The sequence below is a fragment of the Nipponia nippon genome, unplaced genomic scaffold, assembly GCF_047370975.1.
Source record: "Nipponia nippon isolate SJK-2023a ecotype South Korea unplaced genomic scaffold, ASM4737097v1 scaffold_9, whole genome shotgun sequence".
Classification (NCBI taxonomy): Eukaryota; Metazoa; Chordata; class Aves; order Pelecaniformes; family Threskiornithidae; genus Nipponia; species Nipponia nippon.
Genome location: NW_028262413.1, coordinates 37,427,586 through 37,481,670, shown reverse-complemented (window position 1 = coordinate 37,481,670; position 54,085 = coordinate 37,427,586). Strand labels below are relative to the sequence as shown.

General features: G+C 37.1%; 2 protein-coding genes across 7 annotated transcripts in view; both read left to right on the top strand.

Moving 5' to 3' along the window:
- COPS2 (COP9 signalosome subunit 2) overlaps positions 1-15,117 on the top strand; it is a 22,469-nt gene extending 7,352 nt beyond the window's left edge. The window contains exons 2-13 of one of the 5 annotated variants that reach the window (XM_087742995.1): positions 2,728-2,841; positions 3,910-3,987; positions 4,593-4,718; positions 6,111-6,221; positions 6,341-6,418; positions 7,282-7,312; positions 8,513-8,691; positions 8,829-8,881; positions 10,505-10,602; positions 12,388-12,470; positions 13,516-13,574; positions 14,362-15,117. In XM_087742995.1, coding sequence (XP_087599121.1) covers positions 2,728-2,841; positions 3,910-3,987; positions 4,593-4,718; positions 6,111-6,221; positions 6,341-6,418; positions 7,282-7,312; positions 8,513-8,691; positions 8,829-8,881; positions 10,505-10,602; positions 12,388-12,470; positions 13,516-13,574; positions 14,362-14,506 — 1,155 coding nt within the window. In that variant the 3' untranslated portion in view covers positions 14,507-15,117. Of the gene's footprint in view, positions 1-2,727; positions 2,842-3,909; positions 3,988-4,592; positions 4,719-6,110; positions 6,222-6,340; positions 6,419-7,281; positions 7,457-8,512; positions 8,692-8,828; positions 8,882-10,504; positions 10,603-12,387; positions 12,471-13,515; positions 13,575-14,361 lie in introns of all 5 variants that reach the window. The other 4 variants (XM_087742991.1, XM_087742992.1, XM_087742996.1 and 1 more) reach the window with 4 other exon arrangements.
- A 7,136-nt stretch (positions 15,118-22,253) lies between these two features.
- SECISBP2L (SECIS binding protein 2 like) lies at positions 22,254-53,521 on the top strand. 2 transcript variants are annotated; one of them, XM_087742989.1, is made up of 18 exons: positions 22,254-22,631; positions 33,236-33,414; positions 34,790-35,114; positions 35,642-35,777; positions 36,078-36,307; positions 36,396-36,420; positions 37,183-37,298; positions 39,164-39,295; positions 39,845-39,928; positions 40,715-40,882; positions 41,045-41,186; positions 42,853-43,022; positions 44,254-44,386; positions 45,388-45,550; positions 46,275-46,495; positions 47,159-47,313; positions 47,718-47,937; positions 48,938-53,521. In XM_087742989.1, exons 1-18 carry the CDS (start codon positions 22,389-22,391, stop codon positions 49,612-49,614), a joined length of 3,519 nt encoding a protein of 1,172 aa, XP_087599115.1. In that variant the 5' UTR covers positions 22,254-22,388; the 3' UTR covers positions 49,615-53,521. The 2 variants fall into 2 exon arrangements, with proteins under 2 accessions (XP_087599115.1, XP_087599116.1); XM_087742990.1 differs by having other exon boundaries at positions 22,570-22,709.
- Positions 53,522-54,085: the final 564 nt, after the last annotated feature.

Genomic DNA, 54,085 nt, shown 5'->3' with positions numbered 1-54,085 from the left:
CTAAAGTATACAACACAGGTGCTTTGAATTATTGAAGTTGTAATTCAGAATGTTCTTCACTATGCAGAATATTAGGTCTAGATGGTATAGTAGAGATTTTTAGAGTTATGTGGAAATCCTTTTTGTAAACCTGATATTCTACCTAATTTTTGTGGACTTTTATTTGAGTACTGCATTGTTCGATGCAACAAACCTTCTACCTAAAAGGGCTGCGTTGGGCAAGTTGTTCAGGCAGGAAGCAGGGGTGTTAAAAATGAGGGTGACGAAAGGTTAGGTGTTTGGTATCTGAATTTATGGTTGAAAGAACTTTCCTGTTTTCAGTACTAGGAAGGAAATGCATCTTTTTTCTTAGTCTGAACTTTGAGGATACAGCTTCACACTCTTCCTTTCCTCCTTTCCTTTTGCTTTTGGCAAAGGCCGAATGTTCTCACATTTGTATCATACTGCACAGCCATTACGTCTAAATACGTCTTTTAAAGTAAGCACCTCACATTACGTTTTCCGGAAGCAGGAAAGCCCTATCTCCCTTAGACCTTTGAGTCCATATCCACATCCTAAATTCGATGTGAGGCAAATAGGCATCAAGTGAAGGAAGAATATAGCTGTGAGGACATAAAACACTACCTTTGATGCATTTCAAAGCGTTTCCATTAGAAAAAAGATGATCTCTAGACGTAACACTCTTTATTAGGTATTAATATTATTATGAAAATAGCTTTATGGGATATTTAAGTAGCATTGAGAAACATGATCTGAAAAAAGGCTTCCTGCATGAGTCAACATCCAGAATCACTGCCAGAGCTAAGATGAACATTCAGATGTTTCTGGCTTTAGGCTAACAGAGCACATTGCTTCCTAAAAGGAATTAATTTAGTTTGCTTTCTTTTTATCTTTACAAATAGATACTTCTGCCAAAAATATTCCCCATTGTTCAAGTTTAGTATAAACAAGACATCAGCTGATTACACATATCTTAAATGCTATGTTGTTTAAGCTTTGACAGCCTGTATCTTCATAAGGTGCCTGATACGCTTACAGCTGTTGGCGTCGCGTTCATTTTCTTGTAGCTGCTCCGTCAATGTTGGATGGATAGGGTAAAGAATTTATGAAAACAAGCTAACCAAAATGAAAGTCTGCCCAATGAAATAAGATACTTGCTTCCTGATTTATTTGCAGTTTTCAGTATTAAGTTTTATAGCTCTCTGGGAATTCAGAAAACAGGTTTGTGGAATTCACTAGGCTTTTAAGTCCATTGATTCTCATTAAATACTAATACTTCGTGTGAGGATAAATAAATACATACGCGAGCAACTTGCCTACATGTAACAAATAGAAACGTTAGCAGGTTGAAGGCTAAATATCTCAAGGACCATGTTTAATAAAATCTGGGCCAACTGTGAGCTCCCATAATTAATTTTTCCATTAGAACTTCAGAAAACTTAAACTTTGAAAGATTTGCTCGCACTGTAGGGAAGAGAGAGCTAATTTAAAACTTCTCTTTTGCCTCATCTTTTTTTCATTCCTTCCCATGGTTTTGAAGGAGTCCATTAATATTAGCAATATATGAATGAACGAAAGAAGAAATGTGACTCATGAAGAAATACAGTAAAAGAAGGAAGTTCAACTTAAAGAAGGGCACCTGACTATGCATTGTTTATATTGTTACAAGGGAAAGTTACTCTGATGACAGTAATTTTGAGATTTAAACAGATTCTGTTAAACAGTTCATCTCCTAATAGCTAAGTGCTCTGTTGAGAGAAGCTGGCTTGAAAATGCAGAGGTGTGAAATATTTTTTACTCGTGTGAACCTCAAATGAAATTATTATTTGAGTTTTGTTAGTGTTTTGTAATTCAGACATGCAACATTGTCCTTCAGCAAAAGAAGATAAAATAATTAGGTTTTTTTAATCAGAAAAAGCCTCAGAGTACTTTTTTTTTAAATGAAGTAATAATTGGTAGAAGTAAATTCTTGAATTTGTTTGGCGCTAGTGTACATGATGGGTAATTATTTGATTAAATTATTGTGCCTATGCCCCACCCTACCCTCTTTGGCAGTATCTTTAGCATTTTCTCAATCGTCTCCTGCTTCTTAGCACAGAAGCAGCTGGTGTGATCATCATTATTCTTTTTTTTAATTTCTTTCGACAAGTATGAATCGTTACGGCATAAAAAGGCAGATTAGAGAGAGATTCATGGAAGCATTTAATATCCCCCATTGCTGAATCATTACTTATGTGGCAGCTCAACCAGAGTCTTTTCTGTGGATAGCAAAGGTCATGTAATAGAGTGCCTTTTAGAAGACTAGTGGCCAGCATGTTCTCTTCCCCCAGACAGAAATGACATATGCTATTAGGCATCTGTCCTTAAACACCAGAATTGGCAGAATTTTAATAATACAGTGTGTACTTGTCATAAAGGCGAAGTTGGTAGAGCTGTAAGTTCATTAGTCCAGAAAGAAATCTGTTGACAGGCAAGTGTTGGTGGATGGTGAGGCTGGCCTAGTAATGGGAGAGAGATGAAATCATCCTAAGAGTCCGCACCTGTTGCGTGCTCTAAAACGGAAGATTTTCTGTTAATATATAAGCATTCCGTGTCAGTTTGAGCAATATGTCTTATTATATTTTTGTCCATTTTCAGCAGAATATTACATGTTCTGAACCTTTCTTTTTTTCTCTGATTTTTATTTCTTTTTTTTTTTTTTTTTTTCCTTCCTTCCTTAAAATGTAGGAATATTCTGAAGACAGCAATTCTGAACCAAATGTGGATCTGGAGAATCAATACTACAATTCCAAAGCTTTGAAGGAAGATGATCCCAAAGCAGCATTAAGCAGTTTTCAGAAGGTTTTCTGTCTTTATATTCTCTCTCTTATTTTTATACTAATTCACATTTAAAAATATTTGCTTACCATTTGAGTTATTTTCTGGAACTTTAAAGAGTACTGTTTATATTTAAACTTACTAATGTGCTAAGTTTATCATTGGACAACTTAGACTCCTGGCTGACTGCCTTTCAGGATGATTCTTAGGGAGCATAAATAGGACGTGGAATAGTCCTGTTTTATCGCAGAACTGAGGTTTTAATCATCAGGATTTACTAAGTTAATTAAAGAGTCCTAAGTGTGTTTTCATGTGTCAACTGTAAAAGCCAGACCCATTCAATTTTTAAAATGAAATGGCATTTTCTCCAGTGTCGTATGTGATGTATTATATTTGGTTTGCTATCTGATTCCAAAGCTTTAAATGTATAAATACTAAGTGACACAGAGTTTCTTTCCTTCATGTCAGTTTTAAATTTTTAATGTTTGCACACTACTACCAGAAAGCAATATGTTACATGTAACTTTTTAAAGAAAAAATAGATTTTTGCATCCCTTGGCTTATTTATAGTGTATAACAGTATTATATACATGACTTAAATCTTTCTAAAATTTTTATGAAACGTTCCCTTAACTATGTTACATTAAAGCCTTCTAGAAGCCTTTCTGATATGTGAAGAAACTACAGCAATTCAGAAGTGTAAATTTTTGACTAATCTAGTCAAGGGGTGGGTTGAGTCAGTTTCGCAGCGGGTGTTACAACATTTTTTGTGTATATGTATTTATGGAGTGGCATTAAAGTTTAGTGTTTGGTGTTAGACAACAACAACAAAAATCTGCAAATAACAATTCACCCTCCCTACGTCAGCTAAGTTGTGAAAAATAATAAGATACATACCCCTCGCTAACTTTCTCAATAATATCAGGGAAGAGTAAAATTGAAAAACAGGGCAGAGTGAAACATTACTTTGTAAGGAACAAAGTGGGGGGAAAAGACGTGTATGGAATACGTACATTTTAAACAAGATGCAAATCAATTTAAGTTTGAATAGAACTTTTATAAATATTGTTTAAAAAAATTCTTCTATTTCAGGTTTTGGAGCTCGAAGGTGAAAAAGGAGAATGGGGATTCAAAGCTCTGAAACAGATGATTAAAATAAACTTTAAATTGGTAGGAATTACAGCTATCACTTGAGAGTAAATGGCATAAATATGTATTTGATCCAGAGATCTTAAGTTGTTATTCTAATTTATGGCTATGACAACTAAATCTGCCAGAACTTGTCTTTTGCCGTTTTTAATGGCTACTACAGACATGGCAGGGACATTATGTGGTGGTTGCAAGTCTAAGGCAAAACGGATGCAAAAGAGCTGCTATGGTCAGCTGGTACTCTCTGAAAGTTTGAGGCTCAGTCCTTGCTATGCTGAGGTATCGTACCATTGAAACCAGAAGTGTTGATATATGTGTGTACTTCACCAGAACAAATCAGTGAAAAATGTATATGCTACATATACAACCATTCCAAATTGTTGTATAGCCAACTCCGTTTTCTTCGTTGAGATAAATATTTTAAATGTCTATTCCCTGCAGTCTTGCTGAAATTATTCCTGATTCTGCTGCTTATTAATAGAGTGCTGATATAAAAGTTCCTAATAGCAACCACTACTGCATAGTCTTTCTCTTATGCTTTCTTTTCTGTACGTGTATTTGCAAGATATAACTCAGTTTTTAATCATTAAAACAAAAAATATAATGTAATTTTGTTTTTCTTTCAGACTAACTTTCCTGAAATGATGAACAGATATAAACAGCTATTGACCTACATCCGGAGTGCAGTTACAAGGAATTACTCTGAAAAATCCATTAATTCTATTCTTGATTATATCTCTACTTCCAAGCAGGTTAGATCATCAGTTCTTTCATCTTCATAGTTTTCCTTTTTGCATTTTTAACTATGGACTTTTTTGCGTATGGTAGTCTGTTGGTTTTGGGTATTTTGATCTTAACAGAGAACATTTGCAGTATTAATTTGTTGTCGTATATTAAAATATATTTCCCACATTTAATGGATTCTATCAACACACATAACTTCTCATAAATTTGTCCTTTTTTGGCAATATTTACCTGGGATTTCTATGCTAAAAGTAAAGTAAATACTTTTTTTTTTTTTAGCATAGTAGCTACACACTATAAGTGCCTTCTCCACTATAATTTGTAATTAAACATACTTTTTTTTTTTTTTACTTTGTGGGGAGTGGGGCATCTTTGAAAAACTCTGCAATGAAGTGTTGATGTTACATACTGCCTGTCTTTGAGTGTACTGTCCAAGCTAGATACGTGTTCATAGATACACAGCCCAGCTCCTTTTCTTTTGTGTCGTTGTAGAAGCTTTACAAAGAGTAGAAAGCTCCCCTAACTGACTACCTGGGAGTAGCACCTGCATATGGAGGATCACTGGTCTTTAGTGATGACTCCTCTGTCATTATCACAATCCTTCCTGTCCTGCCACTCATAGGAAATGAAAGTTCAATAGTTGAATGATGATTTACTCTTAAGGTCTAAAGGATTGTCTTAGACTATACCTTATTGGCAGGGGTCAGTGTGTTTGGTCTAAATGCAGTTAGAGCCAGACCTGAAGGGACAGTCTGGAACTCTTAACTTGATGTATAGCCACAGATAGGTTATCCCCAAAAGAACAATGGCCATAAACAGTACTAATACGTTCTTTGTAGAACCTTTGTTAAAGGTCACACTCAGCACTTTTGATTTCCATTTTGGATGTTGTATTTTTGGGTTTTATGCAAAGAAACGGTTAGATGTGCTCAAGAGCTTTCTTTCGTGCAGCATTGATAGTATAGAAAGGAGAAAGCATCTTTTCCTTTGACCATTTTGCTCTCTTTGTAAATCATATTTTCTTTTTGATACGTAAATTATTTTTGTTTTTCTTCTTTTAAGTAGGAGCAATGTTGCCTGTTAGTGTTTGTCTTTTCTTACACAACATAAGAATTTTATTACTTGGTTATATAAGATGGGCTTGTATAAGGTGGCTTTCATTTTTCACTAGCACGATAGATGGTTGTAAATCTTAAAATGTGAATACTTTTTAATTATATCTATTTCATATAAGAAAAGCAAGTTTACTTAGTTTTGTTACTGTAGAAGCTCTTTACAATTTAAAGGCAGACATTCAGTAAGATGCAGATACCTTTCTTATTTTGAAGTTCAAGCATGCACTTTTAGTTTGTTCAGATTGACTTTATTAACAGGTACAAATTTGCTGTTTACAATTATAGAATTCTGATTTTTTATGTCAGATGGATTTGCTTCAGGAATTCTATGAAACAACACTTGAAGCTCTGAAAGATGCTAAGAATGATAGATTGTGGTTTAAGACAAACACAAAGGTAAAATATATAACTTACTGGTTTTTGCTTTTGTTTGTGACACCTTCAGCTAACTCTTATAAACAATAATTGTGAAATCTTAATAGACCTTAGTACTTCAACTTTTTTTTTCATTACAGCTTGGCAAATTATATTTAGAACGAGAAGAATATGGAAAGTTACAAAAGATTTTGCGTCAGCTGCACCAGTCATGCCAGGTACCTTCATATTCTAAATCACTGTAGCTTAGTAAACAACATTGATTTTTTGGGGGTTTGTTTGTTTTTTTTTTAACATCTGTTGTTGGCCTTTGAGGCATGTTGCTGAGCTTCAGTACAGAGGGAAGAAATACTGTGCCTGCTTTAATTTGTTATCTGTTTGATAACTTGAACAAAAAAGGATAAGTGTTTTATTCCTTGCTTAAAGATGATTTTTAAAAAAATTATTCACAACTGCCGATTAAGTTTCCTTTTAGTCAGGTGCAACGATGAGAAGCACATAATAATCTGCAATGCATAGACATTTATTTTAAAATATAGTGAAGATTCCAAGGGAGTTGTACTCAAAACTGAAAGTACAGCTGCTACTTTTCCATTTGGAAGGGGAAAAAAAAAATAAGCCATGCAGCCTGCCGTGGTTGTTTGTGTCCCCTTTTCTTTCTCCAGCATGGAAAATGGGTTACAAATATCTGGGAAATGGTTCTGTTATAGGCAGCAGAAGAGTCCTATGTATTATCTACATATATGTGTATGTGTGTCAGTCATTGCATTTATGTACTGAGAGTGTGGTTTAAGGAAAGTGGAAAAGAATAAAGGGCAAAGTTCTGAAAGTTGTTAAAAGGAAAACAATTAAACAAAAATACCGACTTTTTAAATAAAGGCCTTCAAAACTTGGCCTGTGATAAGTCCTTTGAGTATTATGTTTTGTGTTAACAGTTGTATCAAAATTTTAAAGTTTTACGAATATCCTTATTTCTGACAGAAAATCACTGAGAGTAGTTGGTAATCAGTTTTTTACTAGTATAAACTGAAATCACTGTTCTCTTAAAATTTCACAGTATTTGTTACTTAATCTGTCCTAGACTGATGATGGGGAAGATGATCTAAAAAAAGGTACTCAACTATTGGAAATCTATGCTTTGGAAATTCAAATGTATACAGCACAGAAAAATAACAAAAAACTTAAAGCGCTATATGAACAGTCATTGCACATCAAGTCAGCCATTCCTCATCCACTGATCATGGGAGTTATCAGAGGCAAGTTAATCTTGAATTTTTCATTTAACTTCTGATGCAAAGATTAGTTTTATGAAAATCTGATAATTAATGTTTTTTCCAGTTCCAGCCAGAGGATCCTGTAGATTCAGAGGCAGACAAACCATATGTGAATAAAGGACTACAAATGCAGTGGCTACAGTCTCATCATTTAATGTTTGCCTCCTGTAGGACTTCAGCTCTGCTGTTCTGGTACCTAAGTACCAGATGCACTGGTCAGAAGGGCAGGACAGTTGCCTACGTATACTGTAGGAGAGAAGCAATAGAAGAACAAGAGGAAGACTTGATCTGTTTGACGCCATGGCAGGCAACAAAGGATAAATGCAAAGGCATTTGCAAAGGATAAAAACAAAGGCTTGGCAGGACTGCTAGCGGAAGGGACTGCTATTTCTGCAATCCTCTTTTGTAAATTTGTGCTTGATGTCTCACCTCACTAAAATTCATCAGGAACTGAAGGGCTTTAAGATGTGTTTGAAAATATTATTTATTATCCGTAATGATGAATTATAGTGGAAACACGCCACGTGTCTTGAAAAAAACTTTCTCCAGAATATTGTTGTGCCTCCCCTCTGGTGTAGGCATTTGCACAGACAATCAGGCAGCAGTGGGTACGTCAGAAATAAAGGGAGAAATAGAGTATTTCTTGATTTTTCTGTGTGGTTTTGCTCAACAGATTGGGAAAATTCCATAAATATAGGAAGTCCGTTGCCTTTGAAATGGAGATAAATTCCATTATAGCTTTTACAGCATTTTAACTTAAGGCTAAATAATTATTGGCTGTGAGGATTAGTGTTCTTTTAGATTTATGGTGTGGGTTGGGCTTTCTTTTTTCTTCTTTGGAATGGGTTTATTCAAATGGCAATGCTGTATGTGAAGGCCCTAATGCTTTTTTTTCCTAGCGATTTCCGAGAATGAAAAGACTCCTGAAAATATTTCAGTAATCTATGTAGAAATAGCGTGGAACTTCTGAGTACAATTATTGTAGTCAGCAACAAGCACGCAGTGTTCCTTTTCTCTTCATCTGTGTTTTCTTTTCAGAATGTGGAGGCAAAATGCACTTAAGAGAAGGAGAGTTTGAAAAGGCACATACTGATTTTTTTGAAGCATTCAAGAATTATGATGAATCAGGGAGCCCCAGAAGAACTACTTGCTTAAAATACTTGGTCTTAGCAAACATGCTCATGAAATCTGGAATAAATCCATTTGACTCTCAGGAGGTATTTTTTTTTCTTTTTTCTTTTTCCTTCCCTCCTCCCCCATTTCTGAATTGATAGGGAAATTACCCAAAAGATGAAAACGGAGAAAAAAATACTTAAAATGTAAACATGCATATTCTGTTTTCTGTTCTGTGTAGGCTAAACCATACAAAAATGATCCAGAGATTCTAGCAATGACGAATTTAGTAAGGTAAGATTTTAATTCTTCTGGAGAAGAGAAGAAAAAATAAAATGACGTCGTGTCCAAACCACAAATGGAATATTTTTAGAAGTGGCTTTTCTCTGCACAGCTAACACAGTTATTTCATAAATATTGGGAAAATATTTGTAGACTGTTTGTTTTTCTTAAGAAACTTTTATTTACTATGACATACCAAAGTATTTATACGTACGACATAGGGGTACAGAAACATGCTGTTGTCTTCTGCTATGGTGAATTTCTTATGCAGTGGCAAAAACCTCATTTCTTCCCTTAAATAAAGTTGTCCCACCTTGTACTGCAACTGGTCTTTAGCGTTTGGCTGATTATATATGAGAAACTGAGATGACTGACATCTCATACCAAAGCCAGTAGAATAATTGGATGTATGGATATGTCATGATTACTAAAGGAGTTTCATAATTTAGGAATATGAAACTGAACTCTCAAGTGATCTCCCCTGTCCTTCAAACATATATGAGAATCAAAAGAATGTTTCATTACCTCTGTGATGTGAGAACTTCTAGGGTATTATGATCATCAGGCAAAATAAATTGAACTGAGGCAGTTTTTGTGTACTGTGATGTGAAGCTAACCTGTTCCATCCACTCTATCCTGCCTTTGCTTTATCAAGTAAAAAAAAATGAACAATGCGTAGGAAAACTTTTCCCACTTTTTTCATGACATAAGAAGTAATGCCTGCTCACATTTCAAAATACACAGTTGATCTCATGTTAGAACAAACCTTGCTCTGATACTGCTATGGTGCTGCACCCTTGTATGCATACAAATTGTTTCTGAAAGTGAGGATGTTCATCCATTATTGACATAATGATGAATAAATGATTTGGCAGTTTATTAAGGGACTATTTCCAATAATTCCACTTTGGACATGTCTTTTCTACTTCACTCTCATAGTTTCATGTGAATTTGAGGCAGAAGGAACTCCAGATGGCCTTACCCAATCTGATTTTATTCATATTCCTAATTTATATCCCTAATTTATGTCTTTTATCTTGACATTTGAGTATAACTGCTTCTTTAAAATTAATAATGCAATTAAAGCAGTGTAGATAAGAAATGTGCAGAAGATAAAATCAATTCCAAAGATTACAGTCATGTGTTTAATTCTTCCTATACTCTACATTAGGAACTTGAATGTTTTACATACAGTAAAAAGAGACTTCTGGAATAAACAATAAAATATACTTAACTGAAATTCCTTTTAATTATGAAGTAAAATGTACTGGTTTCGTGTGATGTAGTCACATATAAAGTTCAAGTAATGATACTTTTCAAAATAGGCTATTTTTAGGGTCTAGGCTTTTTTAAAGAATTAACTTCTTACAGTACAGAAGTTTTGAAACTAGAGTGCACTTGCGGAATAACTAAATGTTCATACTAAACTTTTGTAAATGCTACTAAAATTGACATAGGAGAAAGGTAATTTCTGTTGCATCTCACCTTGAAACAGTTTTTCCTTATAAAGGTTCTGAACAGAATTATTTGCCACCAACACTTAATACAGTTTTTTTTTTAGATGATGTAGAACAAAGTCTTATGAGTCTGTTTAACTTTTAAAAATAATAATTCAGTCTCGTGTTTTTTCTGAAGTGCCTATCAGAATAACGACATCACTGAATTTGAGAAAATTCTGAAAACAAATCACAGCAACATCATGGACGATCCCTTCATAAGGGAGCACATTGAAGGTATTTTTGCAGGCTATCTTAATCCATTTTGTTTCACTACTTGGTAAGCTCCTTCTCCCCCTCTCCCCGGTTTATTTTTCTTCTTGGCAGAATGAGAGTTCTTTTGTCGTTACTTGTGGACGATTCCCTTACTGTTTCCAAGTTCTTTAGAAGTTGGTCATGGCCAACATGCACCCAGGCTTGTAGAATGACTGCAAAGAATTGCAGGAATGGTGAAGAAAGTTCCAGCAAGAGTGGATAGTCTATATCTACAGTGGTGTTAAGCACTGAATATTTTTTCCATTGGAAGGATTAAATGAGGGCAACCCTTCCTTGTAAAGGTTGTTTGTGTCAGTCTCAACAGTTAGATGTTTGCTGAGTTTATAAGGTTAATTTTGTGCTTCAGATTAAAGACAAAATATGTAGACAATGTAATGAAGGTTGCGTTAATAAATGTGTAGTAGTAAAATATGTAACCAAATACATAATTCTAATGTATATGTTGAAAACAATGTTTGGATTTATAGTACCTATACTTAATAAAACAGGGGAGCACACTAACGCGTGCCCATCTGTCCCATTAACATGACAAAATAAAGTTACCCTCTGCATTTGTCATGTATCTGAGAATTTAAAACTCTCTTCACTCGAATATAGCGTCCAGTTTTTCAGATAAGTACCGTTTTCATCAAGAGTAGGGCTTACTGTGGCATTGCAAGATCATTTAGCTGGATAGTTGCATGAAAGAAAAGAGTTAAATCCAGAGACCTGGTTTTCTTACACTTCTTGTTTGTAAAAGAGAACATGGCAAACAGCAAGGGAAACTAAATATAACCCCTCTACTGCTGTTACATGTCGACTACTGGTAAGCTTCAAAGTCTTGTAGTCTCTAAGATTAGAGAGATGGGTGCTTAAGGAAGAAAGTATGACAGAACTGGAAAGCAGGAGGAGGACAGTTGAATCAAAGGATTGAAGAGAATTTGAGTTTCACCCCTTATATGATAAGAGTCTGCTAGTGATATCCAGGGGAAAAGAAGACATTCTCATCTTTTTCACTCTGTAGTGATACAGAATGTGTGTGTGTCGTTATAATGTTTACATACCTTGCCTCATTGTTCTAATCTCCTTAGTTTTATTGAGATACATAATCTGGTCTTCAGTATTGTTTTTCATTATATAAACAGTCCTTGTGTAACTAGTTAGGTAAAAATGGATCTAGCTCTTTTTCTGTTAATTTACAATTGTAATTTATGCTTTCATTTTATCCAAATTTTCTTTAGTAATGTAAAAATTTCTAAAACAATGGCTGCACTATCTTATCTAAGAAAAATCAGCCACTTCATGCAGACTTTGTTTTATACTTCTTCTTCAGTTCCTCATCATAATTACACCATTAGGCCCTGATCTTTTAACTTAAAATGGGAATATTCCTCATGAAGTTAAATGCACGCAGACTTAAGTTTCAGAGCCTTAAGAATAACTCTTTCACTTTTGTACAAGGCAAGCATTCTAGCCATAAATTAGGGGGGCAGACATCCCGTGCAATAATCTGTATGATTTATCCAGTTAGTTTGAATAATTTAATTTTTTACCAGGCAATACGTTGCTCCATGTCCATCTTCAGAGTTACATATTGCTTGGGTCCCTGGAAAAAGACAGTCCCTTTATTTTCTTGTGCTTCCTCACCTCACTGAGCTACTACCTGAAAAGATCATGGAATTTAGGATATCTTCCTATATGAAGCTGTACTGCATCTTTATTTCAGTACAGTTGTTTTTACAGTATTTATTTTTTCTTCTCTTACAGAGCTTTTGCGAAACATCAGAACACAAGTGCTTATAAAATTAATTAAGCCTTACACAAGAATACATATTCCTTTTATTTCTAAGGTATGTGTCAGTGGAGCCTTGCATTTGCTTAAGTAAATGATTAATTGTCAATAAAAGCTCTTAAATAAATACAGTGCTTCCAGAAATAGAACATTTAAAATATAATCTAAACCATAAAGTAGTACTGATGCACTGCTGGCAGCTTTGCAGTGCGAAAATGTAAATTTCAAGTGTCGTCCAAATGCTTTTTATAATATGTACTACGATATACTTCTAACATATTCAATTGCCATATTCTACGTGGTGTAGAAAAGCACTTTTCTGAAGAGAAACAGAAAAAGTGAAATTTGTATAATTCAAAATATAATTATGAATGTAACTCTTACGAACATAAAAATCCAAATGTTAATTCCTTTTGTTCAAAAGGTATCTTCCAATGTCTGTGTTGTAAGAGTTACAGAACTGTGGTAATAGAACGAACCAACTATAATACTAGAATCACTGATTTCATTCCCTAATTTGGAAAGAACAAAATGAAAACCCAAGGACAGTAGATGACTATTTCCATCTCCTGTGAGTCTGTGATTTTTCTTGCAAAAATTCACAGCATTCCAAAATATGTCATGAAGTATTAGAGATGCCTACTTTCTATGCTTAAATTCTCTTTAGAACTCTGTATGCTTTTTTTTTTAAGCTAGCCTTAACATTTGTAGAACTTGCTTGAGCAAGATGCAACTAGCCCTCTAAATGGTTTTGAGTACAGACCCATTTTTTTCTGATAATTATTGTCTTATTTTATTTCCTGGGGTTTTCTGTGGCTTGGGATTTTTTTTCCCCAGTAAGTCAGCAAAGTAACTCATTTCTGGAGCTTCCAAAAATTTTGCTTTAGCCCCTTCAGCCTTTTCCGAGAGGTTACCGATCTCTTGATCATTGGCCATATATACTTTAGGTGGAGTTCTTTTGCGTGATAGATCATTATTGAATTGATACTTTTTAACGGTAAGAAACAGAAATGAAACCAAATTCTGTATATGAAAATAAAGATTGGAAGGATTTAATGTTGCAAAACAGAGGAGCAGCATAATGAGTTTTCTTTTTCTTGTAGGAGTTAAACATAGATGTAGCTGATGTGGAAAGCTTGCTTGTGCAGTGCATATTGGATAAGTATGTACTTTATTCTTGATTATTGATCTTTAATTACTTTAAATAATCAAAGCATACAAGAAGCAACAAAACAATATATTTGCGCATTGTGACAATACCGGTTGATTCTAGAACTGAAAGGTAATGATGTTGACTTTGTTTGGATTTGCTTGGCTTATGAGCAGTAAAGTATATTTGTAAGATGTGAGCAAAGAAAATTATAGAGAGAGATTGAGTGGCATGTTTTTACTTTAATTTTGAATTACGTAATAAATTACTTGAATTATTATTATGAAAATTATTATTCGTAGTAATTGCTGCTTATACCCATGTATATTTTTGAGTACATTTTCAAGTTGACAAGTTAGTAACCTGCTCTCCTTGACTGGAAAAACTTAACTACAATTTGTAAAATTTTTTTTGGAGGGTAACTTGTTATGTCTACTAGGAAGATAGAATCCATACATGGATTTATATTTTAATTTCTTTTTACATAAATCTCCATATTTCATGATTCCTTGCCTTTCAGGAACTGTTTACCTCATATTGCTTCAGAGTTTATATGTGGGTCATAGCTAGGGAGATAATACATGCATTGCCCAATGAATTAGTTCACTTGATTTCCAATCATGGTGACCACTAAATAGGCAGTACTACCCAGGACAATATATTATAAAAGTGCTGAATTCTGAAATGGTCTTGGTGTCTCTCTTGTATAAGATGACCTCTTATTTTTCCTCTGATTTATTGTTAGCTCGTATTTCCATGTGCATTAGTGATTTATAGTTATTTATTTATTTACTTCTAGCACTATACATGGCCGAATTGATCAAGTCAACCAGCTCCTAGAACTGGATCATCAGAAGAGAGGTGGTGCACGGTATACTGCGTTAGATAAATGGACCAACCAACTAAATTCTCTCAACCAGGCTGTAGTCAGCAAGCTGGCCTAACAGAAAACAAGCTTTTACAAACGTACTTAAGGCGACAGTGCAGTGATGTAAACCTTAAAAGAACTGGGAATGGCAAAACTACTGTCGGTTGGTGTGCCCTGAAATTATTGGAGTTATGGCAGAAGTGCTTTTTTGATCAGCTGGTTTGTGTTTTGCTGCTGCATTTATCCCAAGAAAAAAACAGCTTTAATCTCCAGAAGAAAACCAAAATGCCACGGGATTTATGCTGTATTGACATCTTGCCCTAAACATACAACATCCTAGTAATTTGTCAAAGGGCAATTAATGACCAGAGAGAAGATTTTTGTCGTGATTTTAAATACACTGACACGTTACTGTTGGTTAAATTTAAACATGTTTTACGTGCAGAAATTCTCTCACAAAAATAACCTGCAATAACTTGAAATGCATACCCTTTTGAACACTTCCTTTTCTCATGTATAAATGGAAATGTTTGCTGCATTTTGCAAAATGTCAATTCTCCAAAAATGTGTCCGTATATTTCTGTACCTGCAGTGTAGTAAAGGTTTAGAAGAAACCCCATAATTATAGTGGCATACTGTCACTTAGGTTTCAAGCAGCAAAATAAACAGTGCAGTTCAGAAATTGTACAGTTTGTTTCTTGATGTGCTTTCATTACACTTGATTTTTACTTTTGCTATTTTTAAAAGAAAATAGGTATTACTTCATCCTCACCTCACTTATGAAGGACAATATGGAAATGTTAAGTCTAAACCTTGGTATGTGTGCTGTTGATTTTTCTTTTTTCTCCCCCTCCCCCCCCCCCCCCGACATAGTTAAACGTAAATACTAAAGAGTTTAACAGCTGATATTTAGCAGTCTTGCTAACTGACTTTTATCTTGCAAGATACCAAACTGTTATCAGTACAGTCTAGTTGATGTTGGTGGGTATTTGGCATTTCTCAGGAATATGCTCGTTTTTTATTTTGATACTTCAAGAATACAGGTTTGCCAAGCAGCACCCTGGGAACAGAAATGCAGACCCTGATTGTTATCTCCCTGCCTAATCTGTGGTCTTTTTGACCAAATTCAGTGTATATAAAAAGACACTGTATGTACAGAGTAGGGACCAAGTACAGTGACCTCAGTAATAATGGAATCGGTTCTGTCCCAAATGCTTGATTGTATTGTAGTCCCTTCAGAGCTGCTATTCAAGTCCTGAAGTCCTACCACATAGTTGGCACATGCTTTTCATGTCTTAAGATTTTGGGATCATCACATCCATTTAAAATACAAAGCTGCAGTGTTGACCAGCAACTTTTCTTCCTGTAGCAGCTTGTCTGGAGCTGACAGAAAAATTCTCTTGCAGGTCTCAGAAATGTAGAAGAAATTTTGTAAGGCCACTTCTTCCATAACTGCAAGTACTCCATTTTAAACCTGAGAGTATGGTGTAATGGTGCACAAAGCAGTGCCACACACAGTCATTGTTACAGTAGAAAGATAAATATGTACGTAGAGCAATTAACACCGCCCCAAAAATAATGAAAAAGCCTAATAAATGACACATGTCCATCACATACATGCAAGACAGCGTGGTAAACAATGTTCTAGGACAGGATTTAAATTGGTAACAGTGTATAATTAAGTAGGATAAAATTAACTTTCATCTGAAGGATAGTTATATCCCCTAGAAAATTGTTTGGCTCTGCAGTTGTCAAAGCAAGTGACTTTTTTCCCTAGTGTTTACACAGTAAAACAATGTGTTGCGTGAGTAGCATGATGCTGAATCTTGGGTGGGCATTTCTCCTTCACTGATGCAGATTTGTACCAATAGGTGTTTCTAATTTATCCACTTACTTAAAATAATAGTAATATATGAATATAAATTGAACTTAGTTTTTAAGCAAAGGTTTTTCCTTCATAAGACCTGTAGATAACATTTACTAACGCACATTGTTCGTATTTTGTTTCCTTACAGTGCTGTGATGTATAACATACTTACTTTGAAAATTCCAGTAAGATCTGGCGTTGTGAAACTGAACTTAATAGTACTGCACAGTAATTGGGACCCTCATCTATAGAGGTGCAGAAACTTTAATTTGGATAGCCGGTCTTGCAAGGGTCTTCTTCCCATGGGGACAGAGGACTGTGACAGCTATTTCAGCATGTTTCCTTTCTCTGCCATTTTCTGCCACCCTTGCTGTGGGAAGGAACAACTACTCTCTTCCAAAGGAGGCAAAAAAGAACTGTGCATAAACTTAATATCGCTTCAAAAAAAAAAAAGTCTTCTTGACTTTGTCTGTTGTAATTGATGTAATCTTTCCCATCCCAACTATGTCTTTTGGTGAGGCATGTTTGGATTTTTCAGGAAGGAAATGGGAATGCTGCAGTAAATCTTGTCCTTTCCAGCTAGTCCCCTAGTTTTATCTTTTTGTTGTGAAGGACTAATTGTAGTAGGACTAGCCCAACTAGTGAAGGACTTAGTTTCAACAGTGAGGGCTAGCAATGTGCTTTTAGACAGAAAAAGTGTCAGTCTACCTCTAATAAATTCTTGTGTGTTTTGGCATACTTTAGTTCTTACTCATGCATGCAGTGCCTTAGCGTCTGTGCTCTAGGCACATAATGAAGATTTATATAATCCCTAAGGGATTCTACCCCTTTTCCGAGTTCTCATAATTCTTAACCTGGAAGATGAGAATTATCTGCAGGGAAATACGGAGGAGCTGTGTTGTCATACAACTGCAGCAGAAATTGCTGATAGTTGCTATAGCCCACTTAGTTCCTGGTAGGTCTGGCTCCAGTGTCATTTCTACCTCCTCAGGAAAAGCGAACAAGCAGTTGAAGGAAGAGGGTGAACAAATTTTTTTTCAAATAACATTATTGTGCTGCAGGTTGTTCAAGAAGTCCTAAGCAGCTGCACTGCATTCTCCAGTCTAGGTTCCGATCATTAAATTTCTGCAATTGTCATTAAGTGTCAGAACAATGCTTTTCACAACTTTTTGGATGTTTTTATCCACCTTTTGTTGCTGTTGGTAGAAGACAAACGGGCACCTTAGCTAGTACCTATAACACTGTTTGCAAAAGACCATTTTAATGGCTGTTGTAATCTTATGTAAGATTACAACAGTGCAGTGGTTAAGCTGTGTATATATAAACCCTCTTTTAAGTTGCTGGCAGCTTATGCATTAAAAGTGAACATCATGCAAATGAAATCTGGGAGGATGTGGGTGCTGTGTCTGCATGAATTTTAGATTTTATTATTATTATAAAACATACTTTGGAGGAATGCATTCTTCTCTCATCTCAAAGCCCTTCTCTGATGGATTGGATCTGAAACCATGCTGTAGTGAGGATTTCATTTTCCTTTCATTTTAAATAGGCTTAGAAATACATTGGACAAAAAAAAAAAGAAAACAGAAAAAAGGCAAGGCAACTGAAATGCACCTGGCAGAATAATACAACAAAGGTTATTTGAATTGTAGTCTGTGAATAAACACTGTGATTTTTGTAATTACTCAGAAGTTGTCAGCTGTAAAAGATTATGTCTCTGTTTGAAGATTGTATTTTCACATTTACTTTCTTTTTGAGAGGTGGTGAATTAATTTACTTGAGCAGGAACTATGTATGTATGGATTAAGAGTAAAATGACATCGCTCTGGACAGCACCCCTTGCCTTCTTGAAAATACAGCAGTTATTTGAACTAGATTTCCATATAGAGATATTAATACTGACTTCAAAAATAAAAGTTTAGCTGTTACTTTATTGTTATTTTCAAAGTGCTAAAAATATGTCTGAGAACCAGATTAGAGAACTGGGTGAAACCCTACATTACAGCTAGTCATAGTTGTGTTAATTAAGATATTGACAGAAAGGATTATCGCTGCCTTAAGTGCTTCTAAATCTGTGGAAAGGTAGATTGCAAACTGCATCTGCATTATAATAACTGCATATTTAGCGCTAAATTTTGGATGTAATAACTGTAAGCATTACAGCAAGAGTGAATCCCTTCCTGGCCATATGACAAAGAGTTGCAAGGCAGGATCTGTCCTGGTTGGCTCTGCTGCCTCTTTGCAGCTCCTCTCAGGGGGAGTGCTGGGCTCGCTCTGGCTGCTGCCAGGTAGGAATCGCATGTTGCTATCGGAATCGTGATTCTCAGATTCGTGGACTAGTTCCCAGCTCACCTTCCCACTTTGGCTGCAGTATGTTCCCTGTTGCGTCTGCCCTTAGCTGTCTGTGCAGGATGCTCTATGTCGCACCTCCCCACATCAGATACAAATGTTTATTTGCCATGATATACTTTGCTTTCTGTACTTGTCGTTCTCTATGACTATGCTAAGATTTTAGTTCTGGTCCAGTAAAACTGTCATTTTGGAGTCAGCTTCCTTCCTGCTGCCTCTTCCACTTGCTCACTGTGGCAGCCTCCAAACCCGCGAGTGTTGTCGTGGCCCCCGTTCAGGCGGCGCTGCCATGGAGCTCAGTCTCAGCCTGCTTAGACCTCGGGGGTGGAGCAGGGTGTTACTGAGCAACCCTTATTTCATACTTCCATGCCAGTGCAATTCAGCTTATACATATGTGCAGCTTGCGATACAAGAAGCTGCCTTGATTTCAGTGAGACGTGCTTAACCGCGTCCTTACATGTTTTGTAGGACTTTTTACCCACTAGGTGTAAATAGAGCCTATGTAAGTAAGAGAGTGTGAGTAGCCACATGCATGCTGTTAGATTTGCTTGTAATCCCGTGATTTTAATTCTGAATACAGTCATTACCAAGTGCCTTTCCATACTACTGAGATATTTTAGTTTAGACTCCAGTTTTTATTTTTGTGTCGACCTAGATTTTCTTCTTCATTTGGTCGGTGTCCTCCATTGTATTTGGGCAGGACTATGCAGCAGATGTAGCAATAACCCAAACAACCTATTAGCAAAATTGCAGTCAGCACCCGCTAGATTCAAGCATCATTTTTTGCTTCTAAACTATTCACTTATTTACTCCATGTTGCAATAAAAAAGTAGCAATAATTGTTTACAAACTGCCAGATTTGAGAACTGGACCCTTAGGACTGAATATTCAAAGCCAGCTACTGCAATTACCAGTGTGTTTAAATTGAACAGGGTTTTAAATTTTTTTTTTATAGCTTCCTTAAGGACTGTAACACTGTTGAGTTCTCTTACACAACACTTGATCGAGATGACGACGATGTAACCAGATACCCTGGCATAGTTGTGATAGCTGTGGACAGAGGATCTAACATAACTGGTTCCGAGTGCTTTGGTATGTTTTTGGTGATAATACAGAGTTAAATTCTATGGAAGACTCGAGTTCTTTTCACCCGAGTGGCCACTCAGGTCACCCAGCATGACTTTCTGTATTATGTATACTGTACAGATTTATGTAGATCTGATGTCTATTTAATCACTGCCCAATTTAGATCTTAGAACTTCTTGTTATTGTTGTTTAAGTATGCATAACAGCCCTTTAAAGTGTGACCTTTCTGTTGGTATGTATCTTGGGAACAAAAGAAGGATTTCATAATGAACAGCCTTGCCATAATGAGTCATTATTTTTTAAAAATACAGCAACTATCTTAAGCAAATGTCATAATATATATTCTGTGGTCAGCACCAATTTGGACAAATTAAGCTGCATTCCACACTAAAATGCTGGTGTGCTAATACAAGAAGACAATTGTTCTAATTGCTTCAGTGGGATTTTTTCACTGTTTTCTGTCCAGTCAGGCAAGTTCTCCCACATTATTTGGGAGTTGAAAAGTGACTAGGTTTTAAATAAGTCAACGTAATTTTGCACAAATAAGCATAACACATTCAACTATGGGGAATAAAATGCATTTCACTCAGTAGAGATTTGTTGTTTGATTTATGGAGATTAAGTTTAGGTGGCTTATGTTTCATGATTATTTATCTGTAGATTTACATCTCATATTTAAGTTCACCAATGACTGATGAAATGCTGTTCCATTGCATCAGCTGAAAGCTCTTGATATAACCAGCGTAATCGCCAGTTTTACTTTTGTGACTTCTTGTATTGAAATAACAAATGTCATTGTGTAAAAGCCCCTGGGAACATAACATCATAACCTCAAATTAATCTGTGTTATTACCTTGAAATGGCTTCCTAGGGTTACGAACACTTGCGTTAGTTCTGCTGATCATTTAAACTCGGCAAGAAAAGTGCTGGGATACAGAAGTGCATATGAAGTGTACAACTGCTGCAGCTTCTCCAGTTAAGATGAGGTTTCTGTATCAATTAGGGTGCTGCAGCAGCCCTCCTGTTCTCTTCATCTGTAGTAAAACAGTGTCCACTGAAGTTAATAGAAATCCTATAGTTAACTTTAATTGGGATTACAGCTTCACCCTCTCCCTTTCCCATATGATCCATGGGACCTATGATTTTGTTGGCTGCAACCCCATGAAAACTGAAGTCACAGAACATAAGTAATGTTGCAGACATCTAGGCAAAAGTTACACACTTAGCTCGTGACCCTGCTGATGTGGATGGAATAGCATGGAAGGCAGTGACAGTCTGCACAAGTTCTCTGTCTCATCTGTTTGCAAGATGAGATCTTGCTGTGCAATATAATAGCCATCTTCATAATACCGTATGTTACGTATGAAGTTTTAATGGTGAAGAGCAACTCTTAAGAAAATATAGAGGGATTATGTGGATTAACCCAAGGAATAAAATTTTTATAAAGTAGAACAAAGTGTTGCAGAAATGAACAAATGAAGATAAATCTGGAAAGATTAAATAATTATAAAGTTTACATCTAGGAAGCTCTAGCAAGATAGCTCTGTAGAGACACTTTTGGTAGTCTTCTCTGTCAAATTCAGATATAAGTTCGCTTACTTTTTCCCCTAACTCAGCCATTTATTCCTCGTAAGAACCTCTATCAAGCAGAAACCTGCTTCTTGTATTAATACATCTTATAAATGTATTTTACCTGGGAGTGCTCAAGAGTCTGCTCCAGAATATCCTTCACATATTTCTTTTACAAAGGTGCTTAGTCTAGTTTGGGGTTTTTTTTTCCTTCCCTTGACACAATTTAGGAATGTTGATAAAACATTATCAACCAAGTTGTAAGTAAATCATGCGTGATTTCCATTAAACCCAAGGCAACAGACATATCTTAATGAAAGGTCGGAACGTTACGTATGGAACATGCGTATGGGAGCATAGGTTGTTACACAGCACGGGCTCATACACTTGTTTCCTATCTTGACAGTCTCAGGGGTGAACACGGGCTCATGGACTTTGCTGGCATCACTCACGATAATTAAACACAAGTTAAAACCAGGGCAGCAAAATAAATAAATGTCACACAAGCTGTGCTGAAACCCAGGTCTTAAAATTTCCCTCCTGTCATGCCAGCGGCCCGCTGCCTGCGAGCACAAGCTGGCAGATCCAGCTGCCGGGGCTGGGCCGGGCGCACGAAGGGCGGGCGGCAGCGCCAGGCCGCGGTGGGGCGCGGCCCTGCGCTCCAGGCGCCTGCGCGACGTTTTTAGATTTCTGCCTCTAAATAAATCACAGATTTTTTTTTTTTTTTTTTTTTGCCTTTGATGTTCCAGATAGTTTCAAGGACGTCGTCGGCCCAAGCCTCCCCTGACACCGCCTCTGAGACCGGGCCGCCTCTGAGACCGGGCCGCGCAACGCACCTGCCGCCCTCGCGCCGCAGGCAGAGGCGCCGCGTACGCGACGGCCTCGGACAGAGAGAGTGACGCGGCCCCGCTCCCCGTTTACTTCTGACGATTTCTTTCACGTTGAAGTCACGGCCTCGCTGGCTGCCGGGCGCCCCGAACGCGGCCCGGCCAGCCACCGGGCAGGGGACGCCCGCCACAGCCGCCACCCGCCGCCGCCTGGGCGAAGGCGTTCCGCGCGGCTTGGGCCCGCCCGGCTTCCGTCCCAGATGATCCCTCCCCGCCGCCCTCGCCCCGCCGCCGCCGCCGCCCCCCCTCCCCTCCCCGCCCCCGGCCGTGGCGTAGCCGGGCTCGGTTTCCGTGATAGCTGCGAGCGGGGCCAGCGCCGCCCTGGGTGTATGCGGGAGCCCGGCGGGGGAAGCGAGCGCCATGGAGGAGGCGGCTCGGACTCTCCGCTGTCCTTATTAGAGCCGCCGCCCTGCCCAGCTGGAGCCATGGACAAAGCCGACAAGGTGCGGGGGGCGGGCTCGGCGCTGAGGAGACCGTAAACAGCTGCGGCGGGAGGGGTGCAGCGACGCCCCGGCGCCGCGGTGAGGGAGAGAGGGGGGCGAGCGGCCGGGCGGGGAGAGGAGGGGAGCGCCGGGGCGGCGGCCCGGCTCTGTCAGACCCGCGCCTGTCAGGCCCGGCCCCGGGCCGCCGAGCGGAGGGGCAGGGCGCGGCCCGCGGCCTGCCGGAGCCGGCGGTGGTGGCTCGGGGGGAGGACGGGGACCGGCGGCGAGGGGTGGGCTGCCGTACTTCCCCGCCGAGGAACGGCCCCCGGGAGGCTTCAGACGGGGCCTTTGCAAGGCTGGAAGCGGGAGCTCGGCGTGCGTTCGCCGGGTTGGTAACGCGGCCGCCGTCCCCGCTGCCGGGCGGGGGGCTGGGCGCTGGCCTCCTGCGAGAGGCGTCAGGCCGTGCCCGGCCCCGCAGAGCCCCGGCTTGGCCTGGCCGGGTGAGCTGGGAGGCCGGGAGCGTCTCCCCTTGGTATTCACACAGGGACGTCAAGCTGCGTTTGGGCTTTCTCCCTCCTGTGCCGTCAGGCTTTGTTTCAAGCTTAGGGAATAATTGCAGTTAGTGACATTTAATTTAAACCTGCCTGGTCACTAGAAGAGGCTTTTACAGGCTTCTTGAGAACTTTGCAATGTGAGAGATGTGTCACTTGTGTTGAAATACTGTAAATATCAGGTTCAGGTTGAAGTTTTCAGTGTTAGGACGTAGCTGATGGTCTCAGCTGGTAGCTGAGGGGGAGAGAGTTGGGTGTAGCTCACAAATTCTACAGGTTACTATTTTTTTTTCCTTCAATATTTAGCTTGGCTTTGTCAAGGTAATCAGTTTGCATTATTCTTAAGACCCTTCAAACTGTAGGTATGAAGAAGCTTAAGCTGGGACTTGAGAGTTTGTATGACTTGTTACATGTATGCAATAAAATGTTTCATCATCAGGAGGTAGTTCTGAAAGATATATCTGAAATGAGTGTTACCATCTATAACAACCTGCTCTTACTTTTAAGCTTCTGTTTCAGTGGAATGTGTTGAAAATTCATGAATTATTGCTTTTTTTTTTTTATATATAGTTTTCAGCTTTGGCATCTCCAGGGGTTTTAATAGGAGGGTTGATCAATAAAATAACACAAGCTCCTGTAGCAAAGTAGATACCGAATAATAACGCACTCTGTAAAGATACCGCTTTTCATTTCGTACGTATGTCTAAGGGAGTTAGTGAACAGTGTCTCTTATTACAGTATGGCTCCCACTTTGTCTGTCTTACTAGGCTTTCTGGTGTGATAATGATTTTACGTTAACTCTTTATGCTTTCTTATTTGCCGTCATGTAGAAAAGCTGATCTTAGTCTGTAAAAATTACATTAGTCTGTTGTACTTTTTGTTTTAAAATCTTGGTTTTTGTTGTGGGTTTTTCCCCCTTTGGTTCATCTGTAATTAGTACTGCAGTACACTTGTAAAATATTTATTCCTTGTTGCTTGAGCTCTTTGCTACCGGAGGTTCACACGCATCCCCCTATCAAACCATTCTCTTTTTATTTGTTGGAAATAGGTTATGAAAGCTGCAAATCATTGTGTTATTCGCAGTGTAAAGTGTTGACTCAGCATGATTATCTTAACGAAGTGCAGTATTTCAACTTGGAGGTGCAGTTAAGCTCTTTGAAGCAAGAACCATCTTCTTGTTTATTCTGTTTGCAGCATATCTAGTCCTGTTGGTTCCTTGTCCACCAGTAAGGCTTCTAGGCAGACAAATAATTAATACCTGATGAGTTTCTAAAATGATTCAACTATCTTGTTGCTTTTGTCTTCTCATTATACAGTAGCATCTTGATTAGGAGCTCCTTAAATGCTTTGGGTTTGAACCTTTTGTGCTGTAAGAATTGAATGTAATCTCCTTTACCAGTGTAAGTGTTTGGTAAGGTTGCATCAGGTTTGGGTGCTGTTCCATCTTTTCTTTGATTTGGGTTCCTTTCTGCAACTGTATTGCATGGTGTCTGATAAATTAATATCAAAGCATGCAGATGTGTGTTAACAGTACTTAACCTCTTCTCCCCTTTCCCCCAGAATAATCCCTTAGCCACAGTATGGTAACTGTACGTGCTGGTAGGAATAACTACTGTGGAACTAGAATATGAGGGAGTAGGAATATTGTGCTATGTCTGAAGTATAGTATTTCAAGAGTAAAGGGGGATTGCAGATGCTTTTGATGGGAAATGTATTTGAACAGTTTTGTGTATTGGCTCAGTAAATCAGCATGAGATGTCATGCACCAAGAACGTTTGGACACCTAAATGACAAAAAGATGTCACTTGTAGATTGCCCTTCAGGTTTCTGTTAGTTAAAATCTGGTATGACTTTACTTGTCATAGTATGCTCAGTGATATTTTGGCAGCTGACATAGAAGAAAACATAACAAAGCTGTTTAATTATTTTATGATAGGACATGTTGTGATTTTTGTAGTGGGTGTGGAAGTTTACTTCTGTCTACACCAGAACTGAAGCTGTTCCCATTAAAAAGTGTTATGGGTTTCAGCAGTTAAGCGTAGGTTGTTTTCCTACAAGAGACAAAACTCAGCACGTGACCTCTGGCACTCTTTCTATTGAAGCTGATTGTGGTAGAAAACTAAAGAGAAAGAACTTCCCCTCTCAAAGGTACTGCTGTGCTTTGATTTTCCTAAGTGTTATACATTTGTCTTGCCCTGTGATTAAGAGATTTGGTTCCATTAGTGCAGTTGAGAAATCAGGTGAAGTTGCAAAATCCACGATCTGTGTCTTGTATTAGTATTGCTTAAAGACAGCCTGTTCTGCTTGCCTGTACTATTCTTGACCATTCAACAGTTGGCTTGATAATATGCTTGCCATAGAAGTAGATCTAGATCAATGTTTCGTGCTCTTTGTCCTATCCCGTTTCCTTCAGTGTTGCTTACCCATGACAGAATTTTCAGCTGAGGCAAACTGGAAAAGGTCAGTTTCCCTGTGCTATACATTTTGCATGTTACTTTCTCTTGAACCTTGAAAGTGCAGAAGAATTTGGGTAGAATATGTTCTTCAGTGAATTTAAACATTATTGATATGGTATATGAACATCTTAACTTTTTGATCACAAATTTATTTATCACTGACTTGTTTGTGGAGATGAGGAAGCTGATTTACATGAATGGTTCGTATTAATAATTTTAGTACATAGGCTACAAAGCACTCAAATATTACTACTTCACATTGATAGGGTGAGTTTAGAAGTTTGTATGTACTGTTAAATGCTGTAAACTAAAAATGCTGTTCACTAGATAAGAGGATCCTGTTGGTAGCTTTTTTTATCTTTGGACAAGCTTTGTAACGGTAAATATTGAATTTTATTTTTCGCCATTTTTCTAGAATACTCTGGTTTTGAGTTTAAACATCATAACTTGTCATGTTGTGCCACTTGCTCATTTTCTACATATATGTAAGAAATTTAATACTTAGCTTTGTTATATTCTGAGCACAGTACTTTCTTCTGTGAAAGGGAGGAGAATTATGCATGATTCCCTTATTACGAGCTGAGGGAAAAGGGGCGGACTAACTTCATACTGTATTTGCTTTAAGTGTTGCATTGAAATGACTATGTTTAATCTAAATAGGGAGGATTAAATTTTGTGCTTTGTTAAATGGCCTGCTGCTGGTGTTTCCAGTTGGACTGCATATTTACCATTCCTGAAGTATCTGCCACTTAGAAGCAACTAATTATAGAAACAATGACTTCCATATTTGTAAAGTTTCTCTTAAAATAGATGAAATGTGACCTGTCTTACTACTAAAATGTCTTTTATATTATGGAACCCAAAATTCAGAAGCAGGATTGTTTTTCTAAAAAACATAGCTCAAAACTTTTTGTTTAATCTTACATTTGTGATGAGACTTCTTGTTTCCAGACTTCGAGACAGTAACCCAGCTGATTTTATTATAGCCCTCTGAAATGCAGCATCTGTGTCTATTTTCTCACCCTGTAAATGGTAAGATTGATATCCAAGTGTTCTCTTCGAAGAGAGCAAGCTGACAGAGATCCTATTTAATGGAAAATGCTGAATGACATGAAGCTACAATGAACAAAAACTTTTCTAAGATTAAACATACAGTGCTTAACTATAGTTCAAAGTTTACCAGTCTGTTCCTGCTTGTGTCATCTTCTGTCTTTGCAGCTGTTGATGACTACAGTAGCTTTTATATAGGAAACAAAGGATCACTTCAGTATATATGCTGTCTTGAAATAGTTGTAATTGTTGGACTGAAATATGTAATGAGCTACTGCAAAACATTTGTAGATACCCCTAGTTTGAATTTACAAAAAGAGACTTCTGTACGATCTTGGTGTCTTTTGAAGGGGTGTTCTTCCATTAATAGGCAACTGATTGAAAATCTGATGTTTCAGCATGACTTAAATTTATATTTAGAATCGAGTTTGGTTATCAAAGGTCAATTTCAATAAAGCTTTGTTTAGCTTTGTGATGTGAAAGGTTGAATAAACATGAAAAAGTTGCACTCCAAAATAAAATTAAGTTTGGTCTTGCAATGTTTGCCTTTACACTGCCTGATCAAAAACATATATTACTTTATATTAACTATTTTGGGTCTGACCCTGCATTTACTGATGTCAGTGGCAAAGTGCTAATTTTTTAGTGGATGCAGGCTAGAAAAAAATCTCAATACTGTGAGAGCAATTAGAGTATAAATTGGTATCACAAGTGCTCTGTTGTAAGGATTAGGAAAAGTGTAGGAACCTTCCCCCAAATTCTTTAGCATTTGACAAATCTTTCTTGTCTAATTCTTTTTGTTTGCTTGTGGTTACAAACCAGTGATGATCAGTCCTGTTGGTTCTGTTCATCTGCACTTGTTGCTCTATTTGTACTGTGTGCATGAAGTCTGAGGAATTGTGTTAGTACATATTTACGTGCACTTTAATTTATGCACTTAGTATTTGCTTCTGAAACAAAACACTATTTAAAAAAGGATCTCGCCTCTTATTCTGCAGTTTACTTCGGTTGTCATTGGTTGCATTTTCTACTGATTCTCAAGCATGTCAACATGGTATTTAAAAAAAAAAAACACAACGAAACCAACAACAACAGACTGTTTTATTTGGCATTATTATTTCTGTATCTGGCCAAAGAAGCACAGAGGCAACCTGTTAAAAGAAATAAGTCTCGGTTGGAGATATTTTTTGCTTGTCCAGTGAAACGAGAAATTAGTGGCACCTTTACTTAGTACTAAATTGATTATGCTTTTCTTTTGCTTTTTGTTTCACTTTCTCTTCTTACACTATTAAGAGAATATTATTTCTGTTGTTCTGACAATATATTAGGAGCTAGGAGACCTAAAATGCCATTTATTAAAAAGAGGAGTTATTTTGCCGTCTATCTTCACCAACCCTTCCTCCTAGCTGAGAAAACCATACTCCTAAAAAATCTGCTTAGATAACTTTGGGCAAATTACTTAGCATTGCTATTTTGTTTCCATCATGTGTCAAATGAAACCACTAGCTGTCTGTGAAATGTACTGAAATGTCTCAAATGATCACATTGGAGAGTTAATTCTGTTTATATTTTGGTTTGGTTAGCCATCTGACCTGACTTGGTACAATTGTTTCCCCTTTTTGCTTTAAGTTTAATAAAGTTTAGTGTCCTTGTCTGAAGACACATCCTATGTAAAAAGGAACTTCTAAGTATTTTACAGGGACTGGTAAAATCCTATAAGGAAGCAGTATGTTGAAGTTAATTTTGTTTAGTTGGTAATACACTTGAGTTGTCTTTCTGTTTCCTGTCCTGAAGTGGAAATGGGGCCTTATTGTCTAATGAAATACATCAGTTGGGCTGAGGGTTGCTTGTATTATGCTTGCAGAATGATTTTGAAACACCTATATTAAGGTTATTATGTTTTCAGTTGCTATTCTGGTGAGTTAGCGCATGCATATATATATATATAAAATCACATATATATATATATATATATGTGCCTACAGAACAAAATGCAAAATTTAGAAACAGAGGTTTACACTAAATTCTTCTTTTTGCTGAAACAAGCTTATTGGAAGCATTAAAAAAAAAAACAACCCACAAACCAAACAAACCTGTAGGTACAGATTAAATTGCATGAGAAAACAGTGTTTAAGGTATAATACATGTAAAATATTTCTGAAATGCAGTTTTGATTCCTTTAAATAACAGACACTATCAAAGTTCTGTATGCAAAAAAAAAATTAACTTTCAAATACACCCATATGTGTTTATGATTACAGGATATGCTGTATCTTTATTTTACCACTATAGGTAAGCTAAATATGTTATGAGCTGTACAGAAAATAGTAATTAAATATATCAGACAAGTGCTCTGTCATAGCAATAGTTAATTATTATTATATCTCTGTATAAGAGACTGGGCCACAGGAAAAGAAACGTTAAAGTTGTCTTTCTAATTTGGGCATCTCTGGGTTGTTTGAACTAGCAAAATAAGCAGAATAATTCAAATGAAATTTTCCTATACTTGTCGAATTACATGATAAGAGTGTTTTGGGGGGTGGGGTTTAATAAATTAAAACCAACCAAACAAAAAAAAACCCCATCAAAACCAAAAAAACCCACAAAAAAACCCCTAAAAGATGTATAATCCTATTTTTACTGGAAAGATTTAAATAAATCAAATTTTATCCAAAATATTTGGATGGAAAAGTAAGGTAGGGATTATCTTCGCAAATTGACAAGAAATACTTTGCAATGGCAGCCTTGCTGATGGGATTCATTTGGCTCCTGCTTTGATCAGTTATATCTCCTTTTTTTTTTTAATACTTGATATGAAAGGCTATTCTCTCATAATCCTAATAATGAATGATGATATAATACAATATCACAAAAGTCATTGTAACGAGACCATTCTGCAAGTGACTTGCCATTAAGGAATGATTTTGTATTTCCACACCAGTCTCCCAAAATAATACAGGGAAATAGCAGACAGCCAGACAGGAAGGACCTTTAAAACAGGGAATCTTGTCCCAGCCTGAATCACAAATAAAATGTTTTGACTATTTTCTGAGTTAGTACTAGAGTGGTTTATAATTAGTATCTTGGCTAAAGTTCACTTGACATGCTGCTGGGAGATAGTGACCAGCAGATTAAGAATGGTTGTTTGAAAGTTTTCAGTGCTGCATTAAGAATACCATATTTGTAAAGTACTCATCCTAGTTTTACTGTTGAATTTTCTATGGATGAGACAGCCTTAGTGTGTTCTTTTAATGTTTATGCCATCTGGTTTTGTAGGCCAGCCCACAACTGAATCTATTCTTACACAAATATTTTTGCCTGGCAATCTTGAAATAGCGTGAAAAAACCCCCTTAGTTTTCAGGGAGGGGTTCAAGTGTTGGTATTTCTGACACTTATTACATGATCACTGTACATAATAAGCACTTGATAATTTTTTTTTTTTTAATGAAAAGTGTTTATCCCCATGGTGCTGTGTGTGGAGGAGAGTGCCTTGGGAGTTCTGCAGAGGGCAGGCGAGCAAGTCGCCCGGCAGCTGAGGGATGTGCCTGCGGACAGAGAGGAAGCTCCGGGTAGAGCAGGGTGCTGGGTGTGTGTTGCACGAGTTCGGTGCTGCTGCTGCAACTGCACCACAGCTTTTCCTCTGAATGTAACTTCAGGAATTGAAGAAGAGTTAACGTAGAAGGAAGGAATGTTCACCTACTACCTAATGATCAAGAAATGCATTTAGTTAATATTAAGGTGATTGTTCCACTGTAACGCAGACCTTGTTGCACAGGAGGCAGTGATACTTCTGTATTGGTGGTTATAGTCATAAGCATTTTCAGAACAGTCATTAATAACTACTTTTTTTGTCAGGTGTAGTGTATCTTCTCACTTGCTAAGACGTACTTTTCCCCCCCCGCCACTCTGGTTCCACTTTTATCCTTTTATTTATTTTTTTAGATGTTTTGTTTTCCCTTTTTTGGTTGCTGCTAAAATGTCAAGTCTCTTATGCTACAATTTTATTTGTAAATGACTGATGTTCTTACTAAATAAGCATATCAAAGCAGAGACTCATTTTGTTGGAAGGGACACTTCTGCTTTCCCAGCACAATTGACAAGTCCAAAGACAGAGAAGCTTCTCAAGAATGGTTAAAAATAATCATGGACTCTATACTTAATGATTTTTTGGTTTTTTTTCCCCCATTTTGTATAATTTTTTTGAATTCTCAGTTCAATTATAAACAAGCTTTGGCCTTGGTCACTGTGGTTTGCAGAATGTCCTACCACCAAAGTTAAGGGTATAACTTTGATCTCAAGTTAATACTTGCAGACATCCTGCAGACAATGGTCTCCTATCCTAAACAATGTTTCACTTAGAAAGCTTCCTCCTGTGTTTATAAAGTTCATTTTTAGTGAGGTGCACAGTATTTGGAAAAAGTGAGTGATGTTTAAATAGAAATTATTTGGTGAACTGATGTTTACAGGAAATGGCTAGTGGTGAAATTTGAGCAAATAATGCAGCTAATACTGCGCAAAATCTCATGAAAGAAGTATGAATTAGCAAATTTGATAATGGAAGGAGAATAGTAAAAATGGAGGCAGACACTGTGTCTATAATAACACTTTTTGTAGGAAAAGTTTGATTCCACTTGTACAAGTCATCCCAGTAGCTGTTGCAGAATGACTGCCTTTGCAATTACTTAGTTTGGGTGTCATATTTGGAGTTGAAAAGAATGCATTGAGCAAAATTTTTGGATTAGGTTTTTGAAACTGGCTGGGAATTCTTATATTACAATTATAATGTATTGAAAATACTTCTATATTATAAAAATATATTGCATCAGTCACTGGTAGTTATGATTTAATAGTGAATATAATACATGAAAGTTAGGGAGCTCTTAGTCTTAACTGTTTTTTCTCTCTTCTTTCTAATAGTACATGACAGCATTAAATACCAGTTGGTTTTCAGCTTGCTTGGTGAGTTAGTGTGTAACTCATGGTCTGAGTAATTTACTTGATGATGATCTACCTTTTACTCGGTAATTAAACTTACTTGTATGTAAGCGTGTCAGACTAACTAAACAAAGATCCAATACTCTGCATGAGTGGGTCTTGACCTTGCTGTTGCTCAAACTAATGTTTGAGCTAGGAATTTTTCTAGTTCAGTCTGATACATTAAAGCACCTATTCATCAAGTAAAAGTAGTTTTGTCTTACTGACTGGGACAACTGTATTTTCAGAACATTTTTGGACTTGCCCCTCTGAACTCCTCCACCCCCATGCTGCTAAACAAATATGGGATCTGATCCCATGTTTTATTTAAAAATAAATTTTAAGGGTCTTTTTAATAAGTTTGTGGATTCAGGTATTGGACAGTAAGGCTGGATGGCTTGTGGGTTTGACACAGAGCAACGACATGGACTGAGAAGTGTGTGGTAGGCATGGGACTATTTGCCATGATATTTTCAGAGCTCCCATTGTTTAATTTATTCTGCTTATGTGGATGTTGTTTGGGTAGCAGCAAGGATAGAAGACTGTCCTCAGCACATCAAACCTTCAGGCTCTCCTTTTTTGTAAAATAAGAGCATGTACTCGTAAAGGTTATGTGTTGACTCCGGAATTGTTTCTTAAACAAATGGAAGGAAAAGTTCCTGGAGGCCTTGCCTGCTTTAGAGAGAATCTTCTTAGAGACTGGTGTTCTATGAGCTACTAATGTGGACAAGTACAATTAAGCTGAAATCTTTGTACAAAAAGATGCTTTGCAGCTGAATGTAACTTATAATGGAATACAGAATTTAAGGGTACTTTGGATCTGCAGTTGGTTCATTGAATAGAGCATTTTTCATTGTTTAAGTATAACATCCAGCTAATCTGTACAAGACCAAAAGTGTGGGTAAAAACGCGTTATAAACTGTTGGGGATACCTTCAGGATCAGAGGAGATATTTTTCTTTGAAAGCACGGTCTAAAACTTATTTCTGAGTAGTCTTTAATTCCCGCTTCATGGCAAAATTTAATCATATTCTTAACGCTTTAAAATATGTTAAAATTGTGCAGATGGAATGTGCGTGTGGGGTTCTTCTGTGATACACCATCTATTTTAGCAGTAAACTATAGGTTTAAAATCTTTTTTATAATTGCCTAGGAACATGGTCAATTTTGTAGAGCAGACCAGGCATTACTACATCTTCCATATGTCGGTTTCACTTATGAAAGCCTACACAACTGTGTTCCACCTACAGTGCTAACTCGATTTCTTTCTGTGCTCAAGCTAGTATATCCTCTGCAAGATCTGAACTTCAGTCCCTTTTAAATTAATTAGTGTTTGTATTGCACTTTGAAAATTTAAAGGTCAATAAAAATGCTAAATGTTGGTGATCTGTATTAGAGCCTGTGTTGATTGGAAGGATGTAGCGAGCACTTGCCAACTGTTTTCCACCTCTTTCAGTTTACTGCAGAAATCCTGTAGTCTTGTCACCCATTCGCCTGCTATTTGTGATAATTGCCGTACAACTTTATGAATCTAAGTGTTCCCAGACAATTTATGATTGTATTTAATGAAGATATTGTTTCTTTTCTCTTTAAGAATGTCAAGCTGTCAGCTGAAGTAGAACCATTTATTCCTCAGAAGAAGGGTCCAGAAACACTAATGATCCCAATGGCACTTCCTAATGACAGCGGAGGAATTAATGGCATGGAACCAACTCCTATCCCTAGCTACCTGATCACTTGCTATCCATTTGTACAGGAAAACCAATCCAATAGGTAATACATGGTTGTGGTCTTCATGGAAGATGATCTATTATTAAATGAGTTTAAACTTCTGGTAGACTTGAGAGGAGTCAGTGACTGTTGGCTGTATATTCGTTTTGTTCACTGTATTTCATCTTCTGACCCTTCGTGGGTGAGATGAAGTTTCTCTGTCCCCAGTCTTTTTTTATTTATTTCCTTCCTTCTGCTGTTCTCTATTCATATTCTTTACCACTTTTCTTTCCCTGGCTACAGATGTCTGGTACAAATCCCTCACAAAGTCACCTGCTGTGCTCTTGCATCTTCCAGGGTAGTCAAGAGGTCTATGTCTGAATCTCTGATGCTAAAGCAAGGTTCCAGGTATCCAAATTGGATCCTGCCATGGCAAAACAGTATGCAGCTGAGTGTAGCTGTATCCAGTTTTCTTTGCATAACTAGTTATAATACATTGAGTTTAGGAACTCTTTCTTCTAGCCCAAATGTGTTGTTCACTGAATGCACAACTTCAATGTGGATTATTTTGTATTGAAGGCATAAATAATTATTGCTGTTTGGTTTTGAAAAATATACCCAATGTTTGCTTAGGACAGCACTTTAGTGCTGTTGCACTTGAATAGGGAAGAACAAAAATAATCCTTTAGCAACTGCTTGCTGCAGATTTGTAAAATTATCCTGAATCTTTACTTTTCCTATTCTCTTTCTCTAACATTCGGGCCTCTGCATTTTCCATGTAGATGGTCTCCTGGTCTCATGCGGGTCTGAAGAGAAAGAATTGGGTTCATAGTTTCCAAGGGGGTCTTTCTGCTGTATCGCAAATAAACACAGGAAGAAGTCTCCACGCTTGGTTTCGCTAGTAAATTTGTAAATGCTTGATTTCATGTGTGCTTCTTAAGGCCTGTGTTTTCATAGGAATTTTGAACAAGGGTGAGTTGGCAACTTAATGTACTGAAGTACTCGGCCCTGAGTTTGCTAATGAATGTCACTGTTCCATGTGTCTGCTAGCTTACCTTGTGTAGCTTAGGTATCTACTTAGGTTATATGCGTGTTCTGAAAAAATGAAATTGTAATGGGTCCGAAGTACTTCTCAAAGGAAATGCCTACATCTTATTTCTAAGTTAAATATTAGAAATTTAATAGGTTTATACAAGTGCCAAGATCAACAAAGATGTTTATTTTGCACTTGAATGTAATTTGAGCTTGTGAATCATTTAATTGGCATCTCTAAGAAGTCGTAATACATTTCAGTTATTGAAAGCTAGGAGCTCATGAAACAAATGAGTTATGCTTATTTGGTTGTTTGTTGGGTTTTTTTAAGGGGGTGGTAGAAGTCTGAAATTCCTTGAGAGGGAAAAATTTTCTGAGCAGTTGTCTTTCCTTTTGATTTTTACAGACAGTTTCCGTTATACAACAATGACATCAGATGGCAGCAACCCAACCCAAATCCTGCAGGACCATACCTTGCTTATCCTATAATATCTGCGCAACCACCTGTTTCTACAGAATATACATATTATCAGCTGATGCCAGCACCATGTGCTCAGGTCATGGGTTTCTATCATCCTTTCCCTACCCCCTATTCTGCACCCTTTCAAACAGCGAATGCTGTAAATACAGTTACTACAGAATGCACTGAGCGTCCCAGCCCCTCGGGCCAGGTCTTTCCATTATCCAGTCAGCGGAGCAGAAGCGGTAACAGGGGACCAGTCATACAAAAAGTAAGTTTGTTTTTTAGTAGGATAAGTAGAACTGTATAAAGAAAATACCTTTGCACAAGAAGTACGCATCTCATTTGAGTAAGAACAGGTATGTCAGTAGTATCAATGGAAGGAAAGGTGGGCAGAAAAGGTGTTAATCAGAATACCAAAACTCTGCCTACAGAGACATTTTGTGGTAAAATACTTGGTGAGTTTATAAAGCCTGCAAGCATGACATGGGAAACTCCCTTCCACTGCCTCTCTGCTGGTTTGGTCTGAGTGTAGAATTACTTCATTAGAGAACAAAGGAAGTACACCCATACTTTCTTATCATCTTTTTGATACTTCCACATCATAACGAACAGTTCATGCAGAAAATACTGCGAAGAGGTTAATAAATAAAATATTTTTATTAATATTTCCCTTATTGTCTTGTCTTTAAACGTGTGGCTTCTGTAGAAAGCATTAGAACTTTTAATTGCTTTGATTACAACTATGAAGTCAAATCATATGACTTATGTGTATGTGTGGCTAATCTTTTAAAACAGCAACAGCAGTTACAGACGCACATAAAAAATAAACGTCCTCCAGTGAAAAATGTTGCCACTCAAAAGGAGACTAGTTCATCAGGTCCTGAGAACAGATCAAAGATTGTTTTGTTGGTTGATGCATCACAGCAAACAGGTAATGTCTTTCTTGTGTTCTAGGTGTACGAAATAACTAGAACTACATATCAGTTGCCATCTTTCCTAAAAGAAGGTGGACTTCACCACTGTCAAAACCACTCTTCTTGAAGGAGCTGATTATTATTAATAGTTGGACCTAGACATAATTTTTTAAAATTCAATGCTCCTCTTAACTTTGTTAAAAGGAAATTGTTGTCATGTGCAAAGACTTTTGCTTTTTCCATTTAATTTTGTTATGTAGGTTTTTCATGTCTCTTAATTCCTGCACAAGTAATTATATTTTTATTGTGTCTTACAGACTTTCCTTCAGATATAGCTAATAAGTCACTTTCTGAGAGCGCCTCTACAATGCTTTGGAAATCAAAAGGCAGGCGCAGAAGAGCTTCTCACCCTGCTGCAGAGTCCTCTAGTGAACAGGGCGCAAGTGAAGCAGACATTGACAGTGACAGTGGCTATTGTAGTCCCAAGCATGGCAATAACCAGGCTGCAGCCGTGACTTCAAGAAATACAGATTCTTGTGCAATGAATGTATGTAAACATGACTGAATAACTTAACTATATTTGTATCCTACAGGCTAATAAAAATTACTAAGAAAATTTGTTTTTTCCTTTTCAGGTTGTAGAACCATCAATAAATACAAGTAAGCATTGTCTTAGCTGGTGAGCTGTTTAAAATTTGGCTGGATCACTTTTGTATTTTTGCTTTACATTTTGCTAGGAACCATCTCTCGATCTACTTCCAGCATGTTACTCTAACTGATCAGATACTTCTGAAGATATGTCTTTACTGTGATTTCTACCACCTTCACCAAGACCCCTGTTACTTGTTGAATGAACAAGTGTATAAGTAGCTGTCGTTAATGACCTTTAAAAGATTGAGAAAGCCAGAGACTCAAATGGAAGCATTCAGACAATGCTGTGCTTCTGCTGTATTTTATCCTCAAGGTTCCTTACTCTGTTGGACTGCAGTTCATACCTGGGTAGTAACAGAGCCAGAGAGTTCTCATTCTCTACTTGAGAAGTACTGATACTTTTAGGAGCTTTAAACAAGTACTGCGACGTGAACAACTATTTTGATTTGTCTAGTAGTAGTGGGTAAGGCAAGTGGCTGTTATTTATGACTGGACCGAAATTGTTATGGATGTGAACCTGAGATTTCTTTTGTCTGACTGCTTCCTGATGATCATTTGTTGGCAATTGGAATGTCTGTCATCTGACTCTTCCATAAACGCAATTCTGCTAACTTCTAGAAATAGCTACAGAAGTAAAGGTTGTCAGAGGACAATTACACTTTCTCAGAACTTTGTGTCAAAATTGTGTTCCTGCCTCTGGTGGCATGTGTATCATAATGATGCATTCTGTCATATTAATTCATTTTTTCATAGATGGCACTTCTCTTTCAGCTGGTGTAAGTTGGACTAATGTAAATTCCCAAGCAACTCAAAAAAAACCTTGGATTGAAAAAACTCAGACATTTTCTAGAGGTGGAAGACAAGCTGAGCAAAGAAATAGTTCACAGGTATGTTGTTAATGGTTCTAAGTTTAAGTATTCTGTTTCTTGTGATATATGAAAATAAGGAATTTGAAATGGGTTATAAAATTAACATACAAAGAATAGTTGATGAAAACAGTGAATGAAAAGTGTAGAAACTCAACCTAGTTGAGTCCAGTTGCACGTTTCTACCTTGTATGTTTCTTGAGCTAGCACTATATCATATATAGATAGATAGATAGATAAAAAAAATAAAACTTTGTGTACTTGGCAATCTTCTGCCTATAGCCTGTTCTTTATATGTATCTACCTAGGAAGAACATTACATATATAAAGTAACTTGTGAAATGAAGACAGTGTGGGTGTAGAAAAGTTAGTTCAGTTTTTGACCCATTCACACTTCAGAAGAAAAAAAAAATCAAACTTTCTAAAGAAAGATTCTGATGTGATGGTGAACTAGAATCCTGTGTTCTTATTCCTGTTGTCTTTGAAACTTTCTGTTTTAAATTTATATTAGTATACCGTATTATTTAGAATTTTTATTATTAATAAGTTAATTTAAATTGTTTTATGCTAAAACTTGAAGAACATGTTTCTGTGAAACTTCCTTCAAGTGAGACAGGATTTCTGTAATTAGTATGTGAGAAGAAGGTGGCCTTCCTAATTTTGATAGTCTAATTTTATTGGGGGGGCGGGGGGGGGGCAGGCTGCAGAGGGGGACAGAGAAGGCTGAAACATCTGCCTGTGCTTAAATATAGCTTTTGCTTGAATTCGGTTATTGCAGACAAGAATAGCTGAGCTTGAAGTGGGACCTTTATCGTAGATGCCTGTATGTGCAGATATGTGAGTTAGCTTGCCCTGTTTAGTTTTTTAGATGGATTTGTTAATTTGTCTTGAATCTTCCCATTTGGTCTCCATGGGTTTATTATATAAAGAAGTTCATTGATGCTCGTATCTGGCAGTGTAGCAGTTCTGAATCTTTTTATAACCTGTAGTCAAATCGGAGGCTTTTAGAGGAGATTATTTGTGGTTTATGGCATTGGGAGAGTAGGAAGAACCAGATTTCCTTTCAACCAGTCACAGTTTAGACTCTAAATCTGGCAGTTATTTTAGATATTTAAAAACACAGCTGGCACAAAGGATTTTAAATGAGGTTTCCTCAGCCAGATTCACTGTACCTCAAGGCAGAATTGTCCTAGAAACTATTTTCCTTTGAAATTAAACTTGTACCAGGTCTGTAGGAAATTTTCTTGAGAAATACATTAGTTGGGAGATCCAGAATTTCAGATTCAAATCATGCTGTGCTTTCAGCCAACCAGTCTTGCCCATGGGTTTCCATCTACCTTTCACGTAATAAACAGAAGAATGTTTGTACCACTGTACTGGGGTCTCTGGTCCTTAGAGAACTCTGTGCCTGTGCATTGTCATAAACCACATGTTGAAAAGGCAATAATTGCATGCAGAATAGTTGTGTAGTGGGAGAAAGTTCTTTTGGTCATGGTTACAGACAGTTCCTCAGGATTCATGTCTGAGTCACCAGCAACTCTTGTGGTTTTCTTCATGTTTGGCCCAAAGGACCCTATTTTTAAAAATGAGAAATTTAGAGATGAATGTATAAAGATAGTGTATTTGGCTTGAAGCAGGGGAAATAATATGATACTATCTGTAGAATATGTTTGTGCAGGTTAAAAAAAAAAAAAAACAAACCCAACAAAACAAACCAAAAAAACCCCCACAAAAATCCCACCCAAAGCACAGCTTATTAAATCTAATTGCATAAAAACTGTACCTTCTTCATTGCTAATTAGCAGACATGAGAATGCCTTACATGTGTGTACATGTGTCTTGAAAAATTGAAATTGCAAAATGCCAATCGCATTCATTATTTTCAGCCTGGTTTCAGATGCAGAGACCACAGCACATCTTCAGAAAGAAGGCAGAATTTGCAGAAACGACATGAAAAACCTCTAGCCACAAGCCAGTCAAGTAGAACAGAGCAGAGTCCTGAACCTCTGTATTTTGAGGTAGTGTTGTATGAAAACTGTTTCTGCATTATAGTGATGCAAGTTGTATGTGGAATAAGTAATGTTGTTATAGGAAGAAGTTGCAAAACATCTGACTCTGAGACGTGTACAATATAGGGCACTCATTATTATACGATGCTTTCATTGTGTACATGCAAAGACTTGTATTTGGGTGTTGTGGAAAGTGTACGAATTTAGGCCTATCCGTGATTGACAAATTAGATAAGCAACTTTCAAGTAACCTTTTCTGTTCACTCGCGAATAAAAATTACTGTGTTTTCTGGTTTATCCCCCTTCCTCCCTAATTCTAACTGGATTTCTTTAGTATAAAACATTAATACATTTTTCTTTTTTTTGAAAAACATTATTTGGATACAGAAAGACTTTGTTAACTTTTCATCATTTTCTATTTGTGTCACGCTTAAGCCCTTCTAGCTTATGTGGGACTCCAGGATTCAATTCATTCTTCTAGCTTCAGCCATTTCAGTCGATGCTTTTCATGTGACTTTTGGTTCCATTCTCTTCATTCTTAATTTGTGTATTGTTTAGGATGAAGATGAATTTCCAGAGCTAAACAGTGAGAATGGCAGCAGCAAAAGTAGTAACATCCAGCAAAAGATTTCACCCAAAGTGGTAAGTAATTATTTTGTTTTGCAAAGCATTTTTAGGTTAAGTTGTTTTGAGACTACTTAATTTGTGTAATTTGTTATGAATCTCTACTACAATAGTTACAATGCGGTAGTTGTGATGTTCATAGGGTATTTGTGTTACCAGTTTTGGATCCTAAAGAAATACCAATTAAAATAAGTGGTGTGGGGAACCCATCTTAAAAAAAGACTGCTGGATTTTTGTCTATTAATGAGATTTGTTAATGAGTGAAACTGTACGATACATATGATAGACACTTAGAATCGTAGAATATCCCAAGTTGGAAGGGACCCATAAGGATCATTGAGTCCAACCCCCAACTGAAATGAAAATAAACTAAACTTTATCTGCTTTAAGGCTGTAGAAACAGTTGTTGGAAAGATGCTCTTTTAGTACCTGATGTACTTAAATATTTTTGTTGCAGAACAGTACATACAGACTACTTAATCTATATGGCTGCTTTCTAGGAAATTCCTAAATGAAATCTTTGGGGGGGGACGACGGACACACCACTCCCTTATTGAGTAATCAGGCTGGAAAACCTTCTGAAGGCATAATTGGAGATAAATATAATAGTTTTCCCATACAAAAATGAAATATACATAAGTTTCTAGTTTTATTAACTTACTGTGTCATCTAGCTGTACTTAATTGAGATGTCATACTGCTGACCAAAGCAATGGTTCATTTGGTTTCTGGACTGCCACATTTCCTGTGGTCTTGAGAGAAAGGTCTTTAATTGTGTTTTTCTGCATTTTGTTTAAAATCCTAGCTGGATGACTTACCTGAGAATTCTCCAATCAATATAGTCCAAACTCCAATTCCCATTACAACCTCTGTACCAAAGCGTGCAAAAAGTCAGAAGAAGAAAGCCTTGGCAGCAGCACTTGCAACAGCTCAAGAGTATTCGGAGATAAGCATGGAACAGAAAAAACTTCAAGTGTGTAATGCTGCTGCACCCCCCACCCCCAGTAGCTGGTAAAGAGGAGCATCAGTTAGCTGTTGCTCCTCTTTATTCTATAATAGCAAGAATCTCTTTGTAAAGAACGTTTTGCAGGCACTATATCTTTGTATTTATCAGCATGTGATGTTCGTGTTATAGGAGGCTTTATCAAAAGCAGCTGGAAAGAAGAGCAAGACCCCTGTTCAGTTAGATTTGGGAGACATGTTAGCAGCTCTTGAAAAGCAGCAGCAAGCAATGAAAGCTCGTCAGATCACCAACACCAGGCCTCTCTCTTACACAGGTATTTCTAATCTGCTTGACTATTGCTAAATATGTCTTGTGACAATATAAATGTGATCAATCTGAGAATCTTAAATATGCTTTTTTTTCTTGTCAAATTTTGGTTTTAATATAAACATAATAAAAACCTGGGAAGACTTTCTTAATGCATTTCTCAAAGTTCACCTGTGCTATCTTCCTCTGAGCTGCAGTATGCAGTGGTGAAAGTCCATATAGAACTGAGGGCAAACTTCTCTTAAAAGACCTACTAATCAAAACTCAGGATTCATGTCTTGAGAGTAATTCAGTGCTGAAGTGAATATGTGAAAAGAACTGTATTAGGTCAAACCAAACATCTACTATAGATATTACAGAATTATCTTTGAAAGCAGCTTAGAGAGGATACCTGTGAGTATTATACAGAGGGATACCTCTCCAGGATATTCTTCGCGCCTCTACCGATTTATAGTTCGGGGTCTCCTGACCCAAGGCTTTCTCAAACCAAATTTGTTTCTTAAACTATCCATCACTTCTATCCCATGCTTTTACTGTCCATAAGGTCCAATGGCAGTGAATTCTAACCTTACTACATGCTGTGTGGAGAAGCTTTTCCTTCTACTGTGGTTTTTTTTTTTTTGGGGGTGGGGGTCAGGATTTTTTCTTGTGCCCCACTCATAATTTTGTTAGCTTTCATAGCCTTTCTATTGCAAAGATGCTGAGCAATCATTCCCTGCTCTTCTCGTCTATGATTCTTAGAGGTCTGTCATCTCTTTTCTAGTCTGAAGAGTCCTAGTCTATTTAGTTATTCCATTGTGGAAGCATGTCTTTTCTGATAATCCATATCGCTTTCTCTGTACCTTCTTGTAGTTCTACAGTATCCTTTTGAAAATAAGGAAGACCAGACATGCACAGAATATTGTTATAATTACATCATGAATGTATGCAATAGCTTAATTACTCTTTTGTTCTCTATTTCTTTATCAACACTTAACATGAAATTAGCTTTTTTAATGCTTGCTGCTGAATACAGAATTGACATTTCTGTAGTTATCTATTATAACCCATGAATCTCATTCCTGAGCAGTAGTGTGTAGCCTAGAGACCATCGTTATGCACATAGTTACCATTTTCCTTCTTGTGTGTTGCTTCATTTACCTGCTTTGAGTTTCAGCCATGTTCAAACATTAATTCAAGTTGGCAAGGTTATATCAAACAAAGCTCAGCAAAGAACAGTTGGTATTTCCATTGGAGACCACATTTGTCTTACTCTCTTTCTTGCAGAAGATACACTTAACTACATACTGCACTCTCTCATCTGTTTTGTCCTGTCAACTAATCAAGTCTTTGACAACTAAAAATCAATGTTTGGATAAATATTTGCAACTTACTTTACTATTATCATCTTGCTAATAAAGCTACATGTAGTCATTTGAAAGAGATCCCTTACCAGTATTAAAGTAATTCCTTTCCTGGAATCCATAGCTTCCTAAAACACGAGGCTAAGTTGAAGAAAGCTTAAAACCATCTGGAAGCGACAATATCTGATGATGTCATTTTCCTGTCATTATGAACTGCTTTTTTCCAAGGAAGGAAAATGTACTTTGAGAATTCATCAGTGGAAATTCTGAAAACAGCGTTGAAATAAAGCTGACTTCTTTTGGTGAAACTAATATCTATCTTGTATTTAGTTGGCAGTGCTGCTCCCTTTCATACCAAAGAATCTGCCAACAGAAAGTCCTTAACAAAGGGACAGCCATCTACGGGTTGCCTTAATCCTTTGGATTCAACTGCCCCAAAAGTGAAAAGAGGAAAAGAAAGAGAGATTGCAAAACTGAAACGCCCTACAGCGCTTAAAAAGGTAAACACATCAACCCTGGAGTGTCTTGACCCACACTCATACTTCAAAAATTAAAGCAGATGTTTTCTTACTTGAGGACTAGTGACCATGAGCATAGGATAAGGGAGTCATGAGCTTCTGCCTCTATTTCCTGTTACACTGATGTCCTGTCCTTTGGATCTAGGCATGTAACATAACTTTTATACCCCCATAATTAGTTGAGGGTGATACAAATCTATCTCAATAAGGATTGCAAGGATTTTTTCAACTATAAGTACTAGGACATACGGGAAAACTTGCATAGTTTTTTCATGTTGTTGAATCCTAGTTTGTAGTGCAATGTAGTATGCTAATCTTAAATTTTCTTACTCTTTTTAGAGATGGGTATAGAACTTGAAGTAAAACCACAATTTTAATTGAGTAAATTTAGAAATAATTGGTTGTATCTATCTAGATGCACGCACACATAAAGTAGGTATGTAGACAGAGAATACAGTATGTATGGAAATCAGAAGGTAAAATACAAAAAAAGCTAGCCCTAAAAAAAAGTGTGAAAGTCACTTGTACTCATGCACCATGTTTCTTGTCAAGACCACTTTATGATATGGGCAGTTAGAATCTGTTAAAGCTGTGTTTGCACTAAGGTTGGCTATGGCTAAGTTGCGCCTCTCCCCCCCTCCCCCCCCCCCCGTCTTTTTTTTTTTTCTGACTTATCCATGGTCTACTTGAGTTAGAGAAATTCACAGCTACCTGTTCAGAAAAGTTTTCTAAATGCTGTTGTCAGTGCCTTTGTTGTTATTATTTATCATAGCCATACAAATATATCCATGGCTACTTACCTTTGCACTTTCCTTTCTTTTATAGAAAGGATTCTATCTGTTGTGGTGCTTCACAAAGGTGACTAGTATTCTTGCATAAGGTGTTTTTATGCAGATAGGGATGAGGAATTGTTAATGAGTGGGTGCTATGCATCAGAAAGAAGCTGTGAAAGTACTTAAACTGTTGAAAGAGCTATTTATGTAGAAGTATGAGAGTATTGAGTATACTATCTGTAAAATGCTGGAATGAAATCCTGTTTGTGATCAAAGAGGAAACTGAAGTGATTTCAGGATTTTCTATCCTGGCATGAGTAGGAAGGTTCAAAACAACTTGGTTAAATTTATTTTGTGTTATGTTCAGTCAAATGGATGTTTTTTCTTCACAGGTATATCTATAATTTTCAGATGCTGATAGCTGTTGGTTTTGTTCCTAGATTATTTTGAAAGAGAGAGAAGAGAAGAAAGGCCGTTTATCAGCTGACCATAGCCTTTTGGGATCTGATGAACAGAAAGAGGTTCATATTAACTTGACTGCTGATCAGTCTCAGGAGCTGGCCTCTCAAGAAGGTTGGTCTCTATCTCTATAGTCCCCCTTCCCTCCCACCCCAATTGTACTAATCTGCTTATTTTAATATTTTGTCTTTTTTTATGCAACACAATTTATTGATGGTATCTCTTAACTTTTTTAACATTATGAAATACTAGAAATTGGAACCCTCTTCTAAAATGTCTTCTGTGTCCCTTAGTTGTGGAAGGCTCAGGCAGTAGGGGTTCTAAGTACGTAATCTCCATACAGCCTTTTAATTCATTTCTCTTGAATGGATGTTCCCAACACATGTCAAAGTTGATAGCATTTTTGATAAGCGGACAAAACGTGACCTGTTGTTGAGCATGCCATGTTGATTGCAATGCTTTTTAATGGTGAGCATACTGAAAGTTTTCCAGATACGGAAGTTGTAAACTGTAAATAAGTTTTTTCCACTTTGTTGAACACTCTTGTCAATCAACTGCAATGTCTGGACCATCGATTTGCAGCAACAGCTCTGAGCAACTGGGAAACTCCGAAGACTTTTCTATGTCTTTGGTGTGATTGGGGGCGGGGGGTGGGGTGGGTGGAAAGGAGGTGTCTATCAAGATTCCAGATGTACTGCTTCAGAACTTTTCTTCTGAATGACCTGCCTGACTTCACCTGACTGAAGATAAGTGTGAAAATCTTAAATGTTCTAGGAATAAGTTAGTTAAATATTTATATGTATAAATAGTAAAGAATTATTGGAAGAAGTTGTAGCATTTAGGCAGGTTTTCCCTTCTGTTCTATCCCAAACTAAGCTTTGGATATTTTTTTAATGAGTATTCAAATATTGTTTATTTACCCAACCCATGCTGAGTGTTGGGTATGTGCTTGTTTTGTTTTCCCCCCTTCTCAACTACCCCTCCAGGGAAGAATACTGTTTAGTGTTTTCAGAATGTAATTTGGGAAAAGCAAGGGAGCGATACATAAGTGTGATGGTGTTTCTTTTATGTGAAAATGTCTTTGCATTTTATAATGTTTCAAAATTGTCTTTCAGAAACTGGACTAAGTATGCCTAGTGACACTTCACTTTCACCAGCAAGTCAGAATTCTCCATACTGCATGACCCCAGTATCACAAGGTTCACCTGCTAGTTCTGGAATAGGCAGTCCAATGGCATCTTCTGCAATAACCAAAATTCACAGCAAGAGATTCAGAGAGTAAGAGTTTTGCATATTTAATATACATACAAGGCTTGCACTTCAGCCACCCTCGTCTTTTAAGTGTGGATAGGTTTACTAGACTTAGGAGGAGCTTAATGAACATAAGCAACCCTTTCATCAATAGAAGTTTCTGCAAGTATTTTCCTTTTTTTTTGCCATAGATGGATTGCTCTGTGTGTGTGTGTATATAATACACAAATGTGTGTGTGTGTGTGCATGTATGTACACACACACATACTTTGGACCTTCTTTGGTTGCTGCAACAAATAAGCTAGGTGGAAGTATTCTCTAAAATTTTTTTTAAAGGAGGGCTACATACACTTTGGATGGGAAAGGAAGGAATACTTATGAATGCTGAAAATACTGTAATAGTCACTCTTAATACATTGCTGCTTTTTTATTAATGTATCTTTATAGAGTACCAAATTAAGGAAAAGAATAGTTGCTTGTGGCACCTATTGGAGTATTTCTTTGTATTTTTTAATATTCTTTTTGACCGACTATTTGAGGTAAGGGTTGTTACTGCAAATATAAATGTTTTCAGGATGTATTTTTAACTTACAGTATACAGTCTGATTTCTAAATCCTTTTAATAACTCTAGTAACAGTTTAATAACTGTTCTGAGGAAGTAAAATTATTTTTATTTGGTAAAAGAAGAGGCTCAGTGAAATAGCGTAGCACATAATCAATACTAATATTTGATGTTTTTTGAATTGACAGATACTGCAACCAAGTTCTAAGTAAAGAAATAGATGAGTGTGTGACTCTCTTATTGCAAGAGCTTGTCAGCTTCCAGGAACGGATTTATCAAAAGGATCCCATGAGAGCTAAAGCAAGGAGAAGACTTGTTATGGGGTTGCGTGAGGTTACTAAGCATATGAAACTAAACAAGATCAAGTGTGTAATCATATCTCCCAACTGCGAAAAAATCCAGTCAAAAGGTATAAATGATAAAATAAGTGGTGCACTTAACTGTTTACAGTGTTCTTGTGCTGATTAGAAGTGCTGATTAGCAAGGTTAGAAGCATTTTTTAGTTACTGTGCCTGATGTAACACTTCCAGAATCAATTGTGTAATTGCCACTCCACATTAATTCTCTTCTACTCCGTTCTGGAAGGAACTCCTTCACGAGGGTTGAATAGCTTAAAGAAAAATAGATATTATAACACATAAAATAGACTTCAATTTTATTCCATTCAGGCTTTGATACACCTAGAGTCCTGAGCTCTGGGTGCTCTTAAGGAGCATTCCTTAAGAGGAATGTGAATTGGTTAGTTAGCCAACCAACACATTTTGCCACAACCAGAAATGTAAACAGAGGCTTCCTGAGATATGAGAAGAGCAAAGCTTTGCTCAAGAAAAGAGCTGTGAAAAATTCTGGTTTAGTTTGTGTGCAGGACTAACAGAGAATACAGAATATACCTTGATCTATATTCACTCGCTATACTTGAAATGTATAGCTTGTTATCCTGTAGGACATAGTAGCTGGTGATTGTGTGTATTGAAGTTTTACTGACTAATTACAGTTAAAATGGGAGAGTGTTGCATCATGTCATGCTATGACTTTAACTGACTAGATATCTATTAAAATTGCTTTCTTCAAGGTGGACTAGATGAGGCTCTATATAACGTAATAGCCATGGCACGGGAACAAGAAATTCCTTTTGTCTTTGCTCTTGGCCGTAAAGCTCTTGGCCGTTGTGTGAACAAGCTGGTTCCTGTCAGTGTAGTGGGTATCTTCAACTACTCAGGTGCTGAGGTGAGTAATTCCATTCACATAAATGGCTGGAGTAAACAATTATGTTCCTTGTAGTTAAGAACTCATTTGGCATGGAGAGCACACCTAACTAGTATGTGTTTGATAATGGCCCTGACCTGATCAATATTAGGGTGTGTTTTTCTTTGAAATTCAGTATTTACAGAACTGAGGGACTATGTTGGAACACTCTGGTCGCAACACCTCTGTAGCTTTCAAATAAACTTAAATACCATCTGAAATTATTATTTTAATACAGAGAAGAACTAATTTTTAGTTGAACTAAAGGTATTTGGTGTTAATAAGCTTAAAGCTTGCTATGTGGTATACCTTTGACTAAAAGGAGTAATGTAAAGTGAAAATTATTACTAAGAACTACTGATTATAAAAACTGCCTTCATACTTAGGACCTGTTTAATAAGCTGGTATCACTGACTGAAGAGGCCAGAAAAGCATACAGAGATATGGTTGCTGCAATGGAACAGGAGCAGGCAGAAGAAGCCTTGAAGAATGTCAAGAAGGCACCCCATCATATGGGTCATTCTCGTAACCCCTCTGCAGCAAGTGCTATCTCTTTCTGTAGTGTTATTTCTGAACCCATATCTGAAGTGAATGAGAAAGAATATGGTAAGTGTGTTTAAAACTTAGTTTTGTAACTAGAAGCTGAAATTTTCCAAATGCCGCTTATTGCAAAATGTGGCTAAAAATATAATATTTCTTCGTAACTTACAATATTCTCTAATTTTCAGGGATAAGACAAAATTGATTAGTCTTCAGGTAGTTTTGTAGGTAATTTTTTTCCCTGAACTGTATCGAAAATAATAATTTTAATTTCTGATCTTCAGAAGTGTTACAGTTGCCTAACTCACATCAGTGGAGGTTCCGTCTCAAGTTTTATGGAACTGGTATAGAACTGATGCCAAACACAGAATTGATTATATGACTGAGGAAGAACTAATGACAGAGGGTAGAAACTAAATTATTGAGGTCTCTGAAGATAGGACATCTAGCTTAAATTTTCAAACATGAGATGGCAATGAATGATTCTAGTTTGAGCAAAAGGCAAATTTATTTATCCAGTTGCTTAAGCTCAGATGACAGAGGGGATAAAAGGGAGAATGCTTGTTTGAAGTCAAGGTTATTTTTTTTTTTTAATTAGTCTTACGGTGAATTAAAAATAATACTATCTTGTTTTTAGCCAATTATTTTGTGGTGTCTCAAACTTATTTGATTTGTTACATGTTTTTTGAAAAATTCTTAAACAGACGACTTAACACTGTGGCACTTTCTGCTTTTAATTTATACTTGAGAGTAACCTCTGACTACACTCGCTGTTACTTTTGGTGCTTCCACAGTTTACACAGGAAACTAAGTGCATAAACTTTCAACTTTGTAATGTCTGGTTTAGGATACTGTAAAAACCCAAAGTTATTCACAGCTCTTTCTGTCGTTTCTCCCTTTCCCTTCTTCCCCCTTTTTTCTAATTGAAATTTTTCTAGCAAGCACAGAATAATATTAAAATCATTAGCTCGTATTGCTATTTAAACAATTCTAGGATGTTCAGGAGAAATATTTTTATATAGAAAGAATTAATGTTTCCTACTTAAACTTCTTTTGAAACTTATAGAAACAAACTGGAGAAATATGGTGGAAACATCTGATGGGTTAGAAACCTCTGAAAATGAGAGAGAATCCTCATGTAAGACTGCGGTACCAGAAAAAGCTGGTAATGGTCAAATTGAAAAAGCCGCTCTTAATAAACAACCACCTCTAGCTACAACTGGCACTACCTCAGCAACAAATCATGGAAAAACCACACCAGGTGACAAAGATGAGGTGAAACCAGATGACAATCTGGAATGGGCCTCACAGCAGAGTACAGAAACAGGATCACTGGATGGCAGCTGCCGAGATCTTTTGAATTCCTCCATGACCAGTACCACCAGTACTCTTGTACCAGGAATGCTAGAAGAGGAGGAGGAGGAGGAGGAAGATGATGATGATGAGGATTATGCCCATGAACCAATTTCTGTAGAGGTTCAGCTTAATAGCAGAATTGAATCTTGGGTTTCAGAGACCCAGAGAACTATGGAGACTCTTCAGCTTGGGAAGACCCTTAGTGGTGCTGAAGAAGACAATGCAGAACAAAGTGAAGAGGAAGAACTAGAGACTTCTGAGCAGGCTGATCCAGTCACTGATGGTGAGGAATGGACAAATGATAAGCACGCGAGTAACACTCAACATAAACCCACCATCTGCAGTTCTGTGAATAAAGAACACACAGATTCCATCTATATGCCGTAAAAATAAGCAGGAACTCAGGAACTTTTTAGAAATTATATTAAAACTAACTATTGTAAAGGTTGCAGCCATTATTTCGTATGCTTCATCTCAACGTTTTGCACTGTTAAACATTTAATATGTGTATTTAATTCACAACAATATTTTTGTAGCTGTCTGTTACTTGTTTGATTTAAAAACTAGCTTAGCTTTTAATCAGTATCTATTTCCCAGAGTAGAAACTGTGTGGAAAACTCGTCAGTAAGTATTAGTTTGATCTTTTGTAAAAGGAAACATCTTGTAGCTGACCAGTTTTAAGCAAAATTCTTTTAAGACGTGACTGTTCAGCTCATTTTCAAACAGATAACTTACATTGACTGATAAATTATCAACACTTTACATTGGTGTTATGCCAGGCACATCAGTGTATTTGGCTGTGATTTTTCTAGTTCTATCTAGAAATAACAGTAAAATTTTGGTTCTTTTTAAAGAAAAGCTAGAAAACCCCATTTGCAGTCTTAATGAAAAGTAAATAGTAGAGAAATCTGTGCGTGATTCTTATGCTAAGACAGACGCAGCTTTTTAGTTGGTCTCGGTGAATGCATCGTTAAAAAGCTGCTGATAGTTGAGATGGTTACAATAAGCTATAACAACTTTGGTTCCAGAAAAACTTTAAACCAGAGGGATCTAATTAATGTTTTGGGGTTTTTTTACAAGGTGGAAATATTGCATAAAAAAACAGGAAAGAAAACAAAAATTCCCCATGCTCTCCACAGTTGCTGTCTGCCAAACCACACTAAATGAATCATTAACCATAATCCCTATCCAGGGCTTCTAGTAAACTGATGACTTCCTCTTTCTCCTGTCACTTACCTCAGGAATGCTGTTTTGCATATTGTAAACTATGTAACATTGCAAAAAGCAAGAATAATCCTTTAACAGCAAGTGTGAGTGATAGGGTGGCTCAGTGTATCGACATGTTCCTCTGCATGCTTTGATCCTGGCCACCGTTGTGTTGAGTTCAGGACGTACCTTAACAATTTTTACTCAAAATGTGACCTCTTTTTGTCTGTTCTCACAGTTGCAGCAGCTTTAGGAGTTGACCTCTAGAGCAGAAAAGGAAGTAGTTATTCCAGGAATGCAGGAAGTGCTCTGTAGTATGGGGAGGTATTTCAGTGGTTCAGAGATAAAAGAAACAAAAATATGTCCTCCCTGAAACATACATGTTGCTAGAGGATTGTTCCATGTTTTGTTCTGAGTATTGGAGCAAAATCCATTAACTGATGATGAATTCATTTCAGATTGGAGATGGAGTATGTGTCTAAACCTTGCATGTATGGAGTCTGTTTTCCATCTTTGTCTTATATTGGCAAGGGATGTACTGAAACTGCCAGCAGCAGGAGCTTCACTACAAGAGTAGCCAAAGAGTAACTCGCGTGAATAACACTTTTATAGCAAACGTAGGTTTCTTCTAATCCACTTCATTTTTCTTGATCACTTTTATCAAAATGCATAAAAATCCTCTGCGTAGGCTGAAAAACACAAGAAATGGATAGCTTAGTTAAGTATATAGCCCACACTGATTAATATGGGACCAACGCTTACAGTACTTAGTGATGCTGGCATTTTAAGTTGCACTGGGACAATAAGACTCCAGGTTTAGAAGTCATCTACCCCTGAGTTTTTTTGGATGCTAATGAGAATAATAGAAACTGTGTGTATTATGTAAATAATGCTTTGATAGCTATAGGCATAGCAAATGCTATGTAGATACGCAGTGTAGAGAGCTGCTAGGACAACTGGCTGTTCTGTCACGTTCGTAGTTCCTTAACGTAATCTTCCTAGATGTTAGAACAGGCATTTTATAGGAAAACAAAGACTAAGGAATGATGCCTCCTGAATGTTAAACCTTTTACTGTATGTATGGCAGATTTCTACTGTCTGTATGTTTTGAACGAGTTTTTGCTTTAGGAAATGACAGGTGTTTGAACTGCTGACAAGCAAAAATTGCCCTTGGATGTGTAAGCACATGTCTCGACGCCAGCTGAGATCAGTGTCTACACTGAGGGCGAAACTTCACCAGAACATCAAGAAACAAAGGTGTTTGTAATTTTTCCTTTTGCTTTTTCAGTGCCAGTGATTCAAATAACTTTTGATCTTGAAGTATTAACATCAAAAGCGCATCTTTTTATATGTCTTTTTCTGAACTTGGACTGTCATTTTAAAATTTTCTGACATTTATATTAAAGAAGTCTTGTAATATTCAGCCCACTATTTAACTGCAATTTTGCTACAGGTTTAATAGAGTTCTTGAAGGTGATATAGCACTTCTAATATCTATCGAATTGCCAGCAAATGAGGAACTAGTCTCTTTCTAAAATGTGGCAGATCACCCTTAGAGGAGCAAACTGAAACTCGGTAAAGGAAACTGGGTTTAGTGCTTCCTTTTCGCTAAGCTGGGAATGAGCAATAACTGTGAGAATGAAATGGCAATTCCTTTGGGAGTGATCCATTTGCATCTAAAACTAGGGAAGTTCCTTGCCACTTGAAGCACTTGAGGAGAGTATCTCACTGTGGTAATTTTGATTCTGTTATCACCAGAATTTAAAAAGAGAGCCTACAAATGTTTTACAATACCATGATTTTTTTTAAGAAGTAGCTGAATTTCTATTTCGGTATTAAGAGTATGCAGTTTATTATGCAGGTTGTTACTGTCCCCAAGAAAAGATGTTTCTGTAGTTATAGGTGTATAGATATTTTTGTTGTGAAAATGATTATTTGGAAAACAAATCTACTTTTCTTGAGACATTCTTTATAGAAATGATTTCACCACTCAATTTATCTGGTAAAATCAAAAATAATGTGTCTGTGGTAGGGGTAGGGATCTTTAAAACTGATAGAGGTGGCTATGTATACAACCTATTTATATAAATGCTTTAAGTATCTCTGTCAAAATAATAATAATGAAACATGGATTACAAATATGTAAAAGGGAAAAATTCTGAAGAACTTTTGTCCTTAGTTGGACCAAGTAGCAATGTCTGAGTAAGGTTAAGGACCTGATCCTGCCGACACACGCTTAAGAGCATTAGTTCCACTGGCTTAAATTGGTGGCCTGTTTATCTGCTTAAGTTGTGTGCAAGTAGTTGTAGGATTGGAGCTAAACAGTGACGGAGGGTATTGAGCTGTGTTTTAAAAATTCATTATAGAAAATGTTCAGTAATTCACTTGTTGGTGGTGTTCTGATAAAGATAAGAGGTGTCTTTATGCTCATTTGGGTGGGTGGGAGCTTACACAATGTGATTCTGTCCAGTTCTTTAACACGAGCTTAAATTTTAATAATGTTACTTTAAATACGTATGTAAAAAAAGTATTATTGTTTGAAAAGCTGCTGTTTGCTGAAACTGTCATTAAGTATTTCCTGTGAAGTTGTGCCAACTTACTGAGTTGATTTCAACGTTAGCCATTTAAAAATTAGACAGGACGATTTGTTAAGGAAACCAAAAGCAGCAGAAGCAAGCCATAGAAACAAGTAATGTGGGTTTTCTACCCGCCCTGCCACACACAAGGAAACGTGAGAATGTCTGACCCGGAACTTCCTCGCCAATGAATGGTAACGCTAAAAGTAGAAACCCAGTTGGCACAGCCCACCTTCTAAATGTTCATAAGTAGTTCCTATGTTTTAAATAGATTCTAATAAGGAAAGCTGTTTAATCTTTAATGTCTTAAAACTTATAGTAATATTTAGGTTAAAGCAGTAGAAAAATCATTATGAAATAAAATATGAAGGGTTTTGTTCCATTTCTTTTTTGCTGTATGAAGGATAATTGTTCTGTCTACCGTACGTTTTGGAGTAATAACAGCTTTTTTGCACTATGTAAATACTAGTGGGGATTCTTCCATAACTAATAAAAATGATTGTAGAAATTTACGGCTTTATTACAGTGATATGTTTGTTCACAGCTACTTTATCCTGAGTTTATGTTTGCAGATGCTGCCCTGGCAGTAGGGGAGATGGGCAAGGGCCGTGTTACACCGTTCTTGGCCACAGGGTGGAGAAGCCCTGGGGTGGCTCCTCACCTCTGGCTGGCGGTAGCCTGGCTCAGCGTGGGGGTCACAGCCAGCGCAGGGAGGTGAGCCCCTCCAGTCGCCGAGGCTGACTGGTGGCTGGCAGAGAGGCCGAACAGAAAACCAGAATTCGCTGAGGGTTTTTCACGCTAGGGAGTCCAGGTCCCTGTTGGCAGGCACCATCTTAATGATGACCAGAAAAATATTATATAGGAAAACCTACCCTTCTTCAGAGACTGTGGGACTGAACTAGGTCCAGAATACTGAGTTGGAAATAACACTTACTTAAGAGCAAATGAGTAAGAATCACCACAGGCACCTCCAAAAACTAGGATTTCTTGTATGCTGCTCATGTATGAGAATTTAAGTTGACCTGCCTTTATTGTTACACTGGTGCATGAAGTCACCCTTGGAAAATAACGTGAAG

Bases quoted from the DNA above. Each gene is read 5' to 3' on its own strand.
- SECISBP2L (XM_087742989.1), top strand. From the start codon at position 22,389: ATGATCCCTCCCCGCCGCCCTCGCCCCGCCGCCGCCGCCGCCCCCCCT. The intron at 22,632-33,235 runs GTGCGGGGGGCG...TTTCTCTTTAAG, and splicing joins CCATGGACAAAGCCGACAAG to AATGTCAAGCTGTCAGCTGA. The intron at 36,421-37,182 runs GTAAGCATTGTC...CTTCTCTTTCAG, and splicing joins AGAACCATCAATAAATACAA to CTGGTGTAAGTTGGACTAAT.